Source organism: Leucopleurus acutus (assembly GCF_964270905.1).
Source record: "Leucopleurus acutus genome assembly, chromosome: 8".
Classification (NCBI taxonomy): Eukaryota; Metazoa; Chordata; class Mammalia; order Artiodactyla; family Delphinidae; genus Leucopleurus; species Leucopleurus acutus.
In genome coordinates this window covers 18,593,805-18,665,893 of record NC_139151.1, presented here as the reverse complement: position 1 = coordinate 18,665,893, position 72,089 = coordinate 18,593,805, and the positions used below count along the sequence as shown (strand labels likewise).

Here is a 72,089-nt window from a genome sequence, read left to right as displayed (position 1 = left end):
GTTGATACGTACCCTGGAGGAAATTGGGGTCTGTACTCACACAGCTGCACATGAGGGTGGCATTTGTAAATAGACCCAGTCTAATGAGGATAAGGATTTTTTTTTTAACATCTTTATTGGAGAATAATTGCTTTGCAATGGTGTGTTAGTTTCTGCTTTATAACAAAGTGAATCAGCTATACATATATCCCCATATCTCCTCCCTCTTGCGTCTCCCTCCCACCCTCCCTATCCCACCCCTCTAGATGGTCACAAAGCACCCAGCTGATCTCCCTGTGCTATGCGGCTGCTTCCCACTAGCTATCGATTTTACATTTGGTGGTGTATATATGTCCATGCCACTCTCTCAGTTCATCCCAGCTTACCCTTCCCCCTCCCCATGTCCTCAAGTCCATTCTCTATGTCTGCATCTTTATTCTTTTGAGGATAAGGATGTTTAAAAAGAAAAAATTGCTTAGGGGCAGTTAGCACTGAAGTGTCAGTTCTGTGGAATATATGTTTTATTCTTGTATACGAGTCTGAGGAAAATGTTTTATGCTAGAAGAGCAGACATCCCACCTGGAAATTTTTCTGTGAGTAGCTTAGTGTGCCAAACTGGAATCTAGAGTAAGTTAAATAGCCTTAAGTTGATAGTCGTTGGCTTTTTCCATCATGGTTTGTTAGAATTGTTTTGCAATATGAGGTTTTCGGTTTTTTAAAAAATATGTTATCAAAACAGCAAGGTCCTACTGTATTGCATGGGGAACTATATTCAATATCCTGAGATCAACCAGAATGGGAAAGAATATAAAAAAGAATGTATATGTATGTAAAACTGAATCACTCTGCTGTACAGCAGAAATTAACACAACATTGGAAAACAACTATACTTCAGTAAAAAAAAAAACCAAAACAACATAGGTTATCAGAGCAAATTTTTTCTTCTTCATGGAGATTGCCGTCACCAGTTTTCTTGTTTGGCTAAAACTCCTTGTTGTAGTTGTCAGGCATATTTTAGTCAAATTCTTGCCATTCCTCTCACTAATTGCAAAGTACTTTTACCGCTTTAGTAGTAACCATACCTTGAATTTAGAGAATCTTTTTTCCCCAGAGAGTTCAAAGAACTTTCATATCTGTAATTTCTTTTATCCTGTTAACATCCCCATGAGGGAAGGGGTTGCGGGGGCTGTTATCTCCATGGTACAGAAGGTAAAACTAAGCCAAAGGTGACTTGCTTTAATGCCACAAGTTGAGCTTCTGCTACTGCTGGGATTCTATCTGACTCACAGTTGAATGTTCTATTAAGTGGAGCTGAGAATTCCAGCATCACTTTTTTTTTTAATCTTTCACGTGTCACCAATTACTTTTTGAACTTTTTAATGTGAAAATACTGTTAAAAGTAAACAGTATAGCTTTATGCAAAATATTATGTATAGTAAGTTGTTTTTTTGTGCTGTTCTTCTCCTGTCTCATCCCACTTCCCAACTTTTATGTATTTTCTTAGTATTTTCTATGCATATACAAATGTGGTTTTTTTTTTGCGGTACGCGGGCCCCTCACTGTTGTGGCCTTTCCCGTTGCGGAGCACAGGCTCCGGACGCGCAGGCTCAGCGGCCATGGCTCACGGGCCCAGCCGCTCCGTGGCATGTGGGATCTTCCCGGACTGGGGCACGAACCCGTGTCCCCTGCATCGGCAGGCGGACTCTCAACCACTGCGCCACCAGGGAAGCCCAATGTGTGTTGTTTTTAAAACAAGTATAAGTGAACTCATAAGCATGCATACACTGTTCTGCAATTTGCTTTTTTCACTTGGCAGTATAGACACTTTTCATAGGGGTTGGCAAACCTTTTCTAAAAAACACCAAATATTAAATATTGTAGGCTTAGAGTGCCACGTACCTCTCTGCCCCATATTTGTTTGTTTTACAACCATTTACAAATGTAAAAATCATTCTTAGCTTCCTGGCAATTAAAAGAAAAAAAAAGCCACAGGCTGGGGCTATAGTTTGCTGACCCTTGGTGGATACCTGTGTCCTCTGTTGATGGGCATTTCAGTTTTCGGCTGTGTTATGTATGTGTTTGTTCATTATTTTTTGCTGTCATAAATAGTGCTGGAATGAATGAGGACCACTTTTAGAGTTAACAAAGTCCCTCACCTTTCTTCCCTTTTCTAGTATATATATGTAATTCTTAAAGCAGTGAAACTCAGAAACCAAGCTTATCCCCATTGATTCTGGATGACTAACAGCTTTTCCTATCCACAGGGTCCTAACCTGATTATAAAACAGCCAGATGAGTTACTGGACAGCATGTCAGACTGGTGTAAGGAGCATCATGGGAAGGTAACATTACCATAAAAGGGGTAGAGGAAGATTGCTTGGCAAGCCTGGGAAACTGCTTGCTTGTTCACTTTTCATCTTTGGGACCTCTCGAGACCATCTTCTCCTGAATGTCCTCTTTTTTCCTCTCCTGCATTCAGTCTGTCACGAGCACATTGTGGATTATCGAGTATTGCTCAAGTCAGTCTTTTGGATAAGGTTAGACATCAACTTTCAGAGAAGGGAGAATGCCGCTCTCCTGTTAAGTTGTTTCTTCCCAGAGGTTATAGCCTTGGACTTTGAGCACCATCTTTTCTGACTGTGTGGAAATGCTATTAACAATCAGGAACATAGCTTATTTGACTTGGATTCTTTAAGAAAAAAATCGGTGCCACGATGGCAGTTTCAGTGTGAACTTGAGCTCTGTAAATGGTCCATCTGTGGTTATATTTGCCCATTTTAGAAGTGAAGTTTCATATCTGGATGCCTTTGAAAACTGACTTCATGTGTCTTGGTGGGGCTGGGGATTCTCTCTTGCAGTCTGGTCTAACCAAAGCAGTGAAGGAGAGTACAATGACACTGCAGCAGGCAGAGTATGAATTTCTGTCCTTTGTACGACAGCAGACTCCTCCGGGGCTCTGTCCACTTGCAGGTAAAATCCAGTCCTATGTCTGCCTTGTAGATAGTCTTCCATCGTAGTGGTTCAAGAGACTGCGGTTCCGGAACGATCAGCCAGGATCATCGTGCCTTCCACTTAACCCTGATTGGGATTATCCATCTTACTTTTGTTGCTCAAATTTCCTTGGATAATTTATACATGAATATCGGGGAAAATGCCCCGAAACCTGACATGAGATCTGGGATACCCAGATTAACTCAATAAAAAATTTCCACCTATTTTTATTATGGAAAAATTTCAAATATACAGAAAAGTTGGATCTAGTAGTTGTTCACCTCGTGCCATGTTTATCTGTCTGTTTTTTTGGACATTTGAAAGTAAATTGCAGGCATCATGACACTTCATCCCTAAATAGTTCACCCAGCATTTCCTAAGAATAAGGACATTTTCTTAAGTAACCACAATATCATTGTCACATTTAAGACGATTAAAAACAATTCAGTAACATCATCTGATATCTAGTCCACATCCGAAATGTCTATTTGTTTTTTAACCAGGATTCAGTCAAGACTCACGCATTTCATTTGGTTATTATGTCGCTTTAGTCTCTTAATCTAAAATGCGCACCTATCTTTTTTTCCCCTTGTGACATTGACTTTTTAAAGAAACTAGGCCAGTTCTGCTAGGAGTTTGAAAGGATTGCCATTGTCAAAGGGAGGCTAATGTCCTGTGGTCGTGTGTTTGTATTTGTATATGTAAGCTGGTATAATAACTAACATTTTCCTTAAATAGTCATTAAAAAGTTTTGACTTTAAGTACTATAGCACGTATTGTATAAATTTTCCCCTAGCCAATGCAGCTGGTGTCTGTTTTAAAGTTCTTATCTAAAATTTAGTGTTTTTAATATAAATTACTGTGTGGAAACATGAATGTGGTTATGGTTGATTGAAATTGAAATGTAAATAAATGCTTATCTATTTATGAGTTTATCTACAGTTAAACTTTTAGTGTTAGTGGTGTAGATTTTGTGATACGGGGAGAAAATTTGTGCATGTGGTATTATCTAAAGAAGTTACAGATTTGAGCGTTATTTTAAGTATGTGGAATGATAGATTCATCCTTTTGTCCATAAAGAGGCCATTTACAAATTTATTATGAGTTAAACTGTCTAAATACTCTGAAATCTGCACTTGTAATCTAATCAGATACACTCAAACCTAATTTCGAAGTTTTGAGATGCTTTGAGGAATTGTTTGAATTCTTTAAAACAATCACCTCCAATTAAATACAGTTTATGAATTTTTATGTCCTTTTGTATACTACTAGAAATACACAGATGCGGTATGCTTCGTGTCTTTCTAGGAAATTCAGTTCATGCAGATAAGAAGTTTCTTGACAAATACATGCCCCAGTTCATGAAACATCTTCATTATAGAATAATTGACGTGAGCACTGTTAAAGAGCTGTGCAGGTAAGGGCTATATTTAGGATCCATTCAACTGCCTCATTTAGCATGTCTTCCTTGAGGATTTGTAGAGTAATTGAATAAAGGTGTAGAACTGAGGGGGCCAGGTGGGTGTATAACTTCCTCATCCCATTGTCTCTTGAACTGGTGAGAATTGGGAGAAAGAACATCACAAATCTTCCGTATAAATTTCACTAATCTGGAAAATTTATTGAGCTCCCAGTTTCTGCGCCACGTATTGGCCTATGTGCTGGGAACATACAGATGCAAAGCCCTCAAGTGCTTAGAGTCCAGTGAATTGACAGATGTGTAAAAAACACACCTGAGAAGCGTACTGTGTGATGACGTCTGTTAGGGAAAAGTGCGGGTAGAATATTGCGGGCACGAGTGAAGGAGCAGAGACAGCTGGAGTGAGGGAGATAGGGAGTTAGCAAAAACTTCCCGGAGAAAATAGCTTTCAAGTTGAGATTTAAGGAAGAGTGGCCGTTTTCCAGGTATTTAGGGTGAGGAGTGAGCTTTCCAGAGAATGGGCAGAGGTATGAAGATAGGCGGGAGCCGGAAGGTAAAGGTGATGTGATTAGATCATTCTGATTAGAAGGTGGTAAGAAAAGAGGTGGGAGATGAGCAAGACCCCTGCACCATCTTGGAGAGAGAAGAAGGAGCTATAGGGAAATGGCAGTGGGCGGCAGAGAGCAGAGGCCGAGCATTTGAGAGGGTCAGTAGCACGGCATTGAGCGCTTGAATGGGGGCATGAGGAAAAGGAGGGAGGTATAAAGTGATTCCTCGCCTTTCTAGTTTGGGTTGTTAGGTGGATGATGGAACTGATCAGAGATAAAGGGAAAATAAGAGGAAGAGTAGATTTGGCCGATGGGGGAAGGGAGATGTTGAGGACGATGAGTATGACCGTATGTGTGTGTGGAGGTGGAAGTGTCTGGTGGATTTTAGGTGGAGATGTCCAGTCGGCAGTTGGATATCCATGACACAAGCGCAGGAGAGGGCTGGGCTGGAGTGCGCAGATTTAGTTATCTTATACATTGTTGATGTTGCCCAAAGAGAACCTATAGTATGAAGAGAGGAAAGGGAGGAAGGTGGAGTCCCAGACAGGGAGGTAACTCGATAGTCACAACCCAAATGCCTTTTACAAAGTTATTAAACTACTTGAAGGACGTAATTATTCAGTGTATTTGAGACAGTTTCCTTTGAGAGTTCCATTTTTGCTGTATGTAGACGCTGGTATCCAGAAGAATATGAATTTGCACCAAAGAAGGCTGCTTCTCACAGGTAAGTTTGGGTCCTTCCAAGTGCTTGGCCGTCTGACACGCACATAACTCCCGAATTCCTGACTGCTTGAAATAATGTCTCTATTCCCTTGGGGGAAAAGTAAAGGACAATTACATAAAGATAACCTTCTCTTGCTAAGATTATCAGGAATTCTGGTCAGTGTTCTAACATGCCATTGTGAGATATGTATGGTCTTAATGTCTTTATTGCTGTTTTGAAACTTGTAGATAACTTAGTTTGTAGGTATGTGAAGTGGTCTGATTTTTCTAGTAATGAGCAGTATAATTTTCTTCCCATCAAGCGTATGGATTTGTAGTCATTTAAAATTAGAACACTTTGTGTACAGTTGTGCAACACAGTTAGCCTCACTTAGACACTTTGTAGTTTTTCAGATTGTTTCTTTCTATGTCTGCAACCTTAGGCTGAAGTACACAAGGAATTTAAAGAACTTGTGTATCTAGAGTCCTCTTTCACGTTTTGGTGTTGTAGTCTCTGAGGAAGGACATAAAACCTGGTGGGAGATGTAGCAGCTGGCATTTGTTTCAGCCATGTACCGAGCCCCTACTGTGTACCGTGTACAGTTCTAGCCAAACAGGAAGACCAAGTCCCTGCTCTAAAGAGCCTGGCATTAATGTTTTTCATAGGGCTTTCATGGACGACAGCACAATAACACAGGTCTGGGATACCTCTTGTGAAACAGTTGGGGCTTGATGTGTTTTGGATTTCAGGATTTTTCTGGGTTTAGAAAGGTAGTAATACCCCTAGCAAGGCCTGAGGAAGCACCTCATAATCGAACACTTTGCTGTTTCTACAGTGAAATGTACAGATACTCACACCAAATGGCATAACTAATGACTATAAATAGCCTCACATCAAGATTGGTCGGGTTTTGCCACATAGTGGGCTATAGAAGAACCTTGGGTTTTCACATCTTTTTTTGGATTTCAGTATTGTGGCTAAGATGTGGTGTACCTTGATTTAGCCAGAGGCTGTATTTTTGACAGCTTCAGCTCTCCGCCGGTTATTCGAGACCTGGGAAGAAAGCAAAATTGTTGCCTTAACCACAGAAATAACTGTCTTAAAGCTCTTGCACTAAAGTTTGTGCAGTTTGGTCTCTAGAAGAGGACCTTGACAATCAGAGCAGATTGATTTACTTGCACACTGTTCTAATAATCTTGGTTACCTGATTTCTCAGACTACGACAGATGAGAAACAGCGTGTTGGAGGAGAAGAAAGGCTGTTAGATGGAGGCAGGCTGCCACTGATTATAGCACAAATCACCACGAGAGAGGAGGTAGATCCTCTTTTGTGGTTAGATACTGTCTGATAATTGGTGTTCATTATGATGCTGGAGTCACGAGTTACGTTCGAGTACGTGATTATATTTTGTGCAGGACGTCATTAAGTATTGTGCAGTGTTTCCCAAACTCCATGCCATGAGCAGTTAATATGCGTTCCACACAGGTGGTCGATTAAGTTTTAGAAATACTGTGTATATAGTACAACCTCCTCTGGGGAATTCACAACACATCAGTACATTAAATGCTTTGCAAAAAACTTCAAAAGAAGAAATGTTTAATCTAGGTTTTCCTAAATTGATTTGACCCCGGAATTCTTTTTCTTTTTTTCCCTGTGGAACACCTCACTATCTTATGGAACAGTTTGGTAAACTTTAATCTGTTATAGTTTAGAATTTTTTTTTTTAAATCATATTTTAAAAAACAAAGCACTTAAGTTTGCTATGCTGAAATGTTCCACTTCTTGATGATGTCAGATAGTTGCATTTACAGTAGCTCTTATTGTTCTTAAGTTATTTTTAAAAAGTTACGCTTTGCCAAATGGTGACCATCTCCTCTGGGTTTCGGACGTTTCAACTCTGCGTGGTATGTTTGCTTGTAGGGCACTTGATGACATTAGTGAAAGCATCAGAGAACTTCAGTTTTACCGAAATAACATCTTCAAGAAAAAAACAGATGAGAAGAAGAGGAAAATTATAGAAAATGGGGAAAATGAGAAGACTGTGAGTTGATGCCAGTTCTCATGCTACCACCATGTAGTTCTCTGGAAGGACCTCTGGTGGTTTTTCTTTTTCTTCCCCTGGGCTCACGCTGACTGCTTGGGCAGAGCACCTTCCTTCAGTGCACTTGCATCTCCCGATTATTCAAGCACACAGCACCTGGAAATTATTTTTCTCCTAACATGCTGTTTTCATTTATGACACAGCAGCTCCTTTGTAAGTACCAGATCACATCCATCCCTTGGTACATATCTGTATTTGCTTTTAGACCATTTCTTTTGTTTAAAAAAAAAAAATAAAGCTAGTTCTATTGAAATGCAACCCTTTTTGTACCATCTGTTCTTTAGTAGTTTAATGACTGGAAGATGATTTTTTTTTTTTTCTTTTGTAGGTGGTATGCCTAATGTTTAAATGCTCATAATGCCATTAGGAGTGGGTTACGTTCCTTATGTTAAATAGGAAGTGAACTTATTCTGTTTTGCTTTACAAGTCAAGAATAGAATAACTGGAGATAGGCTCAGAGAAGCAAATTGGGCTCATTGTTAGTTATAGTTACTGAACTATCAGAGCTCTGGAATAGCTACTCTTTGCTATATTCAAGAAATTCAAGTAAGCCACCAGACAGTGATTCTGTAGTAATAACTTAAGGCTTATTGAATAGATATTATCCGCAAGGCAGCCACGGTGCTAGGTTTGTAGAATGTAAATAGTTGGCTGCCCTAGGTCTAATGGTCAGCAATTATTTGAGAAAGGATTTTGGTTTGAATATCTTAACTCCTAAGTTTATGTACTTTAGAGCACAGTAGATAGTTTAGTCCTCAGCCAGAGGGTGCATTAGAATCATCTGTCTCTACAACAAATCTCCTTCAGAGATGCCCCCTAAAACAAGGAATCAGAATGGGGAAGGGCCTGCAGGTGACCCACGTCTCCTAGAGAACCACTGGACTAAAAGACTTCTGTGCTGATCTCAGATTCCATCCTAACTCAATCATATGGCCATTATATCAACGTAGCAGTGTGATCCTAATGTGAGAGTTACAGACAGAAATCACTGGACTGTAGATTAGAATTACCTCATAATTTCGTTGACTACGTTGTTTAACCTTATACAACAACCTATGAGTGGAGAGAGGCTTTAGTGGTACTTCTCTAAATGAGTAAATGAAGGCTCAAATTCACAAGTGTAGGAAGCGTGAGCTGATGAAAAAGTTAAGTCTGTTGACTTTTCTGACCAGTGCTTTTTCGACTTTTCAGAGTGGCATGGGTTTTAGCTCATGTACCAACTACAGCAGGTTGGAAGACAGGATTTTACAGTAGTTAAGAACAGGGCTCTTGAGTCAAACTCTGGGTCCATATCTGAGCTCCGTGACATACTGAGTGACTTTGGCAAGTTCACTTTTCGAAGCCTCGCTTTCCTCATCTCTAAAGTGAGAATGGCACTACCTAACTCAAAGAATTGTCGGGATTAAATTACATACTAGACATAGTTCTGAGCTCAGTGCTTGGTACACAGTGGGTACCTTGTCATGATGGCTGATGCATGATGGTGATGGGTTGACTCAGGCCAGGATCTCTGGGAAGGGCTGCTCTGATCCATAGCTATGGTGCCTGGGCCTTTATCTTAAATCAGTGTTCACTTAATGCCCATGACTGTGATGCTGAGGACTATTACAAACCTCACTAACAGGGTGACTTTTACCTGTCTTAGTGCTTCTAACTAGAATTTGACAAGATGGTCTCTGTCCTTACTTGGCTCTGAGGAATGTTATCAATTCTAATGTAAGACGAGATATGAAAACTCTAGGCTTGAGAAAGCGGTTCAGAGGAAGCAGATACTACTATTAATGTCATGGGATTTCTCCCACCCAGCTGGCCTGTTTATTCACCAGGTTCACTGTTTGAGCCCTACCGTTTAGTTCTCTCGAGAATCTTAACTCCTGGTGTTCATTTTGAATCTTGTGTCACAGGAACGGCCAGCTTGCTTTTTTAATCCTCTGTTCTGTAGCTTCGTTACGTAGCAGAATTCTCTGTTATCCCCTAATGGGGCATGTGTTAATTTTTAGTAAAATAATTGGCAGCCTGTGAGATAAGCCAGTCTGGTTTGATGTAGGTCTCTATGAAGACATGATGGTTCAGTGATTAGTTCATTATTTATTGGTCTGCTTCAAAATAAGAAATTTAAATTTGTAGTGCTGGTAACTATTTCACAAGGGAGTCCTGAGTCTAGGAAGTAATTTCTGTGAAATGAACTGTAATGCAAATCGGTTTAAATATAACTACAGCCTTAAAAATGCTCAGTATGTTTGTTTAGCAGAGCTTGCCACTCCCGCGCTGCTGGGGCTCTTCATTTGGTGGTTCTTCTGTCTGTGCTGTAATTATCCTGCAAGCTGTGTTCTTAGGATCATCCAGATGTACTTCCCCTGCATGAAACTCGGGAGGTGAATGAACCAGGACCGTGATGATAATCTCCAGTCAGTAGTCCCTGAGTATTCATGATAATCTAGCCGTTGTACTGAGCGTGTGGGCATGAGAGACCCTCTTTGGCAGCTTAGCCATGGGAGATAAGAATGGAACTTGAGACACCTGTGTTTCCTCATTTACAAAACAATATATCCCTTTATTAATAAACCAGCTGACAAGTTCATGGGGAAATTGACAGTTTCCTTTGGCACAACTGGTGTTCTTAACATGTATAGGCCTTAAAGAAAAAATAAGGAATAGCTAGTTATAGTGGTCAAGTGCAGTTTTGTCATTAAATAAAATTTGACATATTGATTGCCTTGTGATAGTCTATGGAAGTCCTAGGTACACTCGAATGCCTATCTTGAAAAATTAATAAGTGGCAAGGATGGTGGAAAGTTAGTGGTTGCAAGGATAAGCCGTATGTAGCAAGTTCATGCAAAAGCTGTTATGCTCTGTATCTGTTGATGAAGCAAAAGCTATTATGCTATATATCTATTGATAGAGGCTGTATATCTACTGTGAAAATTAATTGAGTTTTAGTTATTTGAGCGAAGTCTTTAATTTTATATGGCTCCTTTTTTGTTTTCTTTTTACCTTTTGACCCCTCCCTCCCCCCGCCTTATATGGCTGCTGATAGAACCATAGCGATGGTGGTGATATAAATGAAGAGTTCCTCCCTAGTTGAGTATTTTCTATTGAGTAGAGGAATACTTGAAATTTTCTAAGAGAACAGGTCTTAAATCAACATACATACACACAAGGGTAACTATGTAGAGGTATATAGAGGTGATGGATAAGTTACTTAGTTTGATGGTGATTTTTCCACTATATATATGTATAAACATTAAGTTGTACACCTTAAATATATCATTTCTGTATGTCAGCAGTATCTCAATAAAGTTGTTAATGTATACGTTAAAAAGTCTGCAGAAAAGAAGGGATTTTAAGTCTTCATTCCACTAGAAGGCAGGCAGATGCAATAGTTGCTTTCAGCTTGCCAAGTTGAATGCATAGGGCCTGAGACTTAACTTGGTCTTCAAGGATAATTTAATCGGTTAAGTTTTGCACCTGGGTCATAATGGAATTCACTGGCATTCTATGGTATGGAAAATACGAGTCTCTCATTAGGAATGAGCCCTAGAAAATGGAAAGGTTGTGGAGTGTGGAGCAAAACTATATTCTTGTGCAAATGAAAACATACAGCCTAAAGAATCCTTGGGGACCCCGGATAAGTTGCAGAATTTGGGTTGCACAATGATGTGAATGTACTTAATGCCACGGAACTCTACACTTAAAAATGGCAGAAATGGTACGTTTTATGTAATGTATATTTTACCACAAAAAAGGACGTGTAATTGACCATGACTCATTTTCAGAATGATCCTGTCTTAGGACGAAGGAGTAATGGGAGCCAGCTTGGAGGAGCTGAATCTGGGACCCTTGTTTGTGCCCTTGGGAGAAGTGAGTTACTTTGTTTCTCTGATTTGGAATAGCAGGAAGCCAGTAATTTAGGGTGGTGTTTTCTGTTATGTCGGCATCAGAGTGGTATGAGGAATTGCTGGTTTTGTTTACAGACAAGGGAAATTTAACAAATTAATATCCCTGAGGGGCGTCTAGCCGCCTGCTGCTTCTCTCCAAATTTAGCCATGTGGGTTGGGGGAGAGATGTTTCTGAATTCTGAGTTAAGGGTACTTCTTGGTTAATCTAGGTTCATGGCCAATCTAGGCTGTCCTGGAACCCAGTCCTATTTTGTTTCTGTGGAAGAACTTTTCCACTTTGCATTCCATCTCACCAGCTCACAATTCATATTAAGCAGTGGAATTCATTACTAGAGACTGTGTATAGTTTTATATTTTCACTCATCTTGGTTGTGTTCTCTCTGTTCTAAATCATTCATTTATTTTTCGTATACACACTCTCATCTCTACTATTCTAGGAGTTCTAAAGTACCTTGTTATATCCTTCTGCCTTCTTATTCTTTTACAGTCTTCCGTGAAATAGGTTGACATGATTGCCCAGTCATTTTTTGTTTTCTTTTGCGGTAAGCGGGCCTCTCACTGTTGTGGTCTCTACCGTTGCGGAGCACAGGCTCCGGACGCGCAGGCTCAGCAGCCATGGCTCACGGGCCTAGCCGCTCTGCGGCATGGGGGATCTTCCCGGACCAGGACACGAACCCGTGTCCCCTGCATCAGCAGGCGGACTCTCAACCACTGCGCCACCAGGGATGCCCTAGGCTCTTCTTAATAGGGCCCTAGTAAGTGCTGAGTGAATGAATGACTGTAAGATTTTTACAGCAAATCCTTATTGCAGACTAAAGGAGGGTGATCATGAGTGAAAGGTGGATATCGCTGGGGGTGATGGTCAACTGATCAGCTCGGAGACTCTGGAGCAGGATCTCAGTTGGGTGCTCAAGCTTTAGGTTCCGTGTTCCGGGCCCAGAAATTTGGTTTCATCAGTACATCAGCATTATACCAGTCCCTTAAGGTGGAACTTATTCCCAACAAACACACTAGAAACTGATGTGTAATTCTGAATGCTGATCAGTTTTCATGGGGGTTTCCTTTACTAATGACTAAAATACCATGTTAACGTGTGCTGTATGGGGCAGCCCTTTCTCCAGCATCAGGGCACTGGCAAAATGAGTTTGTAATCAGAAGCCTACTCAGTAAATTTAGAATAGGCTCAAGAAAGTATCGAGGAATATTCTGTATGGGTTCATTTGAGGCTTGATAATGAAATATCTTTGCTTCACAACGAAGAATACTTTTTAGATCTTTTTAGAATAGTACTGGATTTTTCTGTAGTTTTGGGGTCACTGATTTGCTTCCTCTAGGCTTCCTTTCTCATTATCTTGTTTTGCACAATCTTTCTTTTTCGTTTTGTATGTATTCTTTTGTTTGTTTTGTGTGTCAATTTTTTTTTCTGATTATAAAATAACAAGTGAATATTGTAGAAAATAACCACACTGTAAAGAGAAGACCACCATTGGTATATTGATGCCTGTCCTTTTTTCCTTTGTATTTATATATGTAGCAGGCTGCTCAGTGAGGCAGACTTTGAAATGTGCTTTTCCTGCCATAAATATTTAAAGTTGGTAGCAGATTGTGTCAAAGGTGACAGCAAATCATCTTTGAACAGACTTTGGCTTTAGTAAGATCATCAAAATGCCTCGTGGTTTTACGATTATAATATTCTTTTTTTTTTTTTTTTTTTCGGTACACGGGCCTCTCACTGCTGTGGCCTCTCCTGTTGCGGAGCACAGGCTCCGGACGCGCAGGCTCAGCGGCCATGGCTCACGGGCCCAGCCGCTCCGCGGCATGTGGGATCTTCCCAGACCGGGGCACGAACCCCGTGGCCCCTGCATCGGCAGGCGGACTCTCAACCACTGCGCCACCAGGGAAGCCCCTTGTACTTTTTAATAATGTGAGAAAAGCAGTCAGAATGCAAATAAGTCAAATGGAAATACAAAGTAATCTGTTTAATAATGTAAATGGTTCTCATTGAGGGAGGGTACATCTCAGCAGAAATTTATTTAAATTTTTTATAGAAAATTTAAGACATAATACAAGTTACAAGACTAGTATAATGAACCCCCATAGACTTTCATCCAGCTTGAACAGTTTGCTCTACTCTTATGTCATCTGTACCCCCATCTGGTCTCTTCCCTCACAGATTATTCTGTAGTAGTCCTCAAACAGTATGTCATTTCTTTTGTAAATATTTCAGTATGTAGCTCTGTAATGACTCTTAAAAAAATTAAAACAATAACCATGATATGATACTATACCTAAAAATTTCAACAGTGATTTCTTAATATCATATAGCAAGTGTATGCTTCCCCATCTGTATTTCCCATTTAATTTGCATTTGTATCTATTAAAAACTTAAAACAATAACCATGATATGATTACTATACCTAAAAATTTCAACAGTGATTTCTTAATATCATATAGCAAGTGTATGCTTCCCCATCTGTGTTTCCCATGTAATTTTGCATTTGTATCTAGTGGGTGCATGAGACTTAGATTTGAGTTTTTACTCTTTCCCTTTCCATACTCAAAATTCTTTGAAGATAGTTGCTGAGTGCAGCCCACATTCCAGGAGGGAGAGGATGAAGCTCTACCGTCTGGAGAAGGGGGGTGGGATTCAGAGAATTATTTTGAAGTCAAATAATTTATTTTTTCCTGGTAGTCTCCTTGGGTCTGGTAAAGAGTTAGAAGACAAAAGAAAGGACTCAGCAGAATAGATGTTCCAGGAGAATGTAAGGGAAAAAAAAAAATGGCCAAAGGGAGCTCCCTTGGCTGATGAACTGACGGAGCTCTGATGATGAATCTATAATTTCAGGTTTTCTTCTTGTGTGTTGTAATTTATACTTTCCGTGAAATTTGTTAAAAGCCTTCTGTCTGGCATGAACATTAGTTAGCAAAGGAAAATTGAGAGAAGTGAGCAGGTAAAGCTGTAGCAATAAGCTGGTCAGTGGTTCTCAGAGAGCAGCTGTAGAACAGCAGTCACCAGTCAAAGGTGACACGTGACAATAACCAAAACGTAGAAGTCCCTCACGGGAATCCTCAAACATACAGGAGGGACTTGAATTTCCTATCATAAAAGAAGGGGCTTGATTTCCTTTCATTGGATCTTAAGGAAAATATGACCCCAGAAGGCTAGAAGGTTACTCATGATACATATATGTTTTCATAAAGCGAAATGGATATAACATGATGAATTGATTAGGGATTACAGTGTGAAAGTCTTATTGCATGGACCTCTCTTTGTTACAAAGTGATAGCATTTTGGATATAACATAGAGCCTAATAGGAAAATAGCTGTTGAGTAACTCATAGGAACACATTACTGTTTATTTGAATGGCTGACCACTTAGGTTTTTTTAAAATTAAATTTAATTTTCTATTCTTCTTTTGCTTATTCTTAGTGGCAGTGAATTGCTACCAAAATTGCTAGTTCAAGGCCAATAGTAATAGAATTTTATTTTATTTATTTTCTTAAATTTTAATTTAATTTAATTTTTATTTATTTTTGGCTGCGTTGGGTGTTCGTTGCTGCGCGCGGGCTTTCTCTAGTTGGCGGTGAGTGGGGGCTGCTCTTCGTTGTGGTGCGCGGGCTTCTCAGTGCGGTGGCTTCTCTTGTTGTGGAGTATGGGCTCTAGGCACGTGGGCTTCAGTAGTTGTGGCACGTGGGCTCAGTAGTGGTGGCTTGCGAGCTCTAGAGCGCAGGCTCAGTAGTTGTGGTGCATGGGCTTAGTTGCTTTGCGGCATGTGGGATCTTCCCGGACCGGGGCTCAAACCCATGTCCCCTGCATTGGCAGGAGGATTCTTAACCACTGCGCCACCAGGGAAGCCTCCCAACCTTATTATTTTGTAGACCTTTGATAAAATGATTCTCAAATTTATGCTGAGGTTCAAAGGCTTAAGTACTGGCCCACTCTTTTTTTTTTTTTTTTGGTACGCGGGCCTCTCACTGTGTGGCCTCTCCCATTGCGGAGCACAGGCTCCGGATGCACAGGCCCAGCGGCCATGGCTCACGGGCCCAGCTGCTCCGCGGCATGTGGGATCTTCCCGGACCGGGGCACGAACCCGTGTCCCCTGCATCGGCAGCCTGACTCTCAACCACTGCGCCACCAGGGAAGCCCCTGGCCTACTCTTGAAGAAGAATGATAAGGTGGGGGAGTTAGCCCTCTTAGATATAATGACTGATAAAGCTACTGAGTTTAGTTGAGTGTGGTATTGTTGCAGGGATAGACAAATAGACCAAAAGAGCAGAATAGAGAATCCAGAAGCAGAACCACACTTTAAAAGACCCTTGATATATAACAAGATGGTTTTCAAATCAGTTTGAAAGGATAGTTTTTTTCCTTCAATAAATATTAATGGGACAATTGGGTACCCATATTCTAATAAATGGAACAGGACCCCTACTTTATACCATACACAAATGAATTCCAGAAAAAATATCTTTGTATTTTCCACATAAGGAAGAATTTCCTAAATAAGACTACCCTCACGCATGCATGCCAAAAGCAAAATAAAATAAAGTGCAGTCGTGTGTGTGTGTGTGTGTGTGTACAGAAACACACATACACATAACGTACAAGAAAAGATTGTTAAAATGAATTTCTTTTCGTGAAAGCTACCATAAAGACAGTAAAGATACAAGTCGCAAACTGGGTGAAGATAATTACAAATCATATAATTGACAAAAACTGATATCCAGTATATATAGAGAATTCCTACCAAATAAACAAAAATGAAAGAATCTAATAGAAAAATGAGAAAAACATGAGAAAATGTACTTCACAAAAGAGGAAATCTGAATGTCAATAAACATATGTTCAACTTCCTTATTAATTAGGAAATTCAAATTAAAAGTACAATAAAAAACATTCCTATGAGATTGGTAGTATTATAAAGTCTGATAATACCTGGGATTAAGAATGTGGTGCAGCTGTAGGGATGTATACATGCAACATATAATGTTATAAACCAATGTTACCCCAATAAAAATGCATTTTATTATTTTTTTTAATTTAATTTAATTTTTAGGCTGCACCGCAGGGCATTCGGCATTTGGAACTTCCTGGACCAGGGATTGAACCCGTGCCACCTGCAGTGGAAGCATGGAGTCTTAACCAGTGGACCACCAGGAAGTCCCAAAAATGCATTTTAAATAAATAAAACTGGGAAAAAAAGAATATGGTGCAATAGGAACTCTCAGGCACTATTGGTGAGAATGTAAATTGGTTCAACTGCTTTGGAGACTCATTTGGCATTACTTAGTAAATTTAAATATGTGCAAATCCTAAAATCCAGTGGTTCTACTTCTAGATTTTTAACCTAGAGAAAATCTTGCACGTATGCACCAGAAGACAAGTATAAGTGGTGTTCATAAAAGCCCTAAAGTGGAAACGATCCAAGTGTTTATTATCAGTAGAATGTATAATTAATTGCGGTGTGTTTATGTGATACTGCAGTGAAATAAGATCTATAGCTACATGCAGCAATATGGATGGGCTGAGAGACAGTGATGAGCAAAATATTCAGGCTACAAAAGAATACATGCAATATGATTCCATTTAGGTAAAGTTAAAAGAACAGCCAAGATTAAGCAGTGTAATATATACATACGTGGAACAACTATGAAGTCGGACTCAAGACAGTGGGCTACTTTCATAGGGGAGGGAGAGGATGTGATTGGAAGAGGGGCACACAGGAAGCTTCTAAGGTTTTGGCAATATTTTCTTTCTATAAGTTGTGTGTTTTGCCTAGATGTTTGCATTCTAAAAATGAATATTCTTTGAAAAATATGTATGTTTTATTTTCACCAGTATATATTTTACAATCAAAATACAATTAGAAAGTGAAATAGGAAAACTTTAACAAATGCATCGTGTATAGAAAGTACTCTACATTTTTTATTTATTATTGTTTTATTAGTTATTAATATCAAAATGTTTCCTTCTAAATATAGCTGTAGCTGCATCTCACAAATTTTTCATGTAGTGCTTTTATCTAGCTTAAAGTCTTTTTAAAATTCGCTCATAATGTTCTCTTTAAAACAAATATTATTTAGTAGATTATAGTTTTTGGGTACATTGGATTGTTCAATCTCTCAGTGCTGCATTATAGAAAACAGTCTATGAAGGTAGTTTTTATTTTATTTTTTGACATTTATTGAATAAATTTAGTTGTAGCTTGAAATAACAAATTGTACTTGGGTGAATAAAAATATCTTTTGAAGTTTCATGCAGTGAAAATAATTTTGGTATTGCAGTTCTGAAACTCTCCAGTCCATTCCCCTCTTTCCCCATTATAGCCTTGATTTTAATATCTCTATTTTTGTTAAGCTGAGGTTTCTTAGTACCGTAATCATAATGATATTACAGAATAGACTATGATATTTTGTGTTTTAACTTATTGTTTAGTGTCAATTTAGACTACCTTCAGCAATGTATGGGAGTGCCCATTTCCTTGTCCCTTGGTGAGTGGTATTGAATAATATCTTTCAAAAATAATTTTTGGCAATTTGACTTGACTTATATATATCCTTCACTTATATTTTATTCTTTTTTTTTTTTTTTGCGGTACGCGGGCTTCTCACTGTTGTGGCCTCTCCCGTTGTGGAGCACAGGCTCCGGACGCGCAGGCCCAGCGGCCATGGCTCATGGGCCCAGCCGCTCCATGGCATGTGGGATCTTCCCGGACTGGGGCACGAACCCGTGTCCCCTGAATCGGCAGGTGGACTCTCAACCACTGCGCCACCAGGGAAGCCCTATTTTATTCTTTATATATCTTTCACTTATATTTTATTCTTTATAATTAACGTTTAACTTTTTTATCCATACATTATCCAATTGTCATTCTGTGTGAATTGTTCATGTAATTTTGTATTGTAGAAGCAATGTTTTTCTTTTAATTAATTTTAAAAACCTATTTATGGGGGCTTCCCTGGTGGCGCAGTGGTTGAGAGTCCGCCTGCCGATGCAGGGGACACGGGTTCGTGCCCCGGTCTGGGAGGATCCCACATGCCGCAGAGCGGCTGGGCCCGTGAGCCATGGCCGCTGAGCCTGCGCGTCCGGAGCCTGTGCTCCGCAACGGGAGAGGCCACAACGGTGAGAGGCCCACGTACCGCAAAAAAAAAAAACAAAACAAAAAACAAACAAAAAAACCTATTTATGTATTTAGGATGATATCATCCCTTGTTGCAATCCCCCCCAGCCCATTTGCTATTTACTTTTTAATTTCAACTTATTCTTTTTACTTTTCTTTTCTTCCTCTTCTTCAGGAAGAAATATCCCCACAGTTTTCATCTTATTTCATGTAGAGCAGTTTAGTCTTTTATTGCAGGGAGAAGATGATCATTTGGCAGAGATAATGTAGCCCAGATTGCAGAATTGAGTTGAAGGTTAAAGAATGTGAGCACTGATCCTCTCCAATTCTGTAAGTAAGTGAATATCACATCTATTCAGACAGTTTTCAGATAATAGATAACTGAAATATAATCTTCCTTATGATACAGTAGTGACCTCAAATTTAAGCATGTCAAGAAAATATGACCTTCTGACTCCTTGACAAAATTTTATCTTAGGTGACTTCATAAATACACTGTGCACATTTTATCAAACAATCCTAGGGAAAACATCTCTGCTATCTATAGTGAAAGAATAACATTGACATTTGGCAAAGGTCAGAGCTTCAGAAATTTAACTTATTAATAAATCTGTGAACTGCTAGTATTTTTATATTGTTGTAAAAGAAAACTGCAGGATTCTTTTTAAACATGTTTAATTCCTACCAAGAGTTTCTAAGCACATTGTTTTTCTACTAAAATCCAATCTGTTCCACATTTTTGACTGAGAAAAGCTAAATCTTTTCTCTTTGGAAAATAAAAAAGAGGCTTTTTTTTTTTTTTTGTCGGGGGGAGATCTATGTAGGATAGAGGTCTAGGAAATACGTAAACTCTGCCACAGGCTTCCCCACATTCCCCAAACTGACTTAAGATCACCCCAAAAGAGGACAAATCCAAGAGAGCCCTAGAAGTAGGGAAGAAAGCCACATGCCCCGATACTAGAGACCATCTGCTGTAATACAGGAGGAACTATGTTGAAAGAAAACATTAGAAATGGCCTGTAATATTGCTTTTTAAAAAATCATCAGTATCACATGAAATGAAGGGAGATTATGGGAGAACCCTACTGAGAGCCCTCATTTAGAGGGGTGAGAGCTAGAGGTGAGGGCTAGAGGTGAGGGCTGTGGGACAAAAAGTAAACACTGTGATATGAATCAACAGCATCTAAAGCAGTTAAACCAAGAGGCCCCAGGATAAACATGGCAACATCAACATGGTAGTATGTGGGCAATGGGCTGCTTATTGATACAGCTGGGCTTTTCCAGAGTGTAGTGCCCCATGGCCTTAGGAGGAAGGCCACAGCCAAAGCCACAGAACAATTATGTAACAAATACTTACATAGCCTTTATTATATTCCAGGCATTATTTTAAATTAGTGGTTCTCAGCTGGGGGTGATTTTGTCCCCCAGGGGACATTTGGAAATCTCCTGAGATATTTTTGGTTGTCACAGCTGGGAAGAGGCTGCTACTAGCATCTAGTGGTAGACACCAAGGATTCTGCCTAACATGCTAAAATGCACAGGACAGCCCTCACAGCAGAAAATTATCAGGACCAAAATGTCGATAGTGCCAAGACTGAAAAATCCTGGAAAATTTTAAATAATTTAACAAATATTAACTCATTTAATCCTCATGGCAACCATTAAGGCAGATAAGTAACTTGCCCAATGTCATCTATCTAATGGAGAGACCAGGCCAAAGGGAGATAAATGCAAGCATTAAAGAGAGGAGCAATTATATTAGTACTAGCCTAAATAAAATTTAAGGTAAGATGATTTATAGAGAGGATAATTTATTTTTAAAGGAAAGGTATAATTCCCAAGAAAATATTTTAGTCATGAAACTTTGAACACTAAGTAATATGACCCTGAAATATATAAAGCAAAAACTGCTGGACATGTAGGAAGTAATTGAAATATAGTAGTAGGTTTTTTTTTTTTGTAAACAGGCTTATTGAAGTATAATCGACATACAGTAAACTGCACAAATTTAAAGCATATAATTTCATAAATTTTGATATATGTCTATACCTGTGAAATCTTTATCACAATCAAGATAACGAACATGTCTATCACTCCAAGTTTTCTCCTTCCTTTATAATGTGTAATCCTTCCTTCCGCTCACTTTCTGGTCCTTCCTCCAATCCTTATCTACCTTTGATCTGCTTTCTGTCACCATAGATTAGTTTGCATATTCTGGAGTTTTATGTAAATGAACTCATACAATATATACTTTTTTGGGGGTTATGTTTTCTTTCACTCAGGATGTTTATTTCATGACTTATCCATGTCGTTGCATGTATCGACAGTTCATTCTTTTTACTGATAGATGGTATTCCATGGTGTGGATATAATACAATTTGTTTATCCCATTCACCTTTTGATGGACATTTGGTTGTTTCCAGTTTTTGCTGTTACAAATAAAGTTGCTATAAACATTCATGAACAAGTCTTTGTATGGACAGATGCTTTTGTTTCTCTTGGGTAAATATCTGAGAGTGAAATGGCTGGATCATATGGTAGGGATATGTTTAATATTCAAGAACTGCCAAGCTGTTTTTCAAAGTTATTGTTCCATATAACATTCCCACCAGCTGTGTAAGAGAGTTCCAGTTGCTCCACATCCTCTCCAATATTTGTTATGGTGAGTCTTTATAATTTTAGACATTCTAATAGGTGTGTTTGGGCTGCTATACAAAATACCATAGACGGGGTAGCTTATAAACAAAAGAAACTTACTTCTCACAGTTCTGGAGGCTGGAAAGTCTAAGATCAAGTCTCCGGCAACGTTGGGTTCCAGTGAGGACTTGCTTCCTGGTTCATAGATGACGGTATTTTCACCTGTAATTTCACGTGGTAGAAGGGGCGAGGGAGTTCTCTGGGGTCTCAGAGCCCTATTCCCATTCATGAAAACTTTACCCTCATGACCTGAGCATGACCAAAGGCCCTGCCTTCTAATACCATCACCTGGGGGTTAGGATTTCAATATATGAATATTGAGGGGACACAAACATTCAGAGCATAACAGTAGTAGTATCTTGTATTCTCTAATGTAAGTAATTAATGATGTTGAATATCTTTCCCTGTGCTTATTTATCATCCATATATCTTCTTTTATGAAATGTCTGTTCACATCTTTTATTGATGATATATATGAGAGATTGAGATTGATGTAAGGAACTGGCTCAAGCAATGATGGAGAATGAGAAATCCTGTGAGTGAAAGCTGGAGACCCAGGAAAGCCTGTGGTGTAGTTCCAGTCCAGACCCAAAGTCTTGAGAACCAGGGAGCCAGTGTTGTTACGTTCCAGTCAGAGTTTGTAGGCCCAAGAACCAGGGACGTGATGATGTAAGTCCCAGTAAGTTCTGAGTGCAGGGAAGACCAATGTCCCAGCTCCACAGTCAGGCAGAGAGCCAATTGTATCTTCGTATGACTTTTCATTTTATTCAGGTCCTCAATGGATTGGATGATGCCTGCACACATTGGAAAGGGCAACTTGCTTTACTCAGGCTGCTAATTCAAATGCTAATCTCGTCTAGGGACACCCAGAAATAATGGGACAGTGATTAAATCAGATTAGATTAGATCAAGTGTTTCTAGTTTTCTTGCCTCCTTACTGAGCAATTTTAGCTTTTCATTTTCTCAATATTTCCTTTTCCAGAATAGCGTCTTTGCCCCATCTTTGCAAAACCAAAGAGTGTTTTTGTCAAAACAGTCAGTGTGTTAAAAGTGAAGTAATCCTCTATTTCTGGAGAAATGGAAAAAGTTCTTACAGTTTTAAAATGGCAGATTTTCTTATTCCTAGTCCTTAGGGTTCCCTAAAAAATTGAAGTTTAATTTTATTGAGGGCACTCTATTACAGTGGGTAAGACATTATGATACATTTGAATTAAAAAAAAAACAAATTTAAAAAACAAAAAAGTTCCAATTTTTAAAAATTGCATATACAAACACAAAGGTTAGAAAACTGCAAGGGAAATTTCGTTACAGACTGTTAGAGCTATGTTTTGGTTTACAAAGCTTTGTTTTGTGTTAGGTGTACATTTCCTTTCTGAATTGTCTAGTTGGAGGAAACTGTTAGAAAATGATTATTTTTGTCTTTATCGAAAGCACTCTTGAAATTAGACCTCAGTTTTTTGGGAAACCTTGATGTCTAGAATTGAGGAAATTTCCCATTTAAAAACTCTTAAAGCTGGTCTACCTGGGTACAAATCCCATTTCTGCAACTAATTAATTGCATGACTTGGGACAAGTGCATAATTCTCTGTGGCTCAGTTTCTTCATCTATAAAATAGGGATAATTCTAATGACTAGAAGGTACCAGGTTGACAGAATATGCTGATGACTTTGTTAAGGAGCATGTGTGTGTGTGTGTGTGTGTGTGTGTGTGTGTGTGTGTGAGAGAGAGAGAGAGAGAGAGAGACAGAGACAGAGACAGAGAGAGAGAGAGAGAGAGAGAGAGAGAGAGAGAGAGAGAAAACACTAGCAAAGGGAATTGAAAAGGGTCAGCCTACATGGTAGGAGGAAACCAGGAAAGTGTCTTTAGAAACCAAACTAGTTTGTGATTAACTGAATTAAATTCCGCTGTCTAGTATATTAAGTAAGATTTACAGCTACTGTTGGATTTAGCCATTCAGCAGTGATTGGTGACTTTGAGGGGAACAGATTTGGTGGAGCAGTGGACAAAAGCTTGATTGGAATGGTTTCAAGAGAGAATGGAAGGAGAGAAATAGGAGCAAGAAGTATAGACATTAAAAAAATAAAGTTTTACATTCAAAGTGATAAACAGTATGTAATGTCTTTGAAATAATAGGTGACGTTTATTGAGCACTTACTGTGTGACAGACACTGTTTTAGGCACTTGTATTAACTTGTTTAATGAGGAATAAGAAATACAGCTGGTCCTTGGTTTGCATGATAGTGTAAGACCACATGCACTAAAGCCATGGAAAGCAATCTTGAAAATCAGTGAGAAGGATTAAGATGTGACCTTCAACATTTTCGTCAAAACATTCTGTATTTTTTTTTTTTTTTTTTTTTTTTGCAGTACGTGGGCCTCTCACTGTTGTGGCCTCTCCCGTTGTGGAGCACAGGCTCCAGACGTGCAGGCCCAGCGGCCATGGCTCACGGGCCCAGCCGCTCCATGGCATGTGGGATCTTCCCGGACTGGGGCACGAAGCCGTGTCCGTGTCCCCTGCATCGGCAGGCGGACTCTCAACCGCTGTGCCACCAGGGAAACCCAAAACATTCTCTATTTTAACTAGCTCTAACTGTTGTTTATTAATGTATTGGGAAGTGAAAAAAGTTAGTAAAACTAATATTTATAGTACATTGTAATTTAAAACATTAAAAACATTAAAGACAAAAGTGTTTGTTTCACTGTAACATACCAAGATTAGTTTGAACAGTGCTTGCCTTCTCATCTGTGTTTGTAAATCAGCTTCCAACATTTTAGCTTTTCCTCTTTCAGTGTTGTGAAATATTTCCAAGAGTCGATTTAATGTGACGTTTTTGCGGGTATTACTCCCTCTGGGATGTCTCCTCCTTTTCATCATAACCACTTCCTCATTTATGTTTATAAATCCTCCTTCTCTAAGTCCCTCAGGCTGCATATCTGCCCCTCTGTGGGTCTGGGTCCGAGTGTGCCCTGCCTGAGCCTTCTATTGCTAATATGCCAAAGTTATAAAAAAAAAAGTATACTGAGACCAGGAGGGAGAAGTCAGTGGAGACAGGAGTACAGTGGGCAAGTATTGTACAAGTGGAAAAGACTGTTGTTGTTTTTTTTAAAATTTTATTTATTTATTTATTTATTTATGGCCGTGTTGGGTCTTCGTTGCTGCGTGCAGGTTTTCTCTAGCTGCGGCGAGCGGGGGCTGCTCTTCGTTGCGGTGTGCGGGCTTCTCATTGCGATGGCTTCTCTTGTTGTGGAGCCTGGGCTCTAGGCACGCGGGCTTCAGTAGTTGTGGCATGTGGTCTCAGTCGCTGTGGCTCGTAGGTTCTAGAGCGCAGGCTCAGTAGTTGTGGTGCACGGGCTTAGTTGCTCCGTGGCACGTGGGATCTTCCCGGCCCAGGGCTCGAACCCGTGTCCTCTGCACTGGCAGGCAGATTCTCACCCACTGCACTATCAGGAAAGCCCGGAAAGACTGGTTTTTAAGGGCAGGATATCTCACCCAAACTCAGCTGTTCAGGGTCCTCCAGGTGAATAGGGTCTGATGAAATGTTCAAGCAGCTTTAGCTGTTTTCTCTGCTGGTAAACAACTTTTTGGACACAAATTCCCTACCTTTCATTTGGTCAGTCTTGCTGATGATCGGTGCTGTTGGGGAAATAGAATTGAAAACAGCATCTCTTGACACCGCAGGAAACTGCTCCATAAAGGTTGAAGACGAAACAGTTTTATTACTGAATGAGGGTTTGAGCAGAACGGGATGCACATCACAGGCAGTCAGCTAAAGAGAATGTAAAGGCAGAAGGAAATCTCACCCTCTCATATAGCCAGGCAGATAAAACGTACCTCTACACCATGTTCTCGAGATAAATGGTAACCAGTCCTCAGGTAAGAGGACATGACAGCACCATTTGTCACAAATAGTCCCTCATAGATTCACTTGGTAATTGGGGTGACCATCTGTGTTTGTTAACTGTCTTCATCTGGAAGAATAATGAAGCTTCTCTTCTCTCTATGACAGTAGGTAGTTAGAATTTGGAGCCAGAGGACTAAGTTAAACTCTCAGAGACTGCGAGAGTGGGCTGTTCTTTCCGTTGATGTTTACATTTCAAAGAGGTGGCTCCTAGGTCCTTGAGAAAGACATTCCGGCATTGTAAACCTGGCGAGAAGCTTATTTAGCTTTTAAAAAGATTTACATACCTCTCAAAAGGACAGAGAAAGAATTTATAATTACAAGTTTTCTAAAGGGAAATGGAGGGGGGAGGTGTCTTTCCCTATGTGCCATTACAGTACTTAGGATCAGAAAGTCTTTGAACATAGTCCAAAGCTTATTTCTGTTCATATGGTCTCATTGGAGAAAGGAGAAGAGCTTGTTGTCAACCTCCAAATAATTACTTTGATTTTGAAGATTATCCTCTCTCCTTTAGGCCACTAATTAATTACTCCAGTCATTGTTATCTGAGCCCTTTCTTTTCTTGGCCTGTGAACTATATCAACAAATGAAGATGTTTTCAGGCATGTTCAACTAACCATGCTAAAGAGAAAGTCCTTTACATTAAATTCTCTTTGATTTTGAGTGGCAATGAATATTAAACAGCAGATGTGCCCCACTGTCCTGCGCACTAGGGATAAGTGCTAAACACGGCGGCTGCGGTGCTTTCCCTCCTGGATCTTACTCTCTGGCAGGGAATCAGTTTAACACATAGGAATCAATGCCCTGAGTACACCTCCAGGGGAGGTACAGAGTGGATAGTGAATAAAGTGCCTGCCTTAGCCCGGGATCTCAAGAAGTCAGATTATGGAGGTCCTGTAAACTTTAGTGAGGATTTGGGATTAAGAATTCAGTGTCTTGGGACTATCCCTAGGGATTTTGATTCTTTGGTTTGGTGCAACTTCAGAGCCAATGGTTTTAAGGAGCTGTTCTGTAGGACTCTGGAGCAGTTAGTCCCAACATATCCCTTTGAGAGTCTCTGGACTTCATCGCCTTTGAAAATTTTAAAAGGCAGAGATTGACATAATTGGATTTGAATGGATTGGTGGAGGGAGGGGACAAGAATGGTAGGATAGTTAGGAGGCTACTGCAGTAGTCAAGGAAAGAATGATGGTGGCTTGGATTAGTGGGCATTTACAGAAGTGGACAGTTTTGAGACATTTAGGAGGTAGAATAGGATTTTGTGATTGTTTAAATGTGAAAGGAGATTCTGAAGGAGAGGGAGGTATCAAGGATGACTCCCAGATTTCATATTCGAGAAATGGGCAGGATGGTGATATCATTTCCTGAGATAATGAACATTGGAGGAAAAGCATTGGGACTGAGGGGTAGGGATGAGAAGTTCATTTTTTAGACACAGGGACAGCCACAGGGAGATGTTTAGGAGGCAGCTGAATGCAGCAGTCTGGAGCTCAGGAGCTCTGGGTGGTTCTATACTAGAGATGGGGATTTGAGAGCAGTCAGCCGATAGATGGTAACTGAATGGAACAGATGAAATCCCCCAAAGAAAGGCTGTAGATGAGAAGGGAAGAAGGTCTGGAACAAAGCATGTGCCATATCAGGATATATTTTGGTAGGAAGAGGATCCAGCAGTCGATGTTGAAAGGAATGGCTAAAATGATGGGAGGGAAACTGGGAGAGTGTGGTATCCATGTGGATATCTATGGAGAGTGGCCCTTGGTGATTTTTCTGTATTTGTAATTTGGCAAAAGCAAGTTAAAAAACATTTCAGTCTCATTTCCAATCACACGATCCAGAGGGTGGATATTCTCAGTGCCACATGCAATGGTTTTATCCCAGGCATCAGTCACATTCACAATGAGATCTTAAAACATACCTTTCAGGATAAGTGAGTTAATACAGCCTCAAAAGTCACAAGTCTCTCTCCTTCCATATGCACATCATTGATGTTTTCCATCCCACTTTGGTGTCTGGACTTCTCAGGAGCAGACATTCAATGGCTTTTTTTTTTCAATAAATTAATTTTATTTATTTTTCACTGCATTGGGTCTTCGTTGCTGCACATGGGCTTTCTCTAGTTGCAGTGAGTGAGGGCTACTCTTTGGTGCGGTGCATGGGCTTCTTATTGCAGTGGATTCTCTTGTTGCGGAGCATGGGCTCTAGGCGTGTGGGCTCAGTAGTTGTGGCTCGCGGGCTCTGGGGCGCAGGCTCAGTAGTTTTGGCACGTGTGCTCCGCGGCACGTGGGATCTTCGCAGACCAGGTCTCGAATCCGTGTCCCCTGCATTGGCAGGCGGATTCTTAACCCCTGTGCCACCAGGGAAGCCCTCAATGGCTTTTTGACCCTGTGAATGAAAACACTGATAGGAAATGATCTGGAGTTCCGGCCAAGGGGGATGAGGATGACTGCATTGTTTGCTGCTCTCAGGTCAGTTTCTGGGTGATGTGTTTATCTTTCACTGAGAAAAAATTCAGCGTGATAAAGTCCTTATCTTTTCCACTGAATGTGAATGTTTTTTCTGCATCTAGAAGTACATATTTCTCTTCTTTTTTTTTTTTTTTTTTTTTTTGCAGTACGCGGGCCTCTCACTGTTGTGGCCTCTCCCGTTGCGGAGCACAGGCTCTGGACACGCAGACTCAGCGGCCATGGCTCACGAGCCTAGCCGCTCCACGGCATGTGGGATCTTCCCGGACCAGGGCACGAACCTGCATCCCCTGCATCGGCAGGCGGACTCTCAACCACTGCGCCACCAGGGAAGCCCGCTCTTCTTTTTTAAAAAAAGTATTTTTTATAAATCTGCCTGACCCAAAGCTCTCAGCCAGGCCCGCCACTTGCTCTGGCGCAGCCCACCAGCTAGGAATGGTTTTTATATTTTTGAATTGTTCTGTTTTAAGGGATTACATAAATCCCTACGTAACCTTGATTTTGCCCCTTGGCCCACAAAACCCAATATGTTAACTATTTAGCCTTTTATGGAAACATTTTGCAATCCCTGATCTTAACTACCAAAGACTGAAAAAAAATCTTTTCACTCAAATGGGAAAGGCAACTAGGCCAGTGGTTCTCAAACTTTAGCATAGGTCAGAATCACCTGGAAGCCTTGTTCTGGTACAGATTGCTGGGCTCCATCCCCAGTGTCTGGAGTGGGACCAGAGAAAGGGCATTTCTTTCTTTCTTTTTTAAATTAATTTTTAAATTGTGTTATATTTGACATATAACATTATATTAGTTTTAGGTGTGCAATGTAATGATTTGATATTTGTATATATGGCAAAATGATCACTACAATAAGTCTAGTTAACATCTGTACCGATACACAGTTACAAAATTTTTTTTCTTATGATGAGAACTTTTAAGATCTATTCTCTTAGCAACTTTCAAATATGCAATATATCAATAGTATTACTATTAACCATAGTCACTGTGGTATGCATTATACCCCCATGACTTATTTACTGTATAACTGGAAGTTTGTACCTTTTGACCCCCTTCACCCATTTTTCCCAACCCCTCCCCCCTCCCCCCACTTCTGGCAACTACCAGTCTGCTCTCTGTATCTATAAATGAGCTCAGGTTTTTTTTTTTCTTGTTTTGCTTTTGTATTATACATATAAGTGAGATCATACAGTATTTGTCTTTCTCTGTCTCACTTATTTCACTTAGCATAATACCCTCAAGTTCCATTTATGTTGTCACAAATGGCAAGATTTCATTCTTTTTTATGGCTGAAAAATATTCCATTATATATATACCACATCTTCTTTATCCATTCATTTGTTGGTGGACACTTAGGTTGTTTCCATGTCTTGGCTATTGTAAATAATGCTGCAGTGAACATAGAGGTGCATACATCTCTAATTAGTGTTTTTGTTTTCTTTGCATAAATACCCGGAAGTGGAAATGATGGATGATATGGTGGTTCTACTGGCTTTTCTTTTGGCTGCACCATGCGGCATGTGGGATCTTAGTTCCCTGACCAGGGATTGAACAGGGATTGAACCCAGGCCCCCTGCAGTGGAAGTGCAGAGACTTAACAGCTGGACCACCAGGGAAGTACCCTGTAGTTCTATTTTTAATTTTTTTTTTTTTTTTTTTGGCCACGTTGCTCGGCTTGTGGGATCTTAGTTCCCCTACCAGGGATTGGACCCGTGCCCTCGACAGTGAAAGAGCAGAGTCCTAACCACTGGACTGCCAGGGAGTTCCCCATTTTTAATTTTTTGAGGAACTTCCAGTTACATTCGCACCAACAGTGCACAAGTGTTCCCTTTTCTCCATATCCTTGCCAATGCTTGTTATTTCTTGTCTTCTTGATAATAGCTATTCTAATAGGTGTAAGGTGGTATCTTATGGTGGTTTTGATTTGCATTTTCCTGATCATTAGTGCTGTTCAGCACCTGTAGGCCATCTCTGAGTTGTCTTTGGGAAAATGTCTATTCAGATTCTCTGCCCATTTTCTAACCAGGTTGTTTCTTTTTTTTTCTTTTCCTTTTTTCTTTTTGCTGTTGAGTTGTATGAGTTCTTTATGTATTTTGGTATTAGCCCCTTATCAGAAGTACACGTTCTTTTATTTTTTAAAATAAATTTATTTATTTATTTTTGGCTGCGTTGGGTCTTTGTTGCTGCGCACGGGCTTTCTCTAGTTGCAGTGAGTGGGGGCTACTCTTCTTTGTGGTGCGTAGGCTTCTCATTGCGGTGGCTTCTCCTGTTGCGGAGCATGGGCTCTAGGCGCGTGGGCTTCAGTAGTTATGGCACACGGGCTTCAATAGTTGTGGCTCGCGGGCTCTAGAGCGCAGGCTCAGTAGTTGTGGCACACAGGTTTAGTTGCTCTGTGGCATGTGAGATCTTCCTGGACCAGGGCTCAAACCCATGTCCTCTGCATTGGCAGGCGGAGTCATAACCACTGCACCACCAGGGAAGTCCGTACACGTTTCTTAAGTAATCCACTTCCGTGACGGCAGAAACACACACACACACCTGTTACTGATGGTAAATAAACCATATATATATTTTTTTATTTTAAAGAATAGAATTGGTCACTTTAAAACGTTTGACTGTAGTAGCCATATATCTGCCAAGTTTAACTTTCTCGAGCAACTAGTCCCCCCCCTCATCCCACCAGGTGAGCTATCATTCTGTCAACCTGTCAGGCCTGGTGCCCTGTCTTTCCACCACATGGGTTGTGGACACATGGCTAGGGGTCCCCTGGGCCAAGTGATTGGTTTGGGGATAGGCACATTGCCCATACGGATTTCTGCCCGGAATAGGTACCTGGATGTTAGGGGAGGAAAATCCTTTGTTCCTGTAGCGGTGGATCAGCTAGAAGGATATGCCTCTGGGTCTTTGGGCAGCCGCCTTTCTTTCTGCATGGTGAAGGGCTTCTCTGAAGAAGGAAACCAGCCCATAACCAGAAGCAAAGTCGAGAGATGAGCTCCGGTGACACAGTGTGAGTGGTGGATCCAGCTCTCACTTTGAATCCTTGTATCCCACTTAACGTGATAATACCCTTTCTTACTTAAACTGATTAGCGGTAGACTGTTGTCATTAACAACTGAGAGAGTCATAATTAATCCAATGACCCAGTGGTTAAAGTATTCACTCTAATGTTTTCAGAGATATTTATTAAACATCATTTATGGGCCTGAAGCCCACTACCCTATTCCTCTATACTTAACAACAACAAAAAAGGGGTCATCAAATTTGACTTGTTAATTTTAAGTCAGTTAAGAACAGTATTCTCCCTTTCAGGGAAATAAATATTTATTACAACAAGAGAAGAGAATATACAATAGTTGCTAATTTTTTTGAGAAATCTCTCCCTAGAAATGATGCTTGCTTGCTGTTTTAATGTTTAAGTAGAGGATCAGAGAGGGACTCTGCCCACTGAACTTGCCTCAAACGAGGTTCTGGAGTTATGATTGGATTCACCAAGGACCATTTATTTCTACCCCAGGGCCTAAGCAAAAATAGTCAGAAACTTCACCCTATTGTGTGCACAGAACTTGGTTGTTCAACCCTTGGTACTAAGTGAGTTCCCAGCTTACGGTGGGGGTGGGATGATGGTGTCACACTGTGGCAGATGGCTGAAAACTGCAAAGTAATATTTAAAGTTGCATAGTCCTGCCTTGGAAATGAGTGAACCTTTGATTGGTGTCCTGAAATTTCCATCTCATTGCCTAACAAATTTCAAAGTTAGCCCAGCACAGAAAAGGAACTCATCCCAGATTTTGGTAAGGTTTTAAAACACATGACAAGATAATCAAATTTTGAGCATGTTGCCTAAAAAGGGCAGATCTCTAGCTCAGATGAATTAAAACTGCAATGACAGAACTTTTTATTAGAACATGTGAAGAGGAAGAATATTTTTAATATTCCTTGTGACAGGAGAAGTGAAATTTTAAAAGTAACTCACAAGTTGAAAAGGCGGATGAGCCCAAATAAGACCATTAGCATAGGAAGATCACATTTAAAGAGATTCAAAAAATGATGCTTGAATTTTAAAATTAAGATAGAAGAAACGTACTTTCAGAAACTGTTGGAAAGTAGTCAATCCTGTGGTGTAGAGGTATAAGTCAGTTTTCCTTTCAAAGAGTCATTGATGACATTTAATTTTCTGTTAGCAAATTTCTGCAATCCGTCCTCCTTCCAAAGGGCAACCACTGGGAGGTGAGAACTTATCTCAATCTTTTGTTTCCCCCCATCTTTTCACTCTCTGGTAAAACAAATACCCCTCATAGGCAATGTTCAGCCCTGCTTTTTTTTTTTGCGGTACACGGGCCTCTCACTGTTGTGACCTCTCCCGTTGCAGAGCACAGGCTCCGGACGCGCAGGCTCAGCGGCCATGGCTCACGGGCCCAGCCGCTCCGCGGCATGTGGGATCTCGGACCGGGGCACGAACCCGCGTCCCCTGCATCGGCAGGCGGACTCTCCACCACTGCGCCACCAGGGAAGCCAAGCCCTGCTGTTTTTTTTGTTACAGACCTTCCTGTACACTTGCAAGTATCAGAAACGTCAGCCATACATTTCTCCTACCTCGGCACGTGGAGGAACGTAGCACAGCTACTTTGTTAAGGATGGCTATGTGCAGGTTTCAACTGAAAGACATTAAAGAATCTCTCAATTTGTGCTCATTGGCAAGTGGTGGCTGCATGCCTGCTCTTTCCTCACCTATTTATCAAGGGCCTGCACCATAGTTCTGCAAGGCTCAGAGATGAAAACAATATCTCCTGCTCTTAAGTAGCCTACAGCCTAGTGTGAATCCAAGTATGAAAGGCAATACTATACAGACTCTTCACCATTGACTCTGAGGTTAGGAGAGCAGCCTTTAGCTCTGAAACAAGGCAGTTAACTGACCTGGACACTCAAGACACTTGCCTTGTCAATATTGTGATTTAATGAACTGAGTTAAGCAACTAGAGTTGTCTCTGAAGTGTGGACGTTACCTAAGTTCTAATGAAAAGATTTCAGACAGTAACTCCCAGGAAATCTCCTCCTTACAAACAAAAGAGTCAACACATGCTGATTATTTGGGATGTTGGAGCATTTTCCATTAGTTTTAACTGTACTTTGAACATTTACAAATCTTTCTCCCTTCCATCCTCCCTACATAACAGCAGATTATATTTCTTTAGTTATTCATCCCTGTTGAAAGCAGGTGCAAGGTGCCTTAGCTAATAGTCTACAACTACAAAGGTCTTGCACAACTATCTTCCCCCCATAATGCATACCAAATACTCTCACGTTGTCCAGTCTGTCATTCCCATACCTTCCACCCTTGTACTTTGAATCCTTGAACACTTAGACATGGGCTGTCCAGCACTCCTCTGCATGTGTGTCATTTTTTAAGAAGCTTCTTTCAGATGTGGTACATATATACAATGGAATACTACTCAGCCATAAAAATGAATGAAATAATGCCATTTGTGGCAACATGGATGGAACTAGAGATTATTATACTAAGTAAAGTAAGTCAGAAAGAGAAGACAGATACCATATGATATCACTTATATGTGGCATCTAAAATATGACACAAATGAACTTTCATGAAATAGAAACAGACTCACAGACATAGACAATAGACTTGTTGTTGCCAAGGGGAGGGGTTGGGGAAGGGATGGAGTGGGAGTTTGGGATTAGCAGATACAAACTATTATATATAGAATGGATAAACAACAAGGTCCTACTGTATTGCCCAGGGAACTATTAATATATTCAATATCCTGTGATAAACCATAATGGAAAAGAATATAAAAAATGTGTATATATGTATAACCAAATCACTTTGCTGTACAGCAGAAGTTAACACAACATTGTAAGTCAACTATATTTCAATAAAAAAAATAAATAAGAAGCTTCTTTCCAGTAGGAAGTGTGGTTGTCTTATGAGAACTGAGCATGTACAATCCACAAGGACTTTTCAGCATTCTTTCTTGGGCTCCTGCCCATTCACTGAGCCAGTTGTTAGTTGTAATCTCGCATTGCTAGATTATAATAGTTAGGTTCCTCTCACTGTTCCCAATGTCCAGCTACCAGTAATTTTACTCCTTCCTATCGTTTGTCTTTCTTTCACCAAGTTTCTGTTCATAAAACCTTGCTGAACTTATTTATATTCTGTTACCTTTTTATTCTTTCATTTCCCACTACCCTAATCTATGTATTCCCTAATTGGTATATTCCCTGTTTTCCATAGTAATACAAGCAAGAGTAAGATTTACATTTTCAATAAGTAGATTTGTTAAAATGGTTTGAAAATTATTCAAGAAGTAGAAACTGGCGTATCTTGAGGCAGACTGCGTTGGTTCAAACCCCAGTTCTGCCTCTTGCTGGTTGGGTGAGTCATTTATTCTGTTTCTTTAAGCATCCAGAGAGTGAGTGTAATAGTGGTACACAGGTTGTATTGAGAGGGTTCTGGCATTGGGTTCAAATCTTCACTGTCACTTATTTGCGGTCTGATGTTGGTCAAATTTACTTAACCTTTCTAAGTCACAGTGTGCTCTTCTGCAGTTCAAGGATAATGAGAGCACCTGCCTCTTGGGATTATTGTATGGAATATGATATGCATGTAAAGCATTTTAGCACAGTGCCTGGCACACTTTAAGTGCAGAAAAACATGTTAGATATTCTTAGGAAAAACACACAGCAGGGCCAAAGCTGATAAACTAAAACTCAGATATGTAAAATAGTATATAGCTTTCTAACTTTTTTGTGACTGGATGAATATTGTTTCTGCTATTGAGGGGACAAAAGTGAAATTTCCCATCACAGGTCAATGTCTCTTCTAGTATCTTTCAGATAAATGGTATCTTTCAGATTATTTCCCCATTTTGTTGGTAAATGGACAATCTTGGAGGATTCCTCTCCCTGCCATATTCCTCTTGATTGCCCTGTCTTCCTCATTCTTTACCTCTATCTGGGCACAGAGACACTTACATGACCTCCTGGTAGAAGGAAAGATTTCTATCCTAAGAAAGAGCTTTCTCGGCTGGCTCCCACTGAACTCTGATCCATGTGTAATTTGTGCCACTTCATCTCTGAGAGTCTTCTTCTGTCTTTTCTGCAGCTGTTGTTGATGTCTTTGTGGCCGATGTAGCTTGTGTTTTCTAGTCAAGGGAAGTGCAAGATGACCCACTGATTCCTGAGCTCCCACTTGACTCCTACTGATGCTGATGCCCTTATGTGAGTGACCCAGCAACATTGCTCCCTTCTCCCCTCTCCTTTCATTTTCATTCTATTATATGTTGGCACAAGGTACCTGCAAGCCATTCTTTTATCAAAGTTCCAAATGGAAAAGGAAATTCAAGTCTCCTCTTTGCTTTTGGCATGACCTCAAACTATCTGGAGTATTTTTATTGCAAACCTTACCCAAGGTTTGACAGTGGGAGATATGGGAGGCAGGGGAACAGAATTGAGGACTCTCCTTGATAACTTCTCTCTCTCTCCTCTCCCAGCTTCTTTTCCCAGTGGCCAAAGGGCTTTCTACTTTTCCTCTCTATGTGATGGGAATGCCATATCTTCTTTCTTGCCTGTTCTATGGGTTTTGTAAGACTCTGATCAAGTTGGCCAGATTTGACTCTCTTGATATATGAAAGATATTAAATACACTTTTGAGGTATTGTCCCCTCAAAAAACAAACAACCAGACCTAGCTTTCAGATCTTTTCTGTTCCTATGTGCTAGAATTCTGAAGATCAAACCTGAGCAATACTTCTCTGTCTCCCCAAAATGTTGAATGAATGCTGTTGATTAGGAAGGATAACACAACATATGGGAAATGAAATTTACATCAGTTTAATATTTCAAAAATATCATCCTTATTATTTCTGTTCGTTATAGAAAGGGATCATCACAAAGTAGAAAAAAATCATTTGTAATCCCATCTCCAGGAAGTAATCACAGTTAATGTTTTCTAGCTGGATGCTAACTGGGTGACTTAGAGCAAGTTACTTTACTATCTGATGCTCAGTTTTCTCCTTTGCTAAATGGGAATAACTCCTTCTCTTCCTCCCACAGAGGGTTGTTTTGATTCAAGATGGCATTTTTATCACAGAGGGAAATTATTATATACAATTGGTTCTGATTCTTCCTTTCTGTTCCTGTTGTAATACTCTATTATTGTAATTTATGTATCTTTATAGTACATTTTAATACTTGGTAAAACAAATATTATACATCTTTTATTATTATCTTATTATACATCTTTTAAAATAATTTCTGCCAATTATAACTTGGTTATTCTTTTAAATGAACATTGGAATTATTGTGTTAACTTCTTAAACACTTTATTGGTATTTTCATTAAGATTACGTTAATGTTTATGATATTAAACATTCAAATAAACAGATTTTCTTTTCTGGACCTTGGTAAAGTTTGGTAGTTTTCATCATATAAGGTGTTTCACATTTCTTATTAGAAGTTTCCTAGGCCTTTTATATTTCTGATGGTTGTTTAAAATGGGACTTTTTTCCTGTTAAATTTCTTAACTGATTACTATGGTATATAGAAAAACATATTGTTGATTTTTGTATATATGTATATATTTTTAACATCTTTATTAGAGTATAATTGCAATATATAATTTACAATAATTTTTAATAATTATAATTTAATAATTATAATTTACAATAGTGTGTTAGTTTCTGCTATATAAGAAAGTGAATCAGCTATACATATACATATGTCCCCAATTCTCCTCCCTCTTGCGTCTCCCTCCCACTCTCCCTATCCCACCCCCTAGGTGGACACAAAGCACCTAGCTGATCTCCCTGTGCTATGTGGCTGCTTCCCACTAGCTATCTGTTTTACATTTGGTAGTGTATATATGTGCATGCCACTCTCTCACTCGTCCCAGCTTACCCTTCCCCCTCCCTGTGTCCTCAAGTCCATTCTCTACCTTTGCATTCTTTATTCCTGTCCTGCACCTAGGTTCACCAGAAGCAATTTTTTTTTTTTTAAGATTCCATATATATGTGTTAGTATACGGTATTTGTTTTTCTCTTTCGGACTTACTTCACTCTGTATGACTGTCCCTAGGTCCATCCACCTCACTATAAATAACTCAATTTCGTTTCTTTCTTTGACTGAGTAATATTCCATTGTACGTATGTGCCACATCTTCTTTATCCATTCATCTATTGATGGACACTTAGGTTGCTTCCATGTCCTGGCTATTGTAAATAGTGCTGCAATGAACATAGGGGTGCATGACTCTTTTGGAATTATGATTTTCTCAGGGTATATGCCCAGTAGTGGGATTGCTGGGTCATATGGTAGTTCTATTTGTAGTTTTTTAAGGAACCTCCATACTGTTCTCCATAGTGGCTGAACCAATTCACATTCCCACCAGCAGTGCAAGAGTGTCCCCTTTTCTCCACACCTTCTCCAGGATTTATTGTTTGTAGATTTTTTGATGATGGCCATTCTGACTGGTGTGAGGTGATATCTCATTGTAGTTTTGATTTGCATTTCTCTAATGATTAGTGATGTTGAGCAAATTTTCATGTGCCTCTTGGCCATCTGTATGTCTTCTTGGGAGAAATGTATATTTAGATCTTCTGCCCATTTTTGGATTGGCTCGTTTTTTTGATATTGAGCTGCATGAGCTGCTTGTATATTTTGGAGATTAATCCTTTGTCAGTTGCTTCATTTGCAAATATTTTCTCCCATTCTGAGGGTTCTTTACATCTTGTTTATGGTTTCCTTTGCAGTGCAAAAGCTTTTAAGTTCCATTAGGTCCCATTTGTTTACTCTTGATTTTATTTCCATTACTCTAGGAGGTGGGTCAAAAAGGATCTTGCTGTGATTTATGTCATAGAGTGTTCTGCCTATGTTTTTCTCTAAGAGTTTTATAGTGTCTGGCCTTACATTTAGGTCTTTAATCCATTTTGAATTTATTTTTGTGTATGGTGTTAGGGAGTGTTCTAATTTCATTCTTTTACATGTAGCTGTCCAGTTCTCCCGGCACCACTTATTGAAGAGTCTGTCTTTTCTCCATTGTATACTCTTGCCTCCTTTATCAAAGATAAGGTGACCATATGTGCGTGGGTTTATCTCTGGGCTTTCTATCCTGTTCCATTGATCTATATTTCTGTTTGTGTGCCAGTATCATACTGTCTTGATTACGGTAGCTTTGTAGTATAGTCTGAAGTCAGAGAGCCTGATTCCTCCAGCTCCGTTTTTCTTTCTCAAGATTGCTTTGGCTATTCGGGGTCTTTTGTGTTTCCATACAAATTGTGAAATATTTTGTTCAAGTTCTGTGAAAAATGCCATTGGTAGTTTGATAGGGATTGCATTGAATCTGTAGATTGCTTTAGGTAGTATAGTCATTTTCAGAATGTTGATTCTTCCAATCCAAGAACATGGTATACTTCCCCATCTATTTGTATCATCTTTAATTTCTTTCATCAGTGTGTTATAGTTTTCTGCATACAGGTCTTCTGTCTCCTTAGGTAGGTTTATTCCTAGGTATTTTATTCTTTTTGTTGCAATGATAAATGGGAGTGTTTCCTTAATTTCTCTTTCGTATTTTTCATCATTAGTGTATAGGTATGCAAGAAATTTCTGTGCATTAATTTTGTATCCTGCTACTTTACCAAATTCATTGATCACCTGTAGTAGTTTTCTGGTAGCATCTTTAGGATTCTCTATGTATAGTATCATGTCATCTGCAAACAGTGACAGTTTTACTCCTTTTCTGATTTGGACTCCTTTTATTTCTTTTTCTTCTCTGATTGTGATGGCTAAAACTTCCAAAATTATGTTGAATAATAGTGGTGAGAGTGGGCAACCTTGTCTTGTTCCTGATCTTAGTGGAAATGGTTTCATTTTTTCACCATTGAGAACAATGTTGGCTGTGGGTTTGTCATATATGGCCTTTATTATGTTGAGGTAAGTTCCCTCTATGCCTACTTTCTGGAGGGTGTTGAATTTTGTCGAAAGCTTTTTCTGAATCTTTTGAGATGATCATACGGTTTTTATCCTTCAGTTTGTTAATATGGTGTATCACATTGATGGATTTGCGTGTATTGAATAATCCTTGCATTCCTGGGATAAACTCCACTTGATCATGGCGTATGATTCCTTTAATGTGTTGTTGGATTCTGTTTGCTAGTATTTTGTTGAGGAATTTTTCGTCTATATTCATCAGTGATATTGGCCTGTAGCTTTCTTTCTCTGTGACATCTTTGTCTGGTTTTGGTATCAGGGTGATGGTGCCTCGTAGAATGAGTTTGGGAGTGTTCCTCCCTCTGCTATATTTTGGAAGAGTTTGAAAAGGTTAGGTGTTAACTCTTCTCTAAATGTTTGGTAGAATTCACCTGTGAATCCATCTGGTCCTGGGCTTTTGTTTGCTGGAAAATTTTTAATCACAGTTTCAGTTTCAGTGCTTGTGATATGTCTGTTTATATTTTCTATTTCTTCCTGGTTCAGTCTTGGGAGGTTGTGCTTTTCTAAGAATTTGTCCATTTCTTGCAGGTCGTTCATTTTATTGGCATATAGTTGCTTTTAGTAATGTCTCATGAACCTTTGTATTTCTGCCGTGTCAATTGTTACTTCTCCTTTTTCATTTCTAATTCTATCGATTTGAGTCCTCTCTCTTTTTTTCTTGATGAGTCTGGCTAATGGTTTATCAATTTTGATTATCTTCTCAAAGAACCAGCGTTTAGTTTTACTGATCTTTGCTATTGTTTCCTTCATTGCTTTTTCATTTATTTCTGATCTGATCTTTTATGATTTCTTTCCTTCTGCTAACTTTGGGGTTTTTCTGTTCTTCTTTCTCTAACTGATTTAGGTGTAAGGTTAGGTTGTTTATTTGAGATGTTTCTTTTTTTTGACATAGGATTGTATTGCTATAAACTTCCCTCTTAGAGCTGCTTTTGCTGCATCCTAAAGGTTTTGGATTGTTGTGCTTTCATTGTTATTTGTTTCTAGGTATTTCTTGATTTCCTCTTTGACTTCTTCAGTGATCTCTTGGTAATTTAGTAGTGTATTGTTTAGCTTCCATGTGTTTGTAGTTTTTACAGATTTTTTCCTGTAATTGATATCTAGTCTCATAGCATTGTGATTGGAAAAGATACTTGATACGATTTCAATTTTCTTAAATTTACCAAGGCTTGATTTGTGACCCAAGATATGATCTATCCTGGAGAATCTTGCATGAGCACTTGAGAAGAAAGTGTATTCTGTTGTTTTTGGTTGGAATGTCCTGTAAATATCAATTAAGTCCATCTTGTTTAATGTATCATTTAAAGCTTGTGTTTCCTTATTTACTTTCATTTTTGGACCTGTCCACTGTGAAAGTGGGGTGTTAAAGTCCCCTAGTATGATTCTGTTACTGTCAATTTCCCCTTTTATGGCTGTTAGCATTTGCCTTATATATTGAGGTGCTCCTATGTTGGTGCATAAATATTTACAATGTTATATCTTCTTCTTCGATTGATCCCTTGATCAGTATATAGTGTCCTTCTTTGTCTCTTGTAATAGTCTTTATTTATTTATTTATTTTTATTTATTGTTATTATTTTTTTTGCGGTACACAGGCCTCTCACTTTTGTGGCCTCTCCCGTTGCGGAGCACAGGCTCTGGATGCGCAGGCTCAGCGGCCATGTCTCACAGGCCTAGCCGCTCTGCGGCATGTGGGATCTTCCCGGACTGGGGCACGAACCCACGTCCCCGGCATCGGCAGGCTGACTCTCAACCACTGCGCCACCAGGGAAGCCCAGTAGTCTTTATTTTAAGGTCTATTTTGTCTGATATGAGAATTGCTACTCCAGCTTTCTTTTGATTTCCATTTGCATGGAATATCTTTTTCCATCCCCTCACTTTCAGTCTGTATGTGTCTCTAGGTCTGAAGTGAGTCCTTGTAGACAGCATATATACGGGTCTTGTTTTTGTATCCATTCAGCCAGTCTGTATGTCGTTTGGTTGGAGCATTTAATCCATTTACATTTAAGGTAGTTATCAATATGTATGTTCCTTTTACCATTTTCTTAATTGTTTTGGGTTTGTTATTGTAGGTCTGTTCCTTCTCTTGTGTTTCCTGACTAGAGAAGTTCCTTTAGCATTTGTTGTAAAGCTGGTTTGGCGGTGCTGAATTCTCTTAGCTTTTCCTTGTCTGTAAACGTTTTAATTTCTCCATCAAATCTGAGTGAGGTCCTTGCTGGGTAGAGTAATCTTGGTTGTAGGTTTATCCCTTTCATCACTTTAAATATGTCATGCCACTCCCTTCTGGCTTGCAGAGTTTCTGCTGAAAGATCAGCTGATAACCTTATGGGGATTCCCTTGTATGTTATTTGTTGCTTTTCCCTTGCTGCTTTTAATATTTTTTCTTTGAATTTAATTTTTGAACGTTTGATTAATGTGTGTCTTGGCATGTTTCTCCTTGGATTTATCCTGTGTGGGACTCTCTGTGCTTCCTGGGCTTGATTGAATACTTCCTTTCCTATATTAGGGATGTTTTCAACTATAATCTCATCAAATATTTTCTCAGTCTCTTTCTTTTTGTCTTCTTCTTCTGGGACCCCCTATAATTCGAATGTTGGTGCATTTAATGTTGTCCCAGAGGTGTCTGTGACTGTCCTCAATTCTTTTCATTCTTTTTTCTTTATTCTGCTCTGTGGTAGTTATTTTCACTATTTTATCTTCCAGGTCACTTATCCGTTCTTCTGCCTTAGTTATTCTGCTATTGATTCCTTCTGGAGAATTTTTAATTTCATTTATTGTGTTGTTCATCATTGTTTGCTTGCTCTTTAGTTCTTCTAGGTCCTTGTTAAACGTTTCTTGTATTTTCTGTATTCTATTTCCTAGAATTTGGATCATCTTTACTATCACTACTCTGAATTCTTTTTCAGGTAGGCTGTCTATTGCCTCTTCATTTGTTTGGTCTGGTGGGTTTTTACCTCGCTCTTTCATCTGCTGTGTGTTTCTCTGTCTTCTCATTTTGCTTAACTTACTGTGTTTGGGGTCTCCTTTTGGCAGGCTGCATGTTCTTAGTTCCCGTTGTTTTTGGTGTCTGCCCCTAGTGGCAAAGGTTGATTCAGTGGGGTGTGTAGGCTCCCTGGTGGAGGTGAGTAGTGCCTTTGTTCTGGTGGATTAGGCTGGATCTTGTCTTTCTGGTGGGCAGGACAGTGTTCAGTGGTGTGTTTTGGGGTGTTTGTGACCTTATTATGATTTTTGGTAGCCTCTCTGCTAATGGGTAGGGTTGTGTTCCTGTCTTGCTAGTTGTTTGGCATAGGGTGTCCAGCACTGTAGCTTGCTGGTTCTTGAGTAGAGCTGGGTCTTAGCATTGAGATGGAGATCTCTGGGAGAGCTTTTGCTGTTTGATATTACATGGGGCCGGGAGGTCTCTTGTGAACCAGGGTCCTGTACTTGGCTCTCCCACCTTGGAGGCTCAGGCCTGACACCTGGCCGGAGCACCAAGACCCTGTCAGCCACTCGGCCAGGTACGTGGAGAGTTTCTTGCCTTTTGGGAAGTCTGAGGTTTTCTGCCAGCGTTTAGTAGGTGTCCTGTAGGAGTTGTTCCACATGTAGATGTATTTCTGATGTATTTGTGGGAGGAAGGTGATCTCCATGTCTTACTCCTCCCCTATCTTGAAGCTCTCTAGACTTTTGTATATTTTAAAACTAATTACCTTAATGACTTCTACTAGTCAATTTTCATTTGATTTACTTAGGTTTTCCATTTAAAGCATGATCTGAAAATAGAGAGTAATTTGTCCCCATGTTTCTAAAATTTACCAATTAAAAGAATTCTTCTGTCCTTTATTGAATTGGCTAGAACTTCCAGGAAAGTGCTAAATAATAACCAGCACACTGCTCTTGTTGCTAAATTTAATGGGAATGGGCTCTAGTATTTCATCATTAACTCTAATATTGGCTCTCTCTATACAATAATTATTCTCTAATTGATTAAGGAGGTTTTCCTCTATTGTCAGGAAGCTTTTGTATTTATTTTTTAATCTTTGCATTTATTAAAAGAACTATTTTTAATCTTCTGAGGTACTGAAGTGACTAATTAACTGACTGGTATATTTTACATGCTACTGGATTAGCATGTTATATAGGGAGATTAGTTTGTGATTTACATTTTTGTGCTCTATTTGTTGGACTTGGGGATTAGAGTATTGCTGGTTTGGGAAAATGAATTGGGCAGTGTGCCGTCTTTCTCTGTACTCTGGAACACTTTAAGTGATATGTGAATTATCTTTCCTTGAAGCTGTGCTAGAACTCACTAGTAAAGTTGTCTAGACATGGTACTGCATTTGGAGTTATTCCCTAGGCAAAATTTTCCATTTCTTCCACGGTTGTTGGTATCCACATGGACTAGTTTCTCAAATCATTTCTGGAAGCTTATGTGTTTTTTAGAAAATCGTGTGTTTCATCCTTATTTTTGGAATTTTTAGCTTAGAGTGGTGCATTTAAATTTCTTATAGCATTACAGGGTACTTGTATATCTGTGAATAAAGCCTGATTCTCATTTTTAATGATTTGAATATATTTTCTGTTGTCTAAATCTGTAAGCTTTGTCTATTTTATTGATATTTTCAAAGAAATTATTTCTCGGATTTATTTATCATATCTATTTTTGTTTTCTAATAATTTCTACATCATTATTTTTACATCATTATTAATGCATTTCTCTCTATCTCTCAGGTTTCTCTTCTTTTTTGACATTTTTTCCAATTTATTTTCATTTTCTGTTTTTAAAAATAAATATATTTAAGGCTGTGAGATTTCTTCTGAATGTAGTTATCCTCACCATAGCAATTTTGATTTGTAGATGTTGTTGCTTTTATAGGTGTAATGTTCTATAGCTGCACTTATTTTTAACTTTTGTAAAAACTGAGTATAATTTACAAACATTGAAATGCACATATTTGAATAGTACAATTTGATAAGTTTTTTATTGAAGTAAAATTTATGTACAGTGAAATGCATTTCTTAATTGTACCGTTTGTTGAGTTTTGACAAGTCTGTGTAACCAACACACCAAGCAAGATGCAGAGTCCCTCCCTTGAGCTTTCCTTCTGCCCGCTTCCAATCAGTCCCCCACTGGGCAACCACTGTTTGGATTTCTATCACCAGAGTCATTTTTTGATTCTCAAACTTCATACGAATGAAATCATACAGTAGTACTCTCTGTGTCTGAGTACTTTCCCTCAGCATAATGACTTTTAGGTTAATCCATATTGTTGCTTGTATCAGCGGCACATTTTTTTTAAGCTGCTGAGTTTTAAAATTACTGAGTTTTAAAAATTGTATCGTTTGTACCACAGTTTATCCTATGTCCTCTGGATGGACTTTTGAGGTGTTTCCAATGTTGGACTATAATGAATAAAGCTGCCTGGACATTCCTGTAAAAGTCTTTTTGTGGATATGTTTTCATTTCTTTTGGGTAAATACTTAATGGCATTGCTGGGCCAAGGGGTAGATGTATGCTTAATTTTAAAGAAAGTGCCAATCTTTTTCCAGTAGTTGTACCATTACAGACTCCATCCGGAAATGCATGAGACTCCAGTTGTTCACATCCTTACTAATAATTGGTATTGTCAGTCTTTCATTTTAGTCATTTTGGGGGGTATAAAATAGAATCTCATTGTGTTTTTAATTTATATTTCTCTGTTGTCTAATGATATTAGGCATCTTTTTGTGTGCTTCTTCTTGGCCATTTATATAGCTTCTTTTGTTAAGTGTTCAAGCCTTTTGACTATTTTTAAATTGGATTGTCTTTTAGTTACTTGAGTTGTAGGAATTCTTTATATTAATATGTTCTGGATATAAGTTCTTTGTCAGATTTATGATTCTAAATATTTTCTTCTAGTCTGTGGTTTATCTTTTCTTTGCAGTGTCTTCTGAAGAATAGGAGGTTTTAATTTTAATGAATTCCCTTCTTGTAATTTTTTTTCTTTTATGGTTATTGTTTTTTGTGTTTCATTTAAGAAATTTTTACCTACCTGAATATTGCAAATATATTCTATATTTTCATGTAGAAGCTTTACAGTTTTAGCTTTTTTTGATCCTATCATTCATTCCAGTTAACTTTTGGGATGAAGTGTAGAGTCAGGATTCATTATTTTTTACCCAGTAGCTCTTTGGTTGTTCCAACACCATTTGTAGAAAAAACTATCCACTTCCTATTGAATTATCTTGGTGCCTTTGTTGAAAATCAGTTGAGAATTTCCCTGGTGGCTCAGTGGTTAAGAATCCGCCTGCCAATGCAGGGGACATGGGCTCGAGCCCTGGTCTAGGAAGATCCCACGTGCCGCAGAGCAACTAAGCCCGTACGCCACAACTACTGAGCTTGCGCTCTAGAGCCCACGAGCCATAACTACTGAGCCTGTGAGCCAAAACTACTGAAGCCTGCGCACCTAGAGCCTGAGCTCCGCAACAAGAGAAGCCACCTCAGTGAGAAGCCCGCGCACCGCCATGAAGAGAAGCCCCCACTCGCTGCAACTAGAGAAAGCCTGTGAGCAGCAACGAAGAACCAATGCAGCCAAAAATAAATAAAATAAATTAAATTAAAAAAGAAAGAAAATCAGTTGAATGTATCTTGTAGGTCTATTTCTAGACTTTCTAGACTGTTTCTGTAGTTGCAGGTTTGGTATTCTCTTTGACCCATGAATTGCTTAGGAATATGCTGCCATCTTTAACAACAACTCTAACTTATGACCCTGAAGACCATTATGTTGGAGCCAGATCAGGACTGAGGCCGAGTAATAATGTCATCCTCTAAAGCAGTAGTTCTAAAATTTAGCAGTGTTACACAGGGAGTTAACAAACAAGAATAGATTTGGCGACCCTATTCCAGACCTAATTTTCAGCGTAAAAACTGGAGAATATCTCTTTTTAAAAAGCCCTCCAGGTGATTCTAAGACGTCCAGTCAATCTGAGAACCATTGCCCTAAGCACCACCTTTTACAACAAAGAGCAGACTTATAGTTACATGCTGAGACCTCAGTGGGTTCAATCTGTTCCATTATTTCAGTGTGTAGACTAGACCTTCAAAAAAGGGAAACAGAAAATTAGCCTGTTACTTCTTTAGGCATTGAAATAAACATGAACCTCACATCATCTTTGAATGACATTCTTTTTAATTTGGGAGGACGTAATATCTATTATTGTTGTGGTGTAGTTAAGAGATTTTTTATGTAGGAAACAATTGGATTCTGGATGACTGTTTTGCTGTTCAAGTATGGTGACTTAAAGTTTTAGGGAGAACTGTTTGGGGCATGGAGGCAGGTGCCTTATCTATTCCAGGGCTAATGGATCAGGGAAGCTCCAAGAAAGCCAAGAGAGCTGTCAAATGAAGTGCATTACAGTTCAGGACCAGAGGGAAGGCTTTTGGAGAGACTTACGATCTCATTATATTGGTGAGACTATTAAAAAAGGAGCCCAGCTTCCGTGCTCCTTAGTTGTGGCATGTGAACTCTTAGTTGCAGCATGCATGTGGGATCTAGTTCCCTGATCAGGGATCGAACCTGGGCCCCCTGCATCGGGAGTGCAGAGTCTTAACCACTGCGCCACCAGGGAAGTCCCCTAGATGGTTTTCTTGTGTTGTTGTAAATCTGGATTGTGAATCATATTATGGTTGGTGAGATTTACCATGGGAATTATGTGTGGTTTGGTTTGAGTGTGTGAATTCAGAAAGAGTTTGTATTTGTTTCTGTCAAGCTCCCCTAGGGAATTAGCCCCAGCTTACTTGCTTATTTATTTACTTAGTTATTGGATTGAGGTTTCCTGAATTGAACAGGTAGTATGGATTAGAATTTCAGATCTTTATCAAGGCAGGTCTGTGCTTACTAACTCATAAAGGGGGACTTCCCTTTTTCTATCAGAATCTAGGACAAGACAGACAAACTTCTTTGTCATCTTTCATGGGTATATTTTTTTCCAGTTCTCCCTTTCTCTGAGAGTGGCCCTTTGAAGGTTTAGGCTTATGCAGGGATTTCAGGCCCCTTTCTTCCTGTCTGAGTGAAAATAAGAAAGCCAGTGAGGCTGGAGGGTAATGAATGAGGGACAATGATGGCAGAATATGAAGCCAGAGAGGTAATGAGAGGCAAGAACATGTAAGGCCTTGAGTCAGGACAAGATTTTTTGCTTATACTCTCAGTGAGATGAAAAATCATTGGAGGGTTTTGAGCAAAGATATGACATGCACAAATGTGATCTGATTTGTATTTTAAATGGATTTGTCTGGTTGCAGTTAGAAAATAGACTATGGGGCCCAAGGATGGAAGTAGGGAGACAAAGTTGAAGGCTATTGCAGTATTGTGGGTGAGAGGTGATAATGGTGTACACTTGGGTGGTTATGGCGGAGGTGGTGAGAAGTGGTAAAATTCTGGGTATGGTTTGAAGGTGGAGAAAATAGGATTTGATAATAAACTGAATATTGAATATATGGGAGAGACTTCAAGGGTTTTAGGCTTAGACAACTGGCAAGAAATGTATTGCTATTTGCTGAGATGAGGAAGACTGGATAGAACAGTTTGGTGGAGGAAAATCAAGAATTTGGTTTTGGGCACTTAGATCATAAGCTTGAGATGTCTGTTAAGCCATACAAATGGAGATGTAGATTGACAGTTGAATTTATGATGCTGGGAGACATGAGAGGAAATGTCCACATTATATATATAAATTTGGTAATTGCCAGGTTATATATGATATGAAATTCTGTGGGATTTTATAAGATTATTCATTTAAAAAAGATGTTATAAATCACCTAGAATTTCTGGGTATTTTGAGCAGATGTATTTTTAATTAGTTAATTAATTAATTAGGCTGCCTTGGGTCTTCATTGCTGCACGCAGGCTTTCTCTAGTTGCAGCGAGTGGGGGCCACTCTTCGTTGCGGTGCGCGGGCTTCTCACTGAAGTGGCTTCTCCTGTGGCTGAGCACCGGCTCTAGCTGTGTAGGCTTCAGTAGTTGTGGTGCACATGTGCTCCACGGCATGTGGGATCTTCCTGGACCAGGGCTTGAACCTACGTCCCTTGCATTGGCAGGCGGGTTCTTAACCACTGCGCCATTAGGGAAGTCCTAGCAGATGTATTTTTAGATTACATTGTCTCTACTGTGTTAGAAGAAATAAAAGTATATATATATATTAAAATGCAGTAAAATACATATAAACATAAAATTTATCATCTTAACTGTTTTTAAGTGTACAGCTTAATAATGTTAAGTATATTCACATTGTTGTGCAACCAATCTTCAGAACTTTTTCGTCTTGCAAAACTGAAACTCTATGTGCATTAATAACTATTCCCCATTCTATTCCTCCCAGCCCCTGGCAACTACCATTCCACTTTCTGTTTATATGAGTTTGATTACTCTGGATACTTCATATAAGTAAAATCATACAGCATTTGTCTTTTTGTGACTGGCTTATTTTACTTAGCGTAATGTCTTCAAGGTTCATCCATGTTATAGCATGTGTCAGAATTTCCTTCCTTTTCAAGACTGAATAATATTCCTCTGTGTGTGTGTGTGTGTGTGTGTGTGTGTGTGTGTGTGTGTATCAATCACATTTTGTTTATCCATTCGTCTGTTGATTGACATTTGGTTTGCTTTCACCTCTTGGCTGGTATGGTAAAGCTATTATGACCATGGGTGTGCAAATTCTCTTTGACACTCTGCTTTTAATTCTTTTGGGGATATTTACTTAGAAGTGGTATTGCTAGGTCATTTGGTGATTCTATTTTTAATTCTTTGAGGAACTGCCATACTGTTTTCTGTGGTGGCCACACCATTTTACATTCCCACCAATAGTGCACAAGGGTTCCAATTTTTCCACCTCCTCGTGAACATTTGTTATTTTCTGTTTTTAAAAATTTTCTATAGCAGCCACCCTAATGGGTGTGAGATGATATCTCATTGTGGTTTTGATTTACATTTCTTTAAATGATTAGTCATTTAAATCATTTCTTTAATGATTAGTGATATTGAGCATCTTTTCTTTGCTTGTTGGCCATTTGTATATCTTTTTTGGAGAGATGTCTTTTCAAGTCCTTTGCCCATTTAAAAAATCAGGTTGTTTGGATTTGTGTTGTTGAGTTGTAGAAGTTCTTTAATACATTCTGGATATTAGCTCCTTATCAGGTATTTAATTTGCAATTATTTTCTTCCATTCCATAGGTTGCTTTTTCACTCTGTTGATTGTGTCTTTTGATGCATAGAAGTTTTATATTCTGATGTAGTCAAATTTATCTAATTTTGCTTTTGTTGCCTGTGCTTTGGGTGTTATATCCAAGACATCATTGCCAAATCCAATGTCATAAAGCTTTCCTTGTTTTCTTCTAAGAGTTTTATAGTTTTAGGTCTTAAATTTAGGCCTTTGATCCATTTTGAATAATTTTTTTCTATGGTCTAAGGTAAGGATCAAACTTCATTCTTTTTGCATACGGAATCCAGGTTTTTCAATACTTTTTGTTGAAAAGTCTGTCCTTTATCCATTAAATTGTCTTGGCACCCTTGTCAAAAATCTTTTGATCGTATATGTGAGGGTTAGAAATATATTCTTGTTCTCTCCTTTCTGTGGATGAAAAATGTTGCCTGCCATATCAGTAAACAAAGCCCTAGGCCACTGCAGCCACCCCCTACTGTGTGCCCTGAGGGAAGTCAGGATGGAAAGCAGAGCACTGGCCCTACCTAGATGGTTAAGGTGCATATAAAAGGGATGATTTCAATAGCCCAGACTCTTGCATCTTCCCATACACAAAAAAAGCTCACTAAATTCATTAACTTGAGATATCTGGTTTTCTTTAATCAACAGTAATCTTTTGATGTTCCAACTACCTGGTTTTTGTTGCAAAAACCCCTATATATCCTCCTCCCTGGTTTTTGTTGCAAAAACCCCTATATATCCTCGCTCCTCCCTTACCTCTTTGGAGCTGTCCCTCAGAGCTATCTGAGAGACTGTCTTTCAAGCTTCAGTCCTCAGTTTTGTCCATCAAATAAAACATAATTCTCAACTTTTAGGTTGTGCATTTTTTTCGGTCAACATCTCCATTAAACAAGTCCATTTTTATTTTGCCTACTAAATATCTTCTGAATCTCCCTACTCCTCTTTATTTCTGCCAGTGTCACCCTGGCTTATATTATCATCCTATCATCCAGGTACAGGAATAGCCTGAAAACTTGTTTCCTCCTTTACTTAAAAAAAAAATTACCCCAACAAACCAGCTTTATTGTGATATAATTCACATAGCATAAATTTACCCATTTAAAGTGTACAATTCAGTAGTTTTTAGTATATGCAGCCATCTCTAAAACCTAACTGTAGAACATTTTTCTTCTATCCCAAATCACAAATACTCTTGACCCACTCTAACCTGTCATCCAATTTGCAGCTAGATTGATCTTTTTTTTTTTAAAGCTAATCTGATTATATTCCCCTCCCCCATTTCCCTACACAAAAAACCCTTCAATGGTCTACTATCTCCTTACAATAGACCAAAATCTTTGGTGTGGCTTTCATTCAACACTGCCGCCTGCCCTCCCCCTCCCCCCCCCCCCCCCGCCCCAATATCTCCAGCTCCATTTCACATCACTCTCTCCCATAATACGGCACTATGATATGGCCACACCATGCTTTACCCTTCCTCATGGATTTTCAGATGCTTTTCTTTTTCTCTGCCCCATCCCTATCTCTATCACCTTCCCAACTTTTATATCTCAGCTCAAATACTGCTTTCTCAAGGAAGGCTTCCATGACTGCCCTTCCCCCTACCACACATCCAGATGAGCTTAGGGTCCCTCTGTTAGCCTCAGATTCCTCCTCTAGAATATAGGCTCCATGAGGCCAGGTGCTGGTACAATCACTGTATCCCCGGTGCCTAGCACAGTGCCTGCCACTTTGCAGACACTTCATTTGTTCAGCTAATATTATTGGGTGCTCACTATTTGTCAGGCACCTAAGGGAAGATATGCAAAAGAGCATGGCTGGAAGTCTGAGTCCTTGACTGTAACTACCTCCAGAAGCTACCAAACACTGGCTGTGTACTAGGTCTGGTGTGGGAAGTGGGACAGCTTTCCCCATGAGACCTGTCAGATAAAGCCTTTGCAGTTACCTGTGGTCAGGCCTGAAAGATCATACATAGGATTTTGGACAGGAGCTGGACTCCTCAGAGATTAGGGGATGTTTTTCTCTTGAGAAATTGCACGGGCCAAGAGAAAAGCTTCCAGGCACTGGTGTGTGTGTGTGTGTGTGTGTGTGTGTGTGTGTGTGTGTGTGTGTGTGTGGTCCTCTGAATAGGCCTTTGGCCACCTTATCACTGCACAGTGAGATGTTCCTGTTGACCAGCCCCATCCATGTACATAGAACATCCGTGTTGATTTTCAAGTGCCCAATGAAAAGATATGAGCAGACATCTAAGGATTTCAGGTATTTGACGAATACCTCCTACTTGAAAGAGAGACTAAATAATCACACAGATAAAAGAAACCCAGAAGCAACAGGGACAATGTAAAGAATAAAATAAAATTTCAAAAAATGTATCACATCATAATAATAATCTGAATGTTTTCGTCATGTAAGGGAAAATATTGCATCCAGGAAATAATGGGATGCTGTGAAAAAGTATAACCAGAGAACAATTAGGAGCTCTAAAATGAAAAAAAATATAGTGACTGAAAAAAAAAAATCAACAACAGAAGTGCCAAAAGATAAGATCAAGAAAATCTGGCAGAAAATATAGCAAAAGATACAGTGGTATACAGAAGAAAACTTAAGTTTACAAGGTAAATCCAGGAAATACAATAGACTATTAGGAATTCCAGAAGGAGAAAATAGAGAAAATACCAGGAAAATACAATATTTTTGAAATTAAGAGTACTAACCTCCAGTTTGAAAAGATCTAGGGTGTGTCCAGCACAATAAATGAAAAAAATCCCTACTCCTACCCACCTTAAATTGAATAATCACAACACCAGGGTATAGAGATGATTTGAAGAAAAGAGATGAGGAGAGAAACAGATGACATAGCAAGTATTAGGAATCATAATGGCACCAAACTCTGTAGTTAGAGAAAACTGAAAAATAACGGACTTTAAAATTCTGAAGGAGAATCATTAATCAACTCAGAAATCTAAACCCAACCAAACTTTCCAAAAAGTGCCAAGGTAGAATAAAGATATTTTTAGATAAGCAAGAAGTAAAAATTAAATTTTTCTTTTCTAAGAAAGTTTTTGAAAGATATGCTTAAGCCAAATGAGCAGTAAACTCAGGAGACCGGAGATGCTGTACAGGGAAGTGGTGAGGAGTTCCTAGGTCATTTTCTTCCTTGTATAGCAGGTGGAACGCAGTCATTCCCAACCAGAATAGATGGCAAAGGGCTCCGGGCAAGAATTCTGCAGGGATAAAGATAGACTTGAAACCTTATCTGATGCCGTCAATGTTTTGGAAAATAAGAATGGAAGAATTTTGACAGTTATGATGGGGGATGTGGACAAATTAAAGATAAATGCATAGAAAACAAAGCAAATGAAATTCCAGTAAAACCAAAAAATTTGTATTTTTTTGGAGAGGGTAAGGAAGGTGTACTACTTGGCTCAGCAGATAGCAAAATTTAATTAGCAATGCAAAACACTACTAAGTTAACTTAGTAAAGCCCTTGTGTATAGTTAGAGAAAGTAGTAAAGGAAAATGTGGTGCAAGTGTGATGTAAGAGAACGAAATCTTTTACAACCAACCTAGGGAATTGATATAAAATGCCAAAATGGCAAAAGGAAGACATAGCAGTGTTACAAACACTGCTAGAGACCTACCTGGGGTCCATTCTTCTAACAGAACATACGGTAGCAACATGCTTAGCAAAAAAATTTTATTTCCTTGCCTTTCTTGTCAGTAAGAGTGGTCATTTTATATCAATCTAGCCAGTGATACATGTGACACATGATCAGAAGTCATTGGGTGGCAGATACAGCTGAAATGTGTCCTTTGCCCTTCCTCTTCTTGCCTGGAATACAGTTGAGTTGCTGGAGGTGCAGCATCCATCTTGAGACACTGAGGTGACAAGGATGAGAGAGAAAGTCATGTGCTAATGAGGGGAGTTAGAGCAGAAAGGTCTCAGATGGGTCTTGATGGCGTATTGGGTCGTGTGCCATCCCTGCTTTGCCTCTGGGCTTCTTTTACCTGAGAAAATCCCTGATTTGTTCAGAAAATTGAGATTTATTCAGAAAATTGAGTCGATTGTTCATAAAATTGAGATTTGTTTAGAAAATTAAGTTGATCAAGCTACATAAGCATAATAGCTAAAAAATATGGTGGTAAATAATGTTTAAAACAATTAAAATAATTCAGGCTGATTGTATGGGGGGATGGGGAGAGTGTGGTAGAAACTGCTGGGTTTTGGTACAATTGATGCTATAGTGAGCTCAGTTTGATGTCTTGGACAATGCATATGTATTAGTTTAATAAACAGATTAATAAGAAAGAAGACTATCTTCCTGCATGGAACACTTTGATAGCTTCCTATTTTACTTGAAATAAAATCCAAACTCCTTTAACAGATTCTTCATGATATGGCTGGCCCCGGCCACCTTCCCTCCTCATCTTTCATCATCTTCCTCCTTGTCTAACCCCCAGCCGCATTACCTTCTTTCAATTTTGTAAACGCCCTTTTAGTAAATTTGCGCATGAAGTTTCCTCTGGCTCATTTAGGAGCCCAGGAGGAAACATGACAGGCGCAAACTTGGTGACCCAGGAGAGTTTAATAAAGGCGAGATTTAAGGAAACCAACACGGGATGATGCAGTACTTTGGGGCCTACAAGGGCAGGGAACCATCCATCCCCAGGCCTGAACCACCTGTATGGAGAAAATCACCTGACAGAACTGTGGCCTTTAGGAGAATAACGCTGATAACCCACAGGTATTTGAGCACTGAGAGTGCAGTGCTCACTGTTAATTAAAAAGACTGGAGTGGTTGCTATAGGAAAATGTCTCAATGCACATTAGTGTGAAAGCTTGCTTGCGCTGTGTAAAAGTCTCTACCCTTCTTGACTGAGTCTCTGGTGGTCACATGATCAGGGCCTCACAGAGCATGTGTTGAGGCCTCACATAGTGAAAGGCTTCTTTTTTAACAAAATTTTGTTGAAGTATAGTTGATTTACAATGTTGTGTTAATTTCAGCTATACAGCAAGGTGATTCAGTTATACATATATATGTATATTCTTTCTCATATTCTTTTCCATTATGGTTTATCACAGGATATTGGATATAGTTCCCTGTGCTATACAGTAGGACCTTGTTGTTTATCCATTCCATATATAATAGTTTGCATCTGCTAATCCCAGACTCCCACTCCATCCCTTCCCCACCCACTCCCCTTGGCAACCACAAGTCTATGGTCTATGTCTGTGAGTCTGTTTCTGTTTCATAAAAGTTCATTTGTGTCATATTTTAGATTCCACATATAAGTGATATCATATGGTGTTTGTCTTTCTCTTTCTGACTTACTTCACTTAGTATGATAATCTCTAGTTCCATCCATGTTGCTGCAAATGGAATTATTTTGTTCTTTTTTGTGGCTAATATTCCATTGTGTGTGTGTGTGTGTGTGTGTGTGTGTGTGTGTGTGTGTGTATACCACATCTTCTTTATCCATTCATCTGTTGATGGACATTTAGATTGTTTCCATGTCTTGGCTATTGTAAATAGTGCTGCTATGAACATTGAGGTGCACGTATCTTTTTGAATTATAGTTTTGTCTGGGTGTATGCCCAGAATGGGATTGCTGTATCATATGGCAACTCTGAGGATCCTACATACTGTTTTCCGTAGTGGCTGTACCAACTTACATTCCCACCAACAGTGCAGGAGGGTTCCCTTTTCTCCACACCCTCTCCAACATTTATTATTTGTAGACTTTAGTAAAAGGCTTCTTGGACACGAGTATCCAGGTTCTCACACAGTTCAGCACTTGAATTTAAAACCAGGGCGCAATCAGTATTGACATGGGAGGTGCCATTGGCAAACTGGCCTGTGAAGATCACCCTGTCATAGCCTTGGTTCCTTGCCCTCCAGAGAGCCGACACCCCTTCACTGGGGAGGATGAGCAGGACAGACAGAGACACCCGGCCCTCCCAGAACAGGGTGAAGCTGACAAGGTAGGTGCCATTGTTGAAGTCTGTCACCTTTCCCGAAGCGCCTGCCTTCAGGGCTGGGGAGGACATCCTGGCCCTCAGGAAACCCCCGCCATATTCCTTCCTGCGTCCCAAGTGGTCCCTCACCTCCAGCAGGACGTCTAGCTGATCCCCCCTGCAGTATGTGTCTTGAGGGCTAAGGAGGGTGGCTTTGCTGTGTGTGACGCTGGTGGTGGAGCTCATGTGGGATCAGCTGGTCTGGGTGGGATCAGCTGGTCTAGTTTCTCCTTGATCCCCTTTATTCTCAGCTCAGTCTCTGTTGGTGAAACTGCTGGATCCAGTGGTACTTCATGGTGTAAGACCATTTTGAAGGTATTTCTGTGCTGCATAAAGGGAGGCATCTCTTATTCACACCAAACTTGAAATGACAAAGACTGAGACATATTCTGTGTACACAGCTGAGCCTGTCTCTGTTAACCTTAAGGTTGGATTTATATCTTTATTAATATTTTACCACCAAAGAGTCCAGTCCAGGAATTTCCATAATTAAAGTGCAGAAAGCTTTTGGTAAAACCTATGTGTCAGTTGTTCCATTACTATTCCACTACTATTCCATAGGCTATTAAAGCCCATTAAAAAATATTTAAAGATATTAAAAGAATTCTTTTGATTAAGAAGTGGTTACAACAGTACATTGAAAGAATTAAATATTAAGAAATATTTCACTATGTGTCCTAATAAAATGAAAGGAAAAATCATAATAAAAAATAAACATTTTTAATAGTGAAATGTCAAGTTTTTTGGTAGGTACCGCATAAACAAGGTACAAAATTAAAAAGATACAAAATGGAAAGAAGTATGGAAGGAGCCTCCCTCTTTCATTCCTGTCTCCTACCACACAGTTTTCCTCCCAGGATTAATCACTCTTATCTCTTTTATAAATATCTTTCCAGAGCCTATGTATATATACACGTGTGTGCACATACACACACACACTACATATATTCTCTTTTCTTTTTACGTAAATGGTAACATTATATGCATTGTTCTGTGCCTTGCTTTTTAATGTAAGGGTATATTCTGAATATCTCTTCATTTTAGCACATACTGAGCTGCTTCAGTCATCCATTAAGATGGACACAAAGTATTTCATTGAATGGATGTATCATTCTTTAACAGTCACCTGTTGGTGGATGTACAGATTTTCCCCCTTTTCTGCTAATACGGAAATTAATAACCTTGTACATTTACTTGGAAGTGGAATTACTGGGTTGAAATTTAAGGGCATTTTTTAATGTGTATGTTCTAAAATATGGAAAGGTTTGTGGGTTTTTTCTTTTGACCACACCACGCAGCATGTGGGATCTTAGTTCCCTGACCAGGGATGGAACTCATGCCCCCTGAAGTGGAAGCACAGAGTATTAACCACTGGACCAGCAGGAAGTCCAGGTTTGTGTTTTCATTCTCGTAATTATCTTTACATAATATAACAAATATGTGCAATAGATTTACATAATACATTTAATATTCTTTTTTCAGCAATATCTGTTGACTCCCTACCATAAGCAGTGACCAAAATTATTTACACTGTCTTGCCCCAATTTCCTCCTCTCCACTACTGTATTTTTGTTCTTTAAATTATTTATCTTTGTGTTCACCCTATTTCCTTAAAAGTGTGTGTTTTAATAAAGTTATATGTATTATATGTATAACTATATACAGAATATTCTATATATACTATGATATATATATAGTACAGAATATTCTATATATACTATGATATATATATAGTACTATATACTATATATAATATTATATATTATCTATAATGTATAACATATTATATTATAGTATATATAAGTACTATATGTAATAAATATATAATTGTATTATGTATAACTTGTTTATTAAAACACATATTTTTAATATTTATGTATATATATGTGTGTGTACTTATTAGCTTTAAAAAGTATCTTTAAATACCAGGCTGAAAATGATAAAGAAATCTCTCCACCTGCCCTCCACCATCTTTTGTTATTTATAACATTTCTGTGTTATCAGAGTTTATAATATTTGTGTGTCAGAACACACAACATTTATGGTTTTCCACCATAATCTCCCTAGTTTTGTTTTGATTTTGGCCAGTACTACAGTTTAGTGGATTCAGTAATTGTTGTCATTCTATTTGTAAGAGTTTTTCATCATTTATCCCTTGTTTAACTGAGGCTGGTCTTCTACATTTTAAAAAGAAGAGTTCATAAGGACTATATCCCCTGTGTTTGTTGTAATAGTTAGATGTTTTTTAAAACAGTTTGAATCTATAAATAACCTGAGATTCATTTGATACGTGGTATAAGGTGAGAATACAAATTAACTTGTAATCTCCAGCAGTGTATGATATCTAGAGAAGCAATTTTGCTTATTATTTCTTTAACCTTCAGAAAAACGCAACTGTACAAGGGACAAATTAAGAATTAAAATATGCTTTCCTTCTAGGAAACTGAGACTTCAAACAGAAAAACACGTGTTCAATGAATTTGAGGATTTAGGGGAGAAAACAGTTCAAGTAATTAGCTACAGAACCTATGTTGGGAAGAAAAGGAAAATTGGGGCCAGGCAGAGTCTTATGAGTTGAAAGAAAATGAAAGAATCAAGGAAACAGTGCCTGGGACATAAAAGCCTTCAAGACATTTTTGTTTACTGGATTAGTGAGTGAATTCAAGGTGTAATGAGAGTGAGAGTACAGGCATACCTTGGAGATATTACGGATTTAATTCCAGATTGCAACAAAGCGAATATCCGCCTTAAAGTGAGTCACGTGAATTGTTTTCCCACTCCATATGCAAGTTATGTTTACACTATACTGTCATCTCTTAAGTGTGCCATAGCATTATGTCTAAAAAAACAATGTCCCTACCTTAATTAAAAAATACTTTATTGGGGGCTTCCCTGGTGGCGCAGTGGTTGAGAGTCCGCCTGCCGATGCAGGGGACACGGGTTCGTGACCCGGTCCGGGAAGATCCCACATGCCGCGGAGCGGCTGGGCCCGTGAGCCATGGCTGCTGAGCCTGTGCGGCTCCAGACTTTCTTGCTAAAAGTGCTAACCATCATCTTGCCTTCAGTGAGTTGTCATCTTTTGGCTGGTAGGGGGTCTTGCCCTGATGTTGATGGCTACTGACTGATCGGGGGGCGTTATTAATTGGCCTAATTTCAATACTGTTGTGTCTCAGAATAGAGAGGCCTGAGGAGAGGAAGAGAGGGGAATAGCTGGTGGGTGGACCAGTTGGAACACACACAACACTTATCAATTAAGTTCATTGTCTTATATGGGTGCAGTTTGTGGTTCCCCCAAACAATTATAAGAGTAACATAAAGATCACTGGTCATATATTGCCATAACCAATAAAATAATAATGAAAAAGTTTTAAATATTGCAAGAATGACCAAGATGTGACACAGAGATACAAAGTGAGCAAATGCTGTGGGAAAAATGGCACCAATAGACTTGCTCAACTCAGAGTTGCCACAAACCTTCAATTTGTAAAAAATGCAATATCTGGACTTCCCTGGTGGCCCAGTGGTTGAGACTTCGCCTTCAAATGCAGGGGGTGCGGGTTCAATCCCTGGTCAGCGAATTAAGATCCCACATGGCTCGGGGCCAAAAAACCAAAACATAAAACAGAAACAATATTGTAACAAATTCAATAAAGACTTTAAAATTGGTCCACGTTAAAAAAATAACTTAAAAAATGCAATCTCTGCAAAGTGCAATAAAGCAAAGTTCAATAAAACAAGATATGCCTGTATTAAGTGTCTGTGGTTAAAAAGTGTGAGATATCAGTTGGGTGATAACAAGGTTCCAGGTGTGGCCTGTAAAGTGTGTTGTCAAGATATATTAGATATGAAGGTCCCTGGTATGTAGAAAGAAAAAAATCACCAGAAGGCTTGAGGTTTGAACTGATTTGGATGTGGGATCTAAATTCTTTCTGGGCAATGGAAGAATTTTTTGGGAGGCGATGAAGTCTTAACCAGCTACATAATTATTTTGTGAATATGAGGAAACAATCAACTCTATGAGGTAAGTCCTATCTTATAGTTATTTCATAGATTAGGAAATGAAGCAGGAAGATATTAACTAATTTGCCTATGGCCATAAGAGGAATAACTGCCGAAGTCAAGATTCAAGTCCAGGCAATCTGACTCTCAAGCTTGTGATCTGACCATACTGCAGCCCCACCTCCAAGTGTGTGTGTGTGTGTGTGTGTGTGTGTGTGTGTGTGTGTGTGTGTGTGTGTGTGTGTGTGTGTGTGTGTGTAGTGGTAGTGGGGCAGGTGTTGTTCGTTTATGTGACTGTGACCCTAGGGGATGGTGCAGAGGCTGAGCAGCATGATACTCCTAGATTTGGTCATATCAACCAGAGCCTGTCCTATAGGGCAGCTCAGGGAGCTCTGGAGTCTGTCTTGCATGTATAGTTTAGAAGGAGACTGTTCCATTCCATAGTTACCCTCATCCCCTCAGACTGAGCTGGGTCGCAAGGGGAGGAGACGGAAAAATTTTTGAAACTCTTAGGCATTTCAGAAACTGTGATATTTCTTTAAAATGTACTGGACAATTTATCCATTTGTTCAACAGACATTTTAGAATCTGTCTTTACTAAGCATAGTAAGGGGCATTCAAAGCAAGATCTCTACTCAAGAGTAATATAAAATTTAGTTGGGGACACAGGTTAAGGCAAAGTAAGTTTAACTCTATCCATCTCATTTACTTTAGTCTCTCAAGTTACAAAATTAGGCGTTAACAACTGAGGGAATATTAAATCTTTCCCAATTAAAAAAACTTTCCCACCCTCAGTATATCACCAGGCAATTTAATGCCATGTTCTTGGTCTGACCTGGGATAGGCTGAATTCTGAGAGAGGTTTTATTGAGAAAGTGGAGAAACTGAACCTTTAAAAAAAAAAATCTTTGTGGAATCCTTCAGTTGTAAAGATGATCCATACATGTAGCCCTAATATAGGTGCTAGCAGTGTTTTACGAATTATCTTATTTGAAAACAAAGCAGACAAGGGAGGGCCTGCATACTAAGGCACATGGAAGATGAGCCCTTTTGTACACGCTGTTCCTTCCAGAACGCTTTCCCTCTAGGTTGCTCCCTTTGTAACCCTTCTTTTGCGTCCCTGAATTCTACTCATTTTTCTGGTATTATTTCAGATATTACTTCCTCCAGAAGCATTCTCTGGACTCAATGCTGGGGCGTGACTCTGTTTCCCCTAGCATCCTTTCGTAGCAGGTATCACACTGTATTGCAATAGTTTGATACTGACTGGTATTCTCTCTTGTTTAACATTATGTCCACACCCCGAGGCCGCCATATAGTAATTGTTGAGTAAACAAGTGTTCATTTAATGAATGATTCTCAGAGCAGAACCTCGTTCTTCCTACAGTTGCTTCAATATCTTCTTCTTTTTTTAAAAAAATTTAATTAATTAATTTATTTTTGGCTGCATTGGGTCTTCGTTGCTGTGCACGAGGCGGGGCTACTCTTCATTGTGGTGCGTGGGCTTTTCATTGCGGTGGCTTCTCTTGTTGCGGAGCACAGGCTCTAGGCGTGAGGGCTTCAGTAGTTGTGGTGCACGGGCTCAGTAGTTGTGGCTCACGGGCTTTAGCATGCAGGCTGTTGTGGCACACGGGCTTAGTTGCTCCATGGCATGTGGGATCTTCCCGGACCAGGGCTCAAACCCGTGTCCCCTGCGTTGGCAGGCGGATTCTTAACCACTGTGCCACCAGGGAAGTCCCTCAATATCTTCTTGATGGGGATCTTTTAGGTTCTTAGTATGTGTCATTAGCATAATCAAAAGGAGGGAAATCAAAGACAAGGTGATTGCATTGCAAGTGGCTGCATGTAAAGTTTTGGAGAAAACTCAACTCTTTTCTCCAAGGATCCCTGGTTCCTTTTAGTGAGGAAGGCTTCTTAGAGACCACAGTCTAGGTGCTAGGAGTGATTATTGCTAATGGGTTATTTTTGCTTCTGGGCCTTTTCACTGGATAGAGCTAGGAAATATGTATATTTGAAAATAAAAAGAATCATGAGCTTATACAGATGTTTCCAATTCAATTTTTGAAAAGTTTGTTTTAACGTCTTTAATTTTTTTTACTTGCATTTTTCTTTTTCACTAAAAACTCCATTTCCTGATATCACTAACATAAAAATTTGCCTTATCCAATAAAATGTAAAAAACAGTTACAAAATAATAATATCAGTATTAGTTCTAATAAAAAGACTGTTGTGTGAAACTTGGGATTTTTTTCTAGCTCTGTGTATCCTTAGAATATATTCAACCATGGAAATACAGTCAAAATGCTGTGTTCTTAAGTCTCTGAAACACAGAAAAACATAGTTTTGTGTCACCAACTTGACTTACAGCTAGGTTTATTTATTTACTTATTTTTTCATTTTTAGGAATTTTTTTCTTTTTGGTTTAATGTTTTTAATACATAAATCATATATATGGTTCCAAAACCAAACCTATGTAACAAAGTATAAAAGAGTCTTGCTTCTATACATGTCCCTTCTACTCTGAATTCTGCATGCCTTTATGGATTAACTTTTTATTTTTCATCCAGTGGTTCTGTTGTTGTTATTGCAGTTATAAGCAAATACAGCTGTGTCTATCCTTCCCTTTTAATTACCTAAGAGGTTGCACACTATGTACTGCAACTTTTCTCATTTACAGTGTATCCTAAGACTAACAACATTAGTTTGTAGAGCTCTCCCTATTCCTTTTTATGGTGGCATTGTGTTATCTTGAGAAGATGTATCATAATCTGTTTGGTCCCCTATAGATGCACATTTTGTTTGTTTTCCAACTTTTTGATATCACAAACAGTGCTCCAATGAATAATCTGTGTAGAGTTGTTTCATAGTTTTGTTAGTGTCTTTGAGAATGCTGGGTCAAAAGGTAAATACATATGTACTTTTTCCAAATATTGCCAAATTTCTCTCCACCGGGGCTGTACCATTTTGAATTCCCATCAGTGATGTCTGAGAATGACTGTTTCTCCACAGTCTCATCAATATCATATGTTTTCAAACTTTGGAATTTTTGTCATCTTGATAGAAGAGAAATGGTATCTCAGTGTAGTTTAGATATATATTTCTTGTTCTGTGTTTAAGGGCCATTTTCATTTCTTCAACTAAATTGCCCACTCTTATCTTTTTCTAATTTTTCTATCTGGGCCTTTTTTCTTTTCAATTTTAAGAACTTTTTATATAATAGGCATAATAGTTTTTTGTCAAGGATGTAAGTTGCAAGTGTTTTTTCTCTATTTGCAATTTATCTTTTTTTTTTTTTTTTTTTGCGGTACGTGGGCCTCTCAGTGCTGTGGCCTCTCCCGTTGTGGAGCACAGGCTCCGGACACGCAGGCTCAGCAGCCATGGCTCACGGGCCCAGCTGCTCTGCGGCATGTGGGATCCTCCCGGACCGGGGCACGAACCCATGTTCCCTGCATCGGCAGGCGGACTCTCAACCACTGCGCCACCAGGGAAGCCCTGTAATTTATCTTTTGACTCTGCTTATGGTTTTTGGGGGGACATGTAAAATGTTTTTATTTTTACATAGTCTGACTTATCAATCTGGGGTTTTAAGTTATCTGGACACAGAGAAAAGAGAAAGTACTTTGTTCTGTGTATTACAAATGTCTTTTCACAGTTTTTGGTTTATTTTTTTGCTCTCTTAATGGTGTCTTTTGATAGCTGTTCCTAATTTTAATGTACTAAAACTTACCAGTATTTCCCCTTCTGATTAGTGTCTTTGGAATTCAGTCTAAGAAAACATTCTACCTGGAAGTCATAAAGTTATTTTCTTATATTATCTTCAACAGTCCAGGAACTATTTATTACTGTGCTGATCAAACTATGCTCTGAGGACCTGTGCTAATTCTGAACTGTTTTTTTACTGGTCCATGATGAGACAAGTACAGAGATTGAGAGTATGCATTCAGAAACTTTTATGGTGATGTGACATTACATAACATGCAAGAGGACTCATCTTGCTGATAGTTCTGGTGTGATTGAACTCATGTGGTGAGTCAGGCATCTGAGATTTTGGATATTTTTAAAAACATGGCTCTTAAAATAATAATTAATTAATTAATTTATGGCTGCATTAGGTCTTAGTTGCTGTGCGCATGGGCTTTCTCTAGTTGCGGCGAGCTGGGGCTAATCTTTGTTGCGGTGTACAGGCTTCTCATCCCGGTGACTTTTTGTGCAGAGCACCAGCTCTAGGCATGCGGGCTCCAGTAGTTGTGACATGTGGGCTCTAGAGCACAGGCTCAGTAGTTGTGGTGCACGGTCTTAGTTGCTCCGTGGCATGTAGAATATTCCTGGACCAGGGATTGAACCTGTGTCCCCTGCATTGGCAGGTGGATTCTTAACCACTGCACCACCAGGGAAGTCCCAAAACGTGGCTCTTTACTACAGAGAGTGTGAGATGTATTCTTCGAGAAGCTTTATTGCTTTGCTTTTCGCATTTATGTCTATGATCTCCCAAGGACTGTAGGGGTCCAATTTTATTTTTCCCGTATGGGTACCCTGTTTTCCCAGAACTATTTATTGAAAAGGGTCCCTCACTGCTTCCCTCACTGCTCTGCAATGGTCTATTTGTCAGGAGCCAAGAGTTCTGTTCTCTGTATTCTGTTTCATTTGTCATGTTTCTCTTTGCACCAGTACCACACTGTCATAATTCTATAAATAGCTTTAAAATAAGTATTGATATCTGGAAAAGTAAGTTCTGTAACCTTCTTTTTTTAGAAGTATCTTGATATTTTTGGCCCTTTGAACTTTCTTAGAAATTTTAGAATCATATTGTCAAATTATGCATGTGCACACAGATACACACACACACACAACCTGTTCAGATTTTGATTGGAATTGTGTTGCATTTATAGGTCTGTTTAGTCTTTCAATTTGTGCTGGAGAGTGGTGTGTGTGTGTGTGTGTGTGTGTGTGTGTGTGTGTGTGTGTGTATCTTACACATTGTTGTATTTATTCCTATCTTTTGGGTTACTCTGTTTTTGATAGTTCACTGAGTTGTACTTTTAAGTTTTGTGTACACTCCTAAATATATTGTTATATTTTACAATAGTGATGGTTTTAAAACATGCATTTACAATAGGTCAAAAGTCCCAAATTTCTAAAATTAAGTATAATACAACATAAGATACCATGGGATTTTAATTATATTTTCTAATCATCTATTGCTACTATGAGGGAAATTATTAATTTTTGTATGTTGAGCTTGTATTAGGTCACCTTCTAAATTTTTATATTTAGTTATTTTTGAAAATGTCCTTCCTGGTAAGATATTGAATGTTAACCGTGGATGTCTCCAAACCTCTTTGTGTCTATGTGTATCTCCCTGATGTTTTCTGTTTTAAGGATCATTTTAGTGTCCGGGCTTCTTAGGAATAGTCATTCAATAGCCTTTCTGACACTGATGGCCCTGCGAATGAAAATGTCAACGCGGAAGGGTCTGAAGTGCTAGCCAAATGGTGATGGCTGTGTTTCTTTGATGATGATGGCTGATATCTGGTCAGTTTCCTGGGATATAATCCTCATCTTTCACAGAATAGGAAAGTGATAAAAGGGTAGCTATATTTTCCCCACTGACTCGGAATGTGTCTGTCTTTCTGTATCCAGAGGGAATTGTTTCTTAAAAATTCTAGTTCCATGAAGATAAAAAATTTTAGTGCTGATAAAAAAATAAATAAACCTTTTAACTAGAAGGACATGATTAATATTTTTAAAAAGAATATCCTACCATTTCAAATGCTCATCCATCAAGATTATTTCTGACTGGATCTTCCCTACTCTCTAGGGTAGAGTACCTGTTCATATGTGTGAAGTGTCAATCAAAATGTAAAGTTTTCATTGGAATTTATAAACAGGAACAACATTTCTTCTGAAAGAGGGAATACAATATATTCTAAATTAAAAGGCTCAAATCTAGAAAGATAAGTGAAGTTGAAAATAAAACAGCCAAAATGAGAGAATACTTATTAAAAGTATTATTAAATACTGATTAAAAGTATTTTTATACCAGCCTGAATTTAATACTTATTAAATACTTAATACTTATTAAATACTTATTAAAAGTATTTTTATACCAGCCTGAATTTCTAAAAGAATATAAAATAGTTACATACTTTTTACAACTTTGAGTAGGTAGTGCGTCCACTACCACAGGGTAGAGTCTCCCAGGAGGTAAATGAGTTTTCCTTTTAAACATCCATTTATCTTAATTGTATTAACTGAATCTTGAAGTTCTATCATTTCTTTGCCATCTTTGCTGATGCTGTGCTGACTTAGGCCTTGGTCTCTAACCTGAATATCACTGGTCTGACAGTTGGTGTCCTTGTATAAAATCACTTACCCTTGTTCAATTAACGAAGCAATAATTTATTTTTTCTATGAATGTTTTTTTCATAGGAATATTTTTAAACATTAAAAAAGTAGCTTAAAAATAACATATCCACATTTTAAAAACTTCAAAAAAGCTTAAAATATCTAACTTGAATTCATATTTTTAAATAGGATTTTGCTAAAAGTGACATGCGGCAGGCAATACAAACCAATATTCTTAGATTTTTCCAGTGAGTTCCATTAGAATTACAAGCTCTCTTGGCACATGGTCTGTCTTCCAATGTATCTCAGGTAGCAGTGCACCAAGAGTTTTGCTATGGGGTAACAGAGATCATCAGATTCCTTACCTATCATGCTTCCTCGTCACTTGCTGTGTCACTCTCCTACCACTAGACCAATGCATCGTATTTTGGTTGTTTACATCAGCACTTCTGTACTAATATCATATTCTGTATTAGATAGGAAGAAAATAATCATGACTTAAAAATACAAACCTATTTATCCCTCACATAACAGTCATATAGTGAGCAAGCCAGGGCTAATATGATGTTGCATGGTGTCAGGGATTCCAGTTCCTTCTGTCTGCTTGTTCTGCTGTTCTTTTTTCAGGGGGGCTGGTGTGATACTCTTAATTTTATTATTCCTTTTACAACTTTACTGAGATTTAATTGGTGTACAAAAAAACGCATATACTTAATGTGTACAGTTTGATGAGTTTGAACATATGCATAAACCCATGATGCCATCACCACAATTAAGGTGCTATTCTTAACCTATGACTTCAATCCCACGGTCTAACATGGCTCTTTCATCTCTTACCATTATATTTACAGTTCAGCCAGTCGGAAGGGGAGGGCTAGTTGTTTTACTTTTAAACGCATGACCTAGAAGTTTCCCTTATCACTTCCACTCACAATCCTGGCAAAAATCTAGTTATGGCCTTAACTAGCTGAAAGAAGGCTGTGGCCTTGAGTTTGTGACAATGGACCCAGCTAAAATTATGGTGTTCAATTACTAAAGAGGGAGAGGGGAACGGATATTGGGAGACCACCTGCTTCACTTTCCGTGCTTAGCCCCATGTAGGCCTTGTGGTCTCTGGTTGTCAATGTCCACATAATAGTCATCAACATGGTTGTTCTGTGCATGTAACCTTTGGACAAATGGCAAAATGGTGCTGATTGCAGAACTGGAAAAATTCTGGATTAGCTATTCCTTGATGACCTGGAGGAGTTGTTAAGTCCTGGAGATTTTGGCCTGCTAAAGAGAGTTTTCATAATCCTATGAAATTCCTGTGTTGGAATTTCCATGTGACATGTTTGACCTTCTATGATGTTTGACAGCATCACATCCTGGATGGCTGAATATCATAACCGTGGAAACTTAACATTGCTCTACCCATCCTAATAATGCACTGGCATACTTTGGTGAGAAAGATAGCCTTTGAGTTTATTATCATAAACCATATCTTGTATAATATTAATGTGTCAGGGTATTCATTTTTGCCAAGTGTCAAACTAAGCGCTCTGCAGGACTATTTCAAATATATAGCAAATTCTCTTATGATCAGTCTTACATGTTTATTTTACTTGATAATTTTAGAATAGGCTTGAATATTTTTAAGAGTATGTTAGTAATAGTTTTAAGATTCCATTGTATTTATTGATTAGTTTAGGGATTGTGGCAGGCAGACTAATGGCCCTCCAAAAATATCTACTTTATAATCCCTGAGACCTGTGAATATGTTACCTTCCATGGCAAGTGGGACTTTCCAGATATGATTACGGGTATGGGTTTTGAGCTGGGAGATGATCCTGGATTATCTGGGTGGGACCAATCTGAATCGCTTTAGTTATCAAAAGTGGAAGAGGGAAGCAGAAAAATGGGTCAGAAAGATGTGGTGTGAGGACTTGACCCACCATTGTAGCTTTGTAAAAAAGGAGGAAGGGGGCTGCGAGGAATGTGGGCAGCCTCTAGAAGCCTGAAATGACAAGGAAACTGATTCTGCCCTAGAGCCTCCAGAAGGGAATGCCGTCCTGCTACACCTTAATTTTAGCCCAGTGAGACTGATGTTGAACTACGGAACTACAGAACTGCAAGGTGATACATTTTTGTTGTTTCAAGATGATACATTTTTGTTGTTCAAGATACTTTGTTACAGCAACAATAAGAAAATAATGCAGAGATGATTGACATTTTTTTTAGTATCAAGCCATCCCACCCAGAAACAAACAGTATTTTTTCATCTATTTATATAAATTTTATTTTATATCACTTAGTAGCAATTTAAATTGTCTTTCTGTAGGTCATGCACATTTTGTTAAATTGTGAATTAGCTCTTTAAAGTACAAAGCAGATTGCACATCACTCTCTTCCTTCATTGTTTTTTTGTAGCTTTTGAAAACTTACCGAATAAACACTAAAATCCTCAGCTTTGTACTTGAGAGCCTTCCATGATTTAGCGTCTTCCTTTTTTTAGCCTCATACTTCACTACATTCCACCAAATGATCTCACTCCTTTGGGCTGTTGAACAAAGTTCATGATGATTTTGCTCCTGAGTAGAGTTATCAGATTAAAAAAATACAGAATACTAAATTGAATTTGAATTATTTTTAAGGAGCAATAATTTTTTAGTGTCAGTATTTCTCGTGCAATATTTTCCCTTTATCTCATGTCATATGCATAAGAAATTAGGAATTACTGAAATTGAACTGACACTTTGTATTATTATTTGCTAAACCTGGCAACCTTACTCATGATCTTTATGAGTTTTCTCTTTCACCTCATTCCCTGTCTACAGATATCCTTTGGGGCTAAGTCAAATACCACCTTATCATAAGCCCTTCTGCCTTTTTACTTCCTTCATAGAATTGGTAGGTTAAATGTCTTTCAGATTGCAGCCTTGCTGAACATTTATTTTTCTCCATTTGCCCATAACGCCTCTTATCTGTTAGAATCTCAATAAACATTTGCTGAATAAATGAATAAATATTAGGCAATAAATCAGTTGAGGTACATCTCAAAATGATTGTTATTGGTAAACTCTTAGGCTTTAAAGAAAGTTATTTTAAAGCTAAGTATAAACATTGTTCTTTCATAAGTAACATGGCTTTGTGTTTAACACTAAAACACATTTAATGAAACGGCAAACTCCATATAAAACTGCTAAGTGCATCCACGAAAGGTTAGGAAGGTATGCCCACAGAGAATTCGGCTAACTAAACCAAAATGTTCCTACTCTGAAGCTGTGGGTATCCATCAGAGATTTGTACAGAATGTCCCCCAGACAGAATCACTGACTCTAGGAGATGCATTCCTGGGTTTAAATATGGATGTAGGATATGAATACTTTCCCCTTTGGGATAAATTGAGATGAAATCTGTTATAAAAAGAGTTTGAAATAATTTCCTTGAATTGATTTCTCTCTTTAAAATCCAAGGTGATTGACACCACAGACCCCTGCTAGGAATGGTGTTCCTGGAAAATTGTGATTGCTAGGGTTGATTCTGATAAAGTTTCCTCTGTGTCAGAATGTCTCTTAGAAGATCCATGCCAAGCACCACCTACCACAGGACAAAGCAAACTTACTGTTATATCAGGAGACATCAATGTGGTCAAGATGTTTCATCATTTCAACTCCTATACTGGACCTTCAAAAATATAAGACAACAAATTACCCTGCTGTCTGTTGACACAATACAAGTAATAGAAGCTTGTGAGTGAAGGATAATTTAAAATTTGCTACAACTGCAAGCTATTATGGTTGTTGTAAATATTGTATCTATTGGGCATTGTATATGAATTAGGATTTTTTATTGTATATCCATTGTATATGCATTAGGAAAACTATTTACCTTTCTGGGAGCACCTTGAAGTCCAGGGCAGCTCTGCTCACACATGCAATCAGTGTGTCCTGGAATTTTAGTTTCAAAGTATTTATCTAATCTGAAAGTCCTCCTCTCTCTCTACTTACACATCACTTATTCAAGTTCATACAGTATTTTTCTTAGATTACTGTCAGCCTCTAGCCAGGCCGTCTCAATTTTATCCCACCTAAATTCTTCAACACAACTGCCAGAGCATCCTTTCTTATTGCAAATGCAACTGCATTACTGCTTAAAATCCTTTATTTTAAAGTTGTTTATTTAAAATCCCCATCACTTACCTAAGGACTTCAGGCTTCTTAGCCTGGCATGAAGACCTCTTCTCACAGGGTTCCTGCTTCCCTCTTTATATATGTTTTCTGCTATGTTTACCTTCCATTTTTCCTAGAAACTTGCTTTCCGAGGGTTGTAAGCTTTATGAAGGAAGGTAATATATTTGCCTGGTCCACTGCTGTGTCCCTAATACCTCACAAAGTGGCTGGCAGAAAGTCATGTTCAGTCTGATGCATGAATAAATATGCACTGCATTTCTTTCCTCCAGTGGATGAAAGACTATCTGACTCTCCTACTTCAAAGCTCTTACGCTCCCTTTGATTCACTCTTTGTTCCAGTCCTGTGTACATGTGTTGGTAAGCGGTAGCAGGCAGAAAGGGGACACGGGGGAATGGGGACCCAGGTGCCAGGTAGTACAACGGATATAAGTGGTACCTGATTCGCTACTATGGATGTCTCTTCAGGTTCAATCCAGAGAAAGGAAGGGATCAACACATTTTCATCCTTACTGGGACTTAGGCATAAGGACACTTACTGGGTAGGAAGAGATTTGGTGAGGGGTACCATCAGAGATCAAAGGGAAAGAACAGAAACCCAACTGTGCTTTTACTTGTTTCAGAAGGGAATCAAAGACTATTGATCAGAAGCCAACACTTGGATAACTCTGTAAGATCTGAAATGCATGTTATTTTTCCATGTTTGCTATCCATACTTTACTTCCTCTTAGCGTATTTTTTGGGAGCTTAAGGGGAAAAGACTGTAAGCTTGACTTAGAAAACTGCTGAGAAAGGGGTTGCTGAGAACCTAGCATTCCACTCTATGGCCAAGCTTAAGGAAAGTGAATTCCCAGGAAAAAAAATGGATCCCTAGGGGGAAAAAAAAGAATGGAAAGTGAAAAGGAAATGGATTGAGACTTACAGAAAGTTAGCAAAGTAGCCAAAGAGTCTGGAACTGATAGGTTGTCTCAGGGATTGGCCCACAGGTTCTGGGACTTGTGGTGGCATATAAGTTATCCTTTGTAAATTCCCAAAGTGACTCATGAAGTGTTTTGCAGCTTATGGTAGAGCTGGCAGACCAGGAAGTAAGTATGTTTGTGAGGAATGGGAGAAAATCTTGGCATTGACACTGCCATGATTCATATGAGAAACATGCTTACACCCCAGTTTATGGAGGTCTGTTCAACTGGAGGCTTCCGAAAATCACTAGATCACAACTCAGGGAGTATGGAGGACTCCTCCAACCTGATATCTGAGAATATCTGAGAATACCTGATCTTGAGATCAACTGGGGATGACCAGTAGGAAGGAGTTGGATCGTTGGAAAGATGACTCAGGCTGCAGTGTGGACAATGGATTAGAGAGGGTAGGCTAGGCAGAAAGGAATCTGTGACAAGTAATCTAGATGAGATGATGATGCTCTGAACTCAGGTAAGAGCAGTAATCATGGAGAGAAATGGATAAATGTGAAAGATACTTAAGAGGTAGAATCTACAGAATATGATATGGGGGATGAAGAAGCATGGATGTTACCATACACTTATCAAGGAATCCTTTTCTGGTGTAACATCTATTAACTAACACAGCAGAATACTTTTCCATTGAACATATTTTGTAAAACCTAGGTCTACAGTAAAAGATATGACTGAATCTGAGAATACCGGTCATCATGGAGAAGGACAGGCATATATAATATAGTTCACCTTGGGCAGCCCTCTTTTATTGAACATCTGAGTGAGAATGCCAACCCTGGTGGTAGGAGTCATGAACAGGGGGCTCAGGAAGATGCCGCATACCTGATCAGACCTTAAAGAGGCATCTGAGAGGGTCATGCTCAATATATATATATATTTTTTTGCGGTACGCGGGCCTCTCACCATTGTGGCCTCTCCCGTTGTGGAGCACAGGCTCCGGATGCGCAGGCTCAGCGGCCATGGCTCATGGGCCCAGCCGCTCCGCGGCACATGGGATCTTCCCAGATCGGGGCACGAACCCATGTCCTCTGCATCGGCAGGCGGACTCTCAACCACTGCGCCACCAGGGAAGCCCCATGCTCAATATTAATTGAGGTAGGCAATGTAGCTCTGCCTGTGGGCACCTCTCAGGGTATCTAAAAGTATACTTAGCTGTGAAAAAAAGCTTCTTCCTTGACAGTAAGATAAGAAATTTCTCCATTCCTGGTGGTCATGTCAGTCAGGGCCTCACAGAGTGTGTGTTGAGGTCAGAAAGTAGAATTCTTGGACACGAGTGTCCAGGTTCTCACACAGTTCAGCACTTGAATTTAAAACCAGGGCGCAAACAGTATTGACATGGGAGTTACCACTGGCAGACTGGCCCGTGAAGATCACCCTGTCATAGCCTTGGTTCCTTGCCCTCCAGAGAGCCTACACCCCTTCACTGGGGAGGATGAGCAGGACAGACAGAGACACCCGGCCCTCCCAGAACAGGGTGAAGCTGACAAGGTAGGTGCCATTGTTGAAGTCTGTCACCTTTCCCGAAGCGCCTGCCTTCAGGGCTGGGGAGGACATCCTGGCGCTCAGGAAACCCCCGCCATAT

General features: G+C 39.1%; 1 protein-coding gene and 2 pseudogenes across 3 annotated transcripts in view; 1 reads left to right on the top strand and 2 right to left on the bottom strand.

Moving 5' to 3' along the window:
• REXO2 (RNA exonuclease 2) overlaps positions 1-7,989 on the top strand; it is a gene marked incomplete at its 5' end in the record, with an annotated part of 10,536 nt that extends 2,547 nt beyond the window's left edge. Inside the window, 5 exons of the mRNA XM_082844609.1 lie at positions 2,244-2,321; positions 2,838-2,949; positions 4,279-4,387; positions 5,609-5,662; positions 7,562-7,989. Coding sequence (XP_082700735.1) covers positions 2,244-2,321; positions 2,838-2,949; positions 4,279-4,387; positions 5,609-5,662; positions 7,562-7,691 — 483 coding nt within the window. The 3' untranslated portion in view covers positions 7,692-7,989. The remainder of the gene's footprint in view (positions 1-2,243; positions 2,322-2,837; positions 2,950-4,278; positions 4,388-5,608; positions 5,663-7,561) is intronic.
• A 19,110-nt stretch (positions 7,990-27,099) lies between these two features.
• Positions 27,100-55,328, bottom strand: LOC309964912 (NXPE family member 4-like; annotated as a pseudogene). The gene is made up of 2 exons: positions 54,756-55,328; positions 27,100-27,263 (listed from the first exon to the last, which is right to left on the bottom strand). The product of its transcript is annotated as an NXPE family member 4-like (transcript).
• Positions 55,329-64,289: 8,961 nt separating this feature from the next.
• Positions 64,290-71,365, bottom strand: LOC309964911 (NXPE family member 1-like; annotated as a pseudogene). The gene is made up of 3 exons: positions 71,330-71,365; positions 65,166-65,373; positions 64,290-64,711 (listed from the first exon to the last, which is right to left on the bottom strand). The product of its transcript is annotated as an NXPE family member 1-like (transcript).
• Positions 71,366-72,089: the final 724 nt, after the last annotated feature.